Here is a 60,063-nt window from a genome sequence, read left to right on the forward strand (position 1 = left end):
TCGAAGGCTGTAACCGCCATGGGGTTCCTTGCTGAGGTATCTCTGGCTCACCAGGGATGATTCGAATACCATAGCTTGCAAGGTAGGAACTGAGTGTATCTATTTGATAACGAAAACCAGTGTAGCTTCAACTGGTTATGCGGCCAATGAGGCTTCTTGTGATTAAGAGGTTACTATCAGCATCCGGTGCCAATCGAACCAGGTTGTCCGGATGCTCAACCGAAAGAACCCGAGAAGTCCCGGATGCCCATGAGGATATTTGGCGCAGAAACAAGTTGGACATTATGAGTTACGTCCACTTCCATAGCGCCAATGATTCGGGAGCTAGTCAGACTGCGCGCATCACCGAGTACGACCAGGGCCTGGGCGCCGACCAGTGTGGTCTATGCAAAGCAGTGATTTTGATCATGATGAGCCCAATATGGATGTGCGCCATGTTCGCATGTTGCAACCCTGCCCAACTTTGTTGGCTTAGAAAAGAGAGATCTAACACAGGACTCGTTCCTCAAAGAAATGCTGGTAGATCCGGTTTTCGGGTTCTCCAAAGATGGATTGATACAGTACCTCAGCAGGTACGGTGTGAGCACGACCACCCGTATGAATGACTCGAAGCACCCGAAGCGACCCACAAACCCTTTGGTGCAGATGACTTTCTCCGCAACTAGGTAAGCCGAGTAAAAACCGACACCATACTCACCGATCATGCTCGCATCAGCGCCAGCCTGAAGGCCTCCATCAACTCTTTGGTGCAGGAGTTACGAACAAGTAAAGAACGACAAAGGGTTTGAAGCGGCGCGAGGTGAGAATCGTGAGATGAGTTTAGGGTTTAAAGGGTTCGATTTGGGTATTTAGCATTTAGGGTTGTGGGAGAGTTAAGTTTTAGCGATTTTGCTTCAGTCCAGCGGGCCGTTGGATCAAAATCCAAACGATCTCAACCGTTTGTTCACTTTTAAGAGGTTAAATGTAGGGAAAATTACTAGATTAACCATTATTAGCTTTACTTTTACAGTGTTCTACATTTGGTATACCTACTCTGTCCTTCAAATCGATGAAAACATTAACGTTTTTCTTGAAGGTTGCACCGATCGGACCTTCTTTCTCCGAAATAGTAGAACTGCTCGACCAAGATTATAAGGATAAAGAAATGGTAGATCAAAGATTTCAATCAGTTCAGTATTGATGGATGGTAAGCATTTTTCGTTTCCAATCTTTCCTTTGTTGGTTAAGTTTGTTCCAATCCATCCACCCCTCCTTTTTTTCCCCTTCCTCTTCTTCTTCTTCCTCTTCTTTGCTCTCACTACACCCAGAACCGGATTGCTGATGCAAATCAGGTAGGTATCATTTTCTTCTTTTGGTTACTAACGATTACTTTTCTTCCTATTTTCATTAAACATATTGAACCTTTTTCTTTTCTATTAAGTGTATTGTTACTTTTCTATCTGTTGTTCATTCTCGAGCTTCGCATTCAATGGTTTTGCCGCTTAATCAGAAACAAATTAAAAAGATACATTTGTATCTTCTAATGTTGTTTGTTACTTGTTAGCAATAGACGTGTTCGATGTAATGCCTCAATGGGACAACGGAACTCATAAACCCTTGTATCTTGCGAAGCTCACTTTCCTGGACCCATTCTCGGATGAGAACAATGGGAGAGAACCAATTTTTTTTTTTTTTAATTGTAGTGAGAAAAAATATTCATTAAATGCAACGAAAAAACTTACAAATGGTGTAATTCTAGGTGGTTTAATTTTAAGAGATTACATAGGAAATCACTATAAGGAGGGATAGACAGAAATGTTCTACCCTATTTTGCACTCTATGTCATTTCATTTTCATTTCAATGTAAAGTACACGGTTAAAGATCGAGAAACAACACCTAAGAGAGAGATTTTCTCTTTATATGGATTTCTATAACGATATGTCTATGTATAAGAGTAAAATGATAATTTTTTGAAGTCTGGAACCTATTAGAGTATGCCAAGGAGGGCGTAAACTAATCTTCAGACTTCTAAAACTGATTCTAACTATTGATACTTCAAAAAGAAATAAAAAAAAAATTTTGTAAATCTGAAATATAGTATGACTATCATTATTGAGAGAGATTTATTTTTCTAATATGGTTTCTATATATATATATATATATATATATATAGGTGGTTTTCGTAATATAGACTTCTTTTGATTGATCTAGCATGTTGTTTTCTAGGTAAATCTTTAGCTCAAATGGAAGAGCACCTACATATTTTCTAGAGAATCTTGGTTCATTCCCATCAGGATTCATTGCTAGCAGTAATATTGAATTCTATAGAATACGGAGAATTCCTTGGTGCCTCTTCATTTTACTTTTTTTGAAATAATGGGGACATGGATTGAGTTCTTGTTTTTCTTCTTTTCTGAATCTTCACGTATATGTAATCCATATGCTTTTATATGTTCAAAACATGATTTTCTTAACTTATTACTTCACTTTTTAAGTTGTTTCTTGCCTTACAAATCTATCACTATTGTGAATGGAATACCCTTATATGCTACTAGCTCCCCAGGAAGGCATAACAACTGCAAGTACATGTTTGGTCATGCTGCCTAAAATAAATGGTTGGGTCCTCAGCAAGGTGAGCTTAAAGTGTTTGTGGTATATTGGGCCCCATTCACCAAATGAAGCCTACCAATGCTTTTTCTTTACAAAGATGATTATATTGCTCTTCACAACTGCTATTTTATACATTGCAGTCTTCGGCATTATAGTATTCAATCTACAATTTGGATTTGCTTTCTTTCTTGGAGACAAATTTATTGGGTCGTCTAATCTGTCTTTTGTTGACTGTGGGGAAGCAGGGTCGCCTTTTCTGCATTCCAAGTACCCTGCATTTAATAAAGATTATTTCTATATGAAAAAAGATAAGCCAAGGGTGCTATTTTATTTATTCACTTTTTAAGTAATGACCACCTTTGGCTGCTTGTATAATCATTGTACTACTTTTGCTTCAGTACCAAAGAAACCAGTAGAAGTGACTACTGGTTTCATGGATTAAGTCTTTCTTTCTTTCTCTCTCTCTCTTTAGTTTTGCTTATGCACTCACTTACCCATCAAATAGTCAAATAGTGAGATGTGTTATGTCCCTCAGTTTGCTTACGACTAGGATCATGCCAAGTCTGCGACAAGTCCTTGCTGTTTCTGCTTAAATATATGTTTGAGAAAGCAGCTGGATGAAGTGTCCTGCGTTATAGAATATGGACTTGCTTGAATATTAGTTAAATATATTTTGGAGCTAAACTTGTTAAGGGAACCCTATTTCTATAAGCAGGCATAATATGTTAACTGTCTATTTTTTGAGTTCAGTTCAAATTTTAGTTTGGAAGTACAGTTCAAGATTTATCCTTTTGGTGGCAGCTCGTTAGAGTTGGTCGTCTCAATCTCTTCCTTGTGGGCACTCAATCAGGAGTTATCTTGGGTCCAGGATGTTAAAGTATTCAGGAAAGAAGCTTCCTCCTGTGTGAGGATATTGGGAGTTACAGCCGAATATGATGTCCAGCTACCAGCCATACACTAAGCTGTACTATTGATCACGTTGACCCTGATGTAGATCACAATTCCATGTCATAGGAAGAATCCCCAAATCAATCCACCAAGTTTGTGGGATCCAACTACTGTGAAACTCAGCTTGGTCTGATGATGTGGTTGGTTTTCATTGGTTGAATGGCGCATCACAAGAGGCAGCCCTACTACAAATAGAAGCATGAATGAAGAAATGAAAGACCAAAACACTTTTCATGTCACTCTCTCACGATCAGTGTGACGACCCGCATATGCCTTACTTGGGAGTGCTTTCTAGAAAATCTAGTGGGTCCTTCGAGTGGAGAAAGAGTATATCCTAATGCTGCCTTAGTATCTTTTCTATCTTCAATTTTAGAAAGTATATTTTATTTCCTTGTTATACAATATCTGGTACTTGTTAATATTGATCGGTTTGCTAATTTAGTAGTTTCCATTTTGACATTGATCGGAATCTCTGTTTTAGTTGCTTGCCTATTTTTTTGTTTCTATTTTTGTAAAGTCTGTGGACAGAGCTATAAATTGGCCCTTTCCATTGCAGTACAAAATTAGACTTGGAACAAATTTAACTTGTGGCCTAGTAGCCCCAGTTTTCGATTAAAATTCTTGTTCCTCAGTTGGGATTGCTGTGGATGAGAGACCAAGGGCATAGATAACCCATCCTCTTATCCCCATTTTCTTCTTCTTGTCCATTTCTATTTTTTTTCCTTACATTTGTAAATGGAAGAAAGGTAATAAAAGCCTTTTATATTGATCCTGGTTGAGGTCAATCTCCCACTGGTTTCCTTGCTTTGGGGTTGACTCTCCTCTATATGATTGTGGGTTGAAGTCTACTAGGCAATTGTTGTGGGCTGTGGGTTTGACTCATCTGGCAGGCACACATGTTTAATCTGCCCCAGAAGTAAATGAGTACAGGAGCAATGCCTATGTACAGTGATGAATGCATGGCTCTGAAGTCCTGAAACTTATATTGTATTGGTGTCAAAAAATAAAAAAATTTGAAAATCTCGGTGAAGATCTGTTGAATTTTCCCCCCATTTCCTTTTTGAGGAAAGAGAAATGGGAGGGGTTGCATTGTTTGATTAATTTTATTACAATCTTCAAACTGGGAGAAGGGAGAAAAAAAGACAATTTCTGGTTTTGGATTCACTGCCTTTTAATTTTTTTTTAATAGTATATACGTCTATCCTTTGTATAATATTGTGTGTTCTGGACTTTGTTAAGTGTTTTGGGACATAATTGTCAAGTAAAACGAGAAATATTGCAATAATGGGTGAAGGCACGTAATATTGAAGAATTCTATAGAAGAACATAAATATGAGAGTTTTAGTTTGAGTTGGAGTGAGTTAGTTTGTTTGACTTGATCAAGTTAGTTTTTGAGTCCTTGTTTAGCAAGTAATTGAAGTTAGTTGGGTTTCTTTTAGTTCACTACTTGGTGGTCAAGTAATTCAAGCAAGTTGGTTTTCTTAGAAGAGTCATGTAGGAGTCTACTTCCTTTCTATAAATACCATCGACTCTTGTAAGCAATTCAATTTTGATTGATGAATAAAATTTGTGATTGAAAGTAGACTGTGAGAGTCCTGGGATCCCTAGGGGTGACCTGTGGCTGGGTATTTTGCTATTGTTTTTTAGCAATTTGAGTTTCATTTTCCTCTTCAACTTCAGCAGCAAGTTAATTCAGGTTTCCCAAGTAAGTGCAGCCCTTATTCATTCCCCATAGCAACCGTAGCCTTCTGCCTCCCTTTCCCCTTCCTTTGATAGCAGCACCCCTCCCCCTCTGTTAGACCTACTTCCCAGCCCCTTTAGATTCCATTCCCCTTCCCCTAGGATCTCACTTGGTTTTAGAACAGTCCCTTGCAGCTTCCTTCCCCAAACAACCCTACTTCCCTAACCCAGAATTTTTCTGCAATTCATCTTCTTCCTTGGAAGAAATCTGCAAGAATTTTAAACCCTCTGAAACACTAATTTAGTAGAACTAGACCTCCTTAAACCCCTTAAAACCGTTGACCGTACTTCTTAACTTGTAGAAGCACCAAGAAGCCCAGGAGAAGTTGTATTGTGAAATCAAAGGAGTAATTTAAGAAGGAAACAAAGGGGGTGAGAGGGTGTTTACTTGCCAAATCAGGACAGCCAGGCTTCTCTGATTCACGTGCTTTTAAACAAGAGGAAAGAAAGCTGTCCAATTTCATATCAAGTTAAGATTCATTTGGCTCGTTAATGTTCTGTTGGGAAATATTTTGACTGGACTTTGAAGATGTGAATTTAGCTCGTTTCATTTGTCAACTGAGCCACCCTTGAAGTTGATAATATTGTTTCTTATAAATGTGACTTTTTAATAACCAACAGAGGATTTACCTCATATTTGATTTATTTTGGATGATATTAACATATTATAAAGGATACATTCTTATAATTTCCCCATAAGAAAAAACAAATGAATAAAGGACACTTCAATTTTTTTGGCTATACCTATTGGATAGCAAAGGGAGGTCACCAACAAGTTGGGGTAAGATGAGACTTTTTGAAATCTTAATCCTGACTTCAAGTATAATAGTTTCACTCTGATCCTTACATAAAATCAATAAATAGTGCATATACTCTAAACCATTGTTCGTATATTTATCAAAAAGTGTTATGGTGCAGGAGTCCGGGTATGAAGGGTGTCCCCCTCTAAATAGTGACGAGATGGACTAGTGAAGGACCCGTCATAAATGTCATGAACAAATGTGAGGGAAACACACTCCTCCACCTTTGAGCACTAAACTTGTTCTTTGGCTTGTGGGTGCGTATAGTGAATTTGTAGGGACCTCAGATTGGTGTTGGAGCTTTTGTTTGTAGATCAGGGACGGGTGATCGAAAGTCTGGTTTGTTGTATATGAGGACGTTTCACAATGGAAGCTGCTTCTGGGAAGGTAACACTGGCAAAGGAGCAGACGAACTGTTCTTTGTTGAACGAATTACTTCTTGAAATTGTTAAGCCTTGGCCTTCTTACCTAATTGCTCAGTTACTTCATATACCTAATACCTTCATTGTTTTTGGTGTGATTGTAGACTGTAACTCCTCTTCGATGCAGTTTGTAACTCATAAAGCAATCTTGGCTGTACAACAGGGATAACCTATTCTGTAGTACAAGAATGTAATACTCTATTCTGTTTTAGTAATTTATCTTTATTCATAAAAAGAATGACACCCACATTGGATGGCTCCACCTCAGCCTCAACCAGGAGAGAGTTGAATGAGGCAGAATTGACTGATCTTTGATGGCCATCTTGTCTCAGATGCCGATAGAACCAATTTACCCAACCAACTCTCAAATAACAAAACCTAAGCCCTGCAGCCTCAGCAAGGAGAAAAGCACCACAGTAATTTAATGGAGGATTTTGAGGCTTCCATGTCGATGATAAGTTTGCCGAGGGAGGATAATTCAAGTTCATATTGGCATTGGCAAGAGAGTAGACCTCTAGAGATTCACAACGTGATTGCTTAAAAAGTAAACCTTAAATGGAATCTCTTGGTTGCCTTCAGAATGAAGGTCATTTCAAGTTCTCCAGATGGCCAAGCAAAATTCTCTCCATAACATAATATGATTGGAACCCATCAAACTTTGTCAACTTTAAGCAAAAACATTAATATTTCATAACAAAATCAAATCTGTGGTTCTTTAATCCCTAATACACTACAGCATGGACCTGAGAGCTAAGTAAGTGGAGACGTGGAAGATGCGATCATGCGACATCCGTTAATGGACCTTAGCCTGAGAAGAAAATGTAGAATAAAAATGAAACTTAACTTCAATGAAATGCAGAAACAATGACTGCACATATGCAGGGATTCCCCATACTGCCACGCGCTTAGAACAAATTTCATAAAAGAAACAAGTATTCTAACGTTATAGGGAATTGACCATTGACAACAATTTATAAACTCTCACTGGACTTAAACCAAAAAATTGTCTCTTTTGGTTCCTCTTTTCATCCGGCTGTTCTATACAAATTGGCTATGAAGCCAGGGAAATCAGAGCATCAAAAGTTGTCAATCCAAATTCGAACAACTTCAATTGTCCACTCAATTGAAAAGCATGGAAAGACAATTGAACACAGTGAACTAGTTTTACTGAAATACTTGAGAGATCAATTTGAAGAAAATGCAGATAGTATTACTCCAAGTCCCAAGATTTACACAATAAACCACATACGATGGTAGAAAAAAAGGCATAAACCACACATATATTCATAACATCAACTACATAATTGCAAATACAACGTCTTCATCTGAGACTCCGATGCATTTGACAATGTGTAACTCTTGGTCCTATCATTGGGTTGCTGGTTTCCATATTTCAGTAGCCTGCAAAAACAGGTAGAATTATGTCAAGAAAATTCGTATATTTTTAAAATAAATACAAGAAAAAAATTTCCCTAAGCCACCTCATACCCTACACCACCTCATACCCTACGCCACCTCATTCCCTACACCCCTCATACCCTACGCCACCTCATTCCCTACACCACCTCATTCCCTACACCACCTCATTCCCTAAGCCACCTCATACCCTACGCCACATCATAACCTACGCCACCTCATACCCTAAGCCACCTCATACCCTACGCCACATCATACCCTACGCCACATCATACCCTACGCCACCTCATACCCTACGCCACATCATACCCTACGCCACATCATACCCTACGCCACATCATACCCTACGCCACATCATACCCTACGCCACAACACCGCCGGCGGTCCTACATCACCGCCGGCAGCCCAACACCTCCAGCTTCCCTTCAACACCGCCGCCGTGCGCCGGAACACCAAGAACGTCGCCGGCAGCCGGAACCCCAACACCGCCGCCGGTCGCCGGAACACCAAAAAATCAACGCCGGTTGCCGTAACACAAACCGTCGCCGGAACACCAAAAAACCAACGCCCAAAGACCACCTTCAACGCCGCCGGAACCCCAAAAACCCTCAACCCATCTTCAATGTTGTCATCCACCGTTAATAACTTAATTTCATACATCCAATACCAGAAACAAGAAGAACTTAAGAAAATTATTCAAAGGAATTCGTACCTGGAAAGTGAAAGAGTGGAAAAGTTGAATTAGAGTAATCAGTAGGTAACCGTTGCCTCCAACATCTAAAGTTACTGATGAAATCTTGCGTCTCTTTCTCCACTGAAATCTAAAAACGGCATCAAAGAGCAGAAATTCATACCCAACAAGTGAAAGAGATAACAAAGAAGTAACATCGAACACACTAGCTAGAAGGGTTAAATTTAAATTCATACCCAACAACTGAAAGAGCAATAATCAACGTAGCCTCCACCATCATCACCCTAAACCCATGTACTAACAACATTATCGTACAAAAACAGAGAGCTTCAAAACTCAGGCAGAAGAGAAAGAGAAACCTGGATCTTGAGAATCTTTAGTCATTTCTTCACTTCTCTGCTAAGGATCTAACTATCACTCTGCGCAAAAAGAGGGAACCCAATACCGCCGGAACCCCAAAACCTCCTTGGATGTGAAGAAGCTGAGATCCCAGAGAGAAGCAGCTATCTTGTGGATACGGTGGTGACGCCTTCGTCGTTGTAGAAGTTGCTGCCGTTGTTGTTGCTTCTGTCGACGCTGTGGGGAATATAACTTTCCAGCCTTGTTCAAAAGCTTGACGATCAAACCCTAGAACATCGAAACCCAAACAAAACCAAACCACAACATTACATTACATTCAACAGAAAATAAAAAACTCTTCGAACAAAGAATGGAATCGCTTCTTCACCCGTTCACAGACGAACGAGACGAACTTAGCACGCAGAAATCCAAACACCGTTCTTCCCCTCTCTCTCTCCTCCGACCGCCGGCTACTGACGAAGCTGTTGAGACCAAACTTAAACTCTAACCCTATTTAACAGAAGCTTCTCTCTCGACTGTTCAGCGAACCGTCCGATAAAAGCGTAAAAAAATCGTCACCCTTAATTCTTCATTGTGCTTTTATGTGACTTCAGTTACGATTTTTATTTGATCTCGTTTAATTTTCAAATAGTCACCAAACTTAAACTCCTGCTGCTGCCGACCATGGAGATATTGCCACGTTTACAAAAGGGCAATCCAACGGTGTGCCATAAAAAACCAGGGATTTAATTGTAAATAGAAATTTTTATTTTTACATCTAAGGAGTTTTGAAGTTTGTAAATTTACGAAATTGAACCTCCGTCTACCCGACTCCGATGTCTTTCGTTGTTTCGCCGTACCCGGAGATTAGGATGTTTCCGTCCCGCCGTCGTTGAACCTCATTTTACTTTGTCATAGCCCCGAACAACAATTCTTCCTGAAAACCGCCTTGTCTATAATCTATGCCCTTACGATCCTCGCCTTATCCTTTTGCGCTGCCCGAACAACATATACCTTGGATTCTTTGGTCCGTCTGCAAAATTTGCATCGGCTATCAAATCTCTTTCGAACTCTTTTCTTCGTCTCTTTGTGATGTCTGTTTGCTCTTAACTTATCGTTTTGTGATCTCTGTTGCCGTTGGTATTGGCATGTTTTTAGTCCTAATAGGGATACAATTGTTAGGGTTTGATATCACACCGCCTTCGCCTTAAGCCATAGATGTTTATGTGATTGTATTGGTGGTTTTGGGTTTTAGATTGGTTTATTTATTGGTGAATTGGGCTTTGGCTTCCGTGGTGGTGGTGGTGGAGTCGATTTGAGGATTTGAACAGCAGAGACGAATTGCTTCTCTAGTTCACCTTATGCAGAAAAAAGCTTTATCAAATGGTTAAAGTTTAATGCTTGTAGGTTTGATGGCTGATATTACAAAGCAAGTAAAGAATATGGATATACTTCTGGGTGGTAGGGTTTAAATTGATATACAGAATGCTCTGATAAATTTCCATGTAAAGCAAAAAAGTTGATATTAGTTTCTCTTTCTTTCTTTCTTTTTATTTTTTATTTTTTATTTTTTTTTTTTTTTTTTGGTGGGGAGGGGGGAATTCACTAGGATCTAATGAAAAGACAATCTCACTGTGTCTAAAGATTGCAGCCCAAACTAACTTAAGAGACCACTTCACTGTATCTTGCTAGCTATGCAGACCTACTTTAGTTAATGGATTATTCATTGAAACAAGAAGAAAAGGATCAGAGATAGTGGTTTAATCCTGGGGGGGGGGGGGTTTTTTCCCCCCTTTTTGTTGTTTTGTGGGGTTTTTTTTTTTTTTTTTTTTTTGTTACATTCTTAATAGTGATTGTACGAAAAAAATCTGATTTATTTATTGTATATATATTGCTTAGTGCCTTCGTTTCATATATTTATTTATGATGTGATTTGGTCATTCTAGTCCTCATTTGGTCGTTTATTGTGTATAGTGATAGCAAATTCTAACAAATTAAAGAAATTAAGTGAATAATGTCCATAAGATCACCGAAGATAGCCGTTTTAAAATTCTAATACATATGATGAACTGTTAACTTGAGTGAAGTCCATGATTTCATATTGAAACAATATAATTGTATTTATAGTAAGTCAATTACATAATACATATGAAACCATGAGACTATACGCTACCTCATACCCTAAACGCCACCTCATACCCTAACACCACCTCATACCCTAAACGCCACCTCATACCCTAAACGCCACCTCATACCCTAAACACCACCTCATGCCCTAAACGCCACCTCATCCCTAAACGCCACCTCATCCCTAACGCCACCTCATACCCTAATGCCACCTCATACCCTAATGCCACCTCATACCCTAACGGCACCTCATACCCTAACGGCACCCCAACCCCGCCGCCGGCACCCCATACCCTCCGGCGGCACCCCCACCCCGCCGCCGGAACCCCAACACCGCCGGCAGCCGGAAACCCCAAAAACCAAATCCGGCCGCCGGAACCCCAAAAACCAAATCCGGCCGCCGGAAACCCAAAAACCTAATCCGGCCGCCGGAAACCCCAAAAACCAACACCCAACACCACCTTCAACGCAGTAGAGTAGGTGTTCGCATCCACCAGAAACCCATTATCAAGATAGCCTTCATTGCATTCCTGCCAGAACTCCCATTGCAGTTGCTACCAGAACTCCCATCTTCACCGTATCATCAAGAAAGTAACTCTGATTCCTGGGTGGAATTAAGAAGTGAGGGGGGAGTATCCAACAACGAGTTTTGGACATGAGGCGAATCCTGATCGGGTAAATCGGGTTTGCGTTGATTGATCTCGATAAGCTTTGGCGGCGAATGAAGTAGTGAGAGATTAGAATAGTGCAACGTGGTGACGATTCTCTCGAGTTGTTCAAACGTTGGCATCGAAGAGCTGCCATGCAAATCAGTTGGGTCGAAACCAATCGTTTCATTTCCATCTCCAGTTGCCTCGGTCACTTCAGACTCCTTCACACGCTTGGACCTTCAATTTTCTGAAGCAGTTTCTTCACTTTCTGCTTGCATCCATCACAATCTATGTTCACCTTTAGAACACAAGTCTGTACAAATACCCAAACACAAACAAGAAGGAAAATAGGTTAACGATGCCATCATATACAGCAAGTAAAAGATGAGAAAAATTCATCTTTCTCTTCTTTAAACTTTCTGAAATCCGAATAGAAACCTTCAACAGATGCAATCAGAACCCTATAATAAAAAAAACACAACAAGAAACAGAAAAACAAATTTACAAAACACAAACGATGTAACACAGTAGACACAGCAAGAAACAGAAAAAGAAAAGAAAAAACAAAAGCAAAGTTAGAAGAACTTACTGTTGAAGGAAAAGGAGGGACTCAGGTTTGAATTTGTCGTCACCGTGATAGCGAGAGTCAGAAATCTAAGATCCTAAAACCCAGTGACATAAATGAAGAAAAAGCAATATCTAATGGACTTTGTTGACCAAGTTTGCTTCTGAGGTCCCTCCATAGAATAGAGCAATGCAATGTCTCCTCTGACAAATGCAATATCCCCCAACTCCTCGTCCAGGCACCGGAAAGATCCACAATCACCCGAATACAAACTGTTGGTGTGACACGAGCCATTTTCACTTCCACATCCACTACATATTCCTGTCCCTGAAATTCTGATGGTGCACAAACCGCAGAGAAGTCATTGACCATCTGATCAGCATCCTTTCCTTTTGGACCAGCCACTTTCTTCAGATGATTAATGGGGTAGTTCCAGCCTGTAACTTCCTGGTAGAACTTGTGAGGAAAACCCTTATAAATGACTCCATTAACCTTGATATCAAGGTGATTGGAGTGAAAGCGATGTAACCCTTCTTCCTTGAAGGGACGAGCAAACAAATCTCTTGTCCTCTTCTCTTCCCTCCGCACCAGGAACACCAAGAAGTCGGCTAAGAAAGGGTTTCGATTCTAATCCGCTCCAAAGGACGAACAAGTATAGAACGAGGAAGTGCAGAACCTATCTCTGTCCTCTGATTCTTCGAAGCGACGAGGTGAGATGAGTTTCGGCTAAGAAAGGGTTCTGGATGAGTATGAGACGTGCCCTTGCTGGAGCCGAAGCCAAGGAGAGACGGGGCCCTTGCCAGAGGCGAAGCCAAGGAGAGACGGTGCCCTTGCCGAAGCCGAAGCCAAGGAGAGACGGGGCCCTTGCTAGAGGCGGAAGCCAAGGAGAGACGGTGCCTTTACCGGAGCCGAAGCCAAGAACAATGGAAGTTAGGTTTTGAACTTTTGAGAGAAGACGGTGGGTTAAAGGATTTTTATTTGCGGCAGCCGCGGTTGGCTGCCGCCAACGGTCCAGATTTGCCCATCTTTACAAAATAAGATCTAATGGCTGGGATTAAAGGCGCAAGGGTCTGGATGTAAATACAAATTTTTTTCTTTACCATCAAAGGTTTTTAATTTAAAAAATTTACAAAATAAAACCCTCTCCATCCGACGGACTGCTTCACCGTCGAAGACGAGGATTCGATGAGGATTTCGGTGGGAAAAATCTTTCTTACCTTAAGATCTATAATCGCTGATGATAAGTATTTAACTCGGACCGTTTCAGACAAACCCTAGAAAGAACATAGGATTGCAGAAACACTGAAGCTTCTGGAGATGGGTAATTGCAGGAAGAGACGGCAAGGGTTTCTTTAAAGCCTCTCAGATTTAACAATCATGTATTCTAGGTATCTCATGGATCTTAGAACGTTATTCACAAGATTGGTAGATGAGAATATTTCAGGGGATTTAGATTACGGCTGGTTTGCAGTAGGTTTGTTTTATTTATTTTAATTTATTCTCGATTGTTAAAAATCAGAATTAGTTTGATGAAAAATTGACCATGACTAAAGCCAATTTTGACAAATTTTCAACAGATTCCGGCCCATTTCTATTGATTCAGATGATCCTCATCATCTCCACTGTGGTGATCACCTGTTGCACGGTCGTTTCTGTTGCTGAGAATGAGGATGGTGGTTGCTGCAGTTGGTTCATCAATTGCTGCAGATAGTTCATCCACATATACAGGGGCGAATTTCTGCTTATGGGTTTTCGACGCTTGCGAGGGCTAATTGTGGATCGAACTGAGTTTGTGAAGCTTTTTGGAGTATTGAGGTGAACCCTTCCATGCCTTCCGGGTCGAAGCTTCTTCTCTAACTAAAGAAAGTCATGAACTCAAGTTGATTTCTCAATTCTCTCACTCTGGCTCTTGTATTTACATTCAAACCCCTGTGCCTTTAATTCCGGCCATTAGATCTTATTTTGTAAAAGTAGGCAAATCTGGACCGAGCCGCCAACCGCGGCTGCCGCAAATAAAAATCCGTGGGTTAAATGGTTTATGGTTAAATGAGAAATTAAAAAAAAATATATTATAATAGATGATAAATTATTGACCATTAGATTAGTATTGATCTAATGGTGAACTGTAGGAAACAGGAGGACATCAGAACCGGATAAAAATCCATTCTTTCTCTAGTCAGACAGATATTTGGCTACTATAATAGTATTATATTGCATGAATGAAATTGCCAACCAATTGAAAAGAATCCTTAATTTTTTTTTTTTGGTAATCAATAATCTTTAACTCTTAAGGGTTGAAAAAACACAACAGACAAGGTTCAGATGTAATTATGTAACTGCAGCAGGTTCAGCTCCCAAGGTAATTTCTATCACTTAAATATTTGAAATGTGAAATGTTCGTTTACCAAGGTGTTTTATCTATTAAATATTAAATTGTAAAAACTAACACGTAAACTACAAAACAAAACAAGGGATGAGATTTCATTTAATAGGTTAGAGAAAATGGAAATTGAAAAGACACCTTGCATGTGAAGTTCACAGAAACGAGTTTTTCATCTATTAAATATTAAATTTTAAAAAGTAACACGTAAACTACAAAACAAAACAAGGGATAAGATTGCATTTAATAGGTTAGAGAAAATGAAAACTAAAAAGAAACCTTGCGTGTGAAGTTCACAGAAACGGATTAGAAAAACGCATCTTTTAGATTTTGTTGCCTGTTCTTCATCTTGTTGCAGGGAAGAAGTTGGGAGGAAGTTCAGTGTTTGCGACTCCGGCGAACTAGAGATGAAGTTTATGATTTCTATTTTCTATAGTGGTTCCGGGAAAGAAAGCCAAAAATAAAGACCTGGTTCTGAAGATGTCTCTTTCTTTTTTGAATGTTTTACCTCTGATTTCTCAGAAGCAGAGTACCTGTTAGCTTGAGAATCCTAACCTTTTTCACCTTAATGGCAAAAAATTCAACTTCTTTGCCCACACAGAGAAAGGAAGGAGTAGCAGCAAAGAAAAGCGATTCTGGCGAATGGACTTTCAACGAAACTTCGATTATATTTCGCCAAATCGCCAATATATTGGTAGTTCGCACTTCGCTCGTGCATATTGCGTTCCCCGTTTAGGTTACATATTATAAATTTACCGAATCAACCCTAGCAACATCAGTTTTTCCGGTTTAGGATTATTAAATCATAAATTCTTTTCAACCAACATCAGTTTTTCCGGTTTAGGATTATTAAATCATAAATTCCGGTTTATAGCTCAAGTTATGACTTAAATCGCCAAAATGCCTTGAATGACCATATTACCCATAATATCCTTTATATTCAAATATTCTTGTCCCTTACGACTAAATCACATAAAATGTCCAAAATACCCTTTATACCAAATGAGCAACATTGCCTTTTGAATCAAAACACCTAAAATGTCGTAAATGACCAAAATACCCTCTAAGACCAAATGACCCAAAATGTTGTTTATGACTGAAATGACCAAAGTAAAATCCAAAATGTCGAATATGAGCAACTAAACCCTAAACCCTAAGCCTAAGCCTAAGCCACCTCATACCCTAAGCCACATACCGCCGGCAGCCCCAATACCGGCGGCCCCAACACCGCCGGCGGCCCTACATCACCGCCGGCAGCCCCAACACCGCCGGCTTCCCTTCAACACCGCCGGCAGCCCCAACAGCGCCGGCACCCCTTCAACACCGCCGGAACCCCTACAAAACACAACACCACCATGGAAATATATTAATTAATCATGTATAAAAGGAAAGAATCAAAATCTTACAGAATCAATCAATGTGGGTTTTGAAATTTAAGGAAGGAACTACCTTGGGTCGTTGGACAAAACCATGAAAGGAGGAGAAGTAAGAGTGAGAGAACAGAGACGAAAAAAACCCAGAAACAGATAGAACGGAGAAAAACGAAACCCTAAACCGAAATATTAAACAAAACCAACCACTGGTCACAGATCGATAAAAATAAGATAGAAAAATAACACAAATCTCATTAAACTACTACCCGTTATCTTAACGAAGCGTATTATTCGCACCTGCTTCTTAACTTCAACACCGATGGCTCGTTTGGTGACGTTCCAGACCTTGCCACTGCGGCCATGGTAGATCTTGTGAGGCAAACCCTTATGAATGACTCCATCAACCTTCATATCAACGTAATCACAAATCCTAAAGGTCCTCAGGTAAGTAGTCAAAGCGATGTAACCCTTCTTCCTTGAAGGGACGACCAAACAAATCTCTACTTCGAGATCTCATACCATCACCTGCCGGCATGTTGTCCTCTTCTCTTCACTCCGCACCAGGAACAAACGAAGGAACAGACGAAGGAGACGAAGGAGACACGCAGCAATCCAAACACCGTTCTTCCGCTCTCTCTCTCTCCTCCGACCGCCGGCTACTGACGAAGCTGTTGAGACCAAACTTAAACCCTACCCCTATTTAACAGAAGCTTCTCTCTCCACTGTTCAGCGAACCGTCCGATAAAGCGTCAAAAAATCGTGACCCTTAATTCTTAATTTGTGCTTTTATGTGACTTGAGTTAACCCGACCAGTTTCTAGGTTCCAACGGAACCCATGCAGCCGGTCTAGACGAACCAACCATGTTTTAATTTTTCAAATTTCATTCCTTCACGAATTCATTTACGCAGGATTCAAAATTCTAAATTCTAAATTCGAATTTGAGAGAAAACGAAGGATGAAAAACACTCCTACCAAGATTCAGGCTGTACCTTTCACTCTTCTTCTCTCAGCTTATTGTTTGGGTTTCAAATTTCTTCCTATATACACTTTACAGAATGATGGGAACACAGTATTTGCCTTATAAATGTCACAATCTTAAAATGTTAAAGCTTCAACTACTAGGCCATCGCCCAGAATCCACTATCTACTCCGTACATGACGGAATTATGATAAACAAATTTGTGGAAAATCTAGACATCTGAGGAGGACATGGGTTATCTTTCATCCCTCAAATTTCATGCAATACTCCTTCCTATTGTGACCAGGTTTAAAAGTGGTCGATATAAAATTCTTACAGCCACACTTCCTGAAATCACTCAACTATATTTTGAGACCTGCAATGCCAAATATTCCTACCCATGGATGGCCACAGGCTTACAACATTTAATAAAAAATAAAGGTTAGTGTATGGGAATCTCGTGTTGCTTGGCAATTGTGCCTTCAAAGAGCTAGCTGATGATCCTTAACCAGTTTTTGTGGATGTTTAACCTAACATTTTTCATGGCAATGAGGATTTAATCCCTATCATATTTGGCCTTTAGTAGCAAAGAATATCTTAGTCTACATGGGATTCCCATGTCTCAAGTACCTACCTTGCATTGCACATGAAACTTAATCTGCTTTAGACTTAACACCCAATTGAATATTTGAAGGATCGTACTATCTTGACATGTGGGAAGATGGTGCACCTTATTTTGACTCAGAATCACCGACTGATCTGAGTACACTATGACAGTTCTTACCTGCAAATATGCCAGAGTCGGGGCAAGTTGAATTGTTAGGAATAGAACATACATGTAAGGTTGTATATATTTGTTCTTCCCAGATCCTTCAGTAGGTATGAGTCCTATGCACTGGGACACTCTTTTAGTGAATGTAGGATACATCTTGATGTCAAATAAAACCATGCTAAGAAACTTTGAGGAACTCTGCCAACTCATTCCATATTTAACAATAAAAACACAAATATATTTTCAAGGTAATGGGGTTCAGATCAGATAAAAACCAAAGCTGATTCATTGGAAATTTTTTTTTCATTTACAGAGGTTAATGGGGTGAGAAGTGAGAAGCAAGAAGTGATGCAAGTGTGAGAAGCGACAGCATCCCAGATAATAAATCTTGAAGTTGAACGACCCAAGTGATGATAATGAAATGGATCTGAATTGGTCTTAACTGGATATCCTAACCAGGAAGTCATGGTCTTAACCGTCAAATCCATGGCATTGGTTAGAAGAACCTTAAAAATGTTGTATGCACCCTCTCGAAGTTAAATTACTTGTGAAGAATCCCTACTTTATTTTGTTTCTGGTCTCAGACTCAAATTGAAAAATTATCTGGTCTTTATTCTTTTTCTTCACTTTGTTCTTAGTTTATTTATACTTTTCTTTTATTACATGTAGGGCTTTCTTCACATGGCATTGCAATATCGGCTCCCTATTGTTCCAATGGTTTTGACAGGGACACCCCTAGCATGGATAAAAAACAGTTTACCTGTTAGCCCCAAGACCTCACTGTGAAGTTTCTTCCTCCCACAATCAAAGTGCCAATTACTTTCCACTCAACACCCTTGTTAAACAGTTGCAAGTTTGCAGTTGAAATCTGATCTCATAGGTTAATAGGAAAGATGAAAAAGGGCCAATGGATATAGCAATATCTACTGGTAGTTATCTGGGAATCAGTTTTATGTTTTTCTGTGTGGAATCTGTCACCTTGGACTGTTTATTCCTTAATTTTGTAAATAGAAAAATGTTGACTTTATTTTATTTTTTTTATTTTATATATTTATTATGTAGGCTCCAAGAAATGTAACTCTTGGCTGCTGTCCAATTGATCTTTTCAACTTAATTATGTCCACAGCTGCTCGCAATTTTCAGCAGAACAAACAAGTACTTCAATGGTTTCTTTATTGACAACAGTGATCTCCACTCTTATTGTTTTCAATGTTAGATCTCGGCTCATCATATCTTATGAAGGATCAAAGTTGGTTGAATAGCTGTTCTCTTACCTCCATCAAACTTGGTTATTAAGTAGCTGTTCTCTTACCTCTCATGAAGGTCAATGTATAAAGCCAAAAATTTATCTGTTTCGGTTGGAACTCCAAGTTCCTCTCTCCATATCATTTTGCAAGTCGGGTGAACATGGAAACTATCGCTGCCCTACCACTGATGATGAGGTTCGTATTGGAAATAAAGTGCTCATCGTGTCACGCAAAAATTAGAATGGGCTCCAATGCTAAATAACAATAGATTTCCTCTTTGAAGGGTCAAGATCTGTATCTTATTTACAGCATATTTACCTAAACATAGTGTTGCTTATGTACAATATTTTACATTGGAAAAACTTGTACTGCCAGTGCACTAGTGTTGAAACCATATAATTGTATTTATAGTACGTCAATTACATAATACATTTGAAACTATGAGACTATAGACAGTAATAGGGGTCTCTCTAGTCTCTAACATGAACCAGTAAAGGCTGTACCAGAATAATAAAGAAAAGAAGGATGAGCCCATGAAGGGCCAAGAACATAGAACATTGAAACCCACCGGCCTTAACAATGTGCAAACGGGGAAACAGGTAAAACTGTTCTCTCATTTGAATAAAATCTGAGAACACAGCCACCAATTCCTATGACCAAACCTTTACATACGACCTTAGGCAAGAAACCAATATAACAGCCTGCATGCGATGGAGAGCTAGGTGGGGTTAGAAGCAGATCCGAATCAAGAGAGAAGGCATAATTCATCGAACACCTCTACGGAAGCATCATCCTTAACCATGGTCCTGAAGGAGATAGACCCACGCTTTGTTGAAGCATCTGAGTTTCTACCAATAACACTACCTGAAATAGTTGCAAGAAGGCTCTGGCTAGCAATAAGATCAGTTTCATTGTTGTAATCTGACCTTCCTTCCGCTTCAAAATCCCTCATGACCCTCAAGGCTAAAGAATTTGCAACTGGGTAGTAGGCAAGCATGGTGACACCCAAGCCAGCACAAGATAAAACAACAAGAAACGCCAGAAAGACGAGCTTCAAACAAAACATGCTCTAGCTGGGATAGAACAGATAAACCAACCAAAAGAACCCTCAGAAATACCTGAAACAGAGAAGATCAACCAATAACCTCTCTTGTGTAGCCCCTTGTTGATTACCTGATAACCCATTTGCCTTCCAAGACACAACAAATAGATACTAGAATGGAAAAAAGCCCAAGAACAACAATATTCAGTAAAGGGTATGTGCAAAGGGCAACATCATCGTGGTGCACAACAGTTGTTAAAAATGAATGGGGCATCTTTTGAATAAAGTTTCCACTGTTGAACCCAACCCCAATCAATACCACAATGAGTTGAAGGACAAACACTAGAAGACAATATAGAAGAACATAATTGGCTGTCTTTCCATTCCATTGCTAGCTTAAAGTTCTTGAATCCTTCCTCTGCATGGAAGCACAAAGAGAAAACATGAGGGTGAGAAGCAAGCATGGCTCTGAAAACACAAGATTTGAAAGAACGTAGAATTTGCAGGCAATCTCCTGCCATTCTAAGGTAAGGAAATACAACACTCTCCCCTGTCTCAAGAAACTCAACCGATCTCACCCAAACCTCCCCACCAAATTGCAAAACAGATTAATGCGATTTGGATTAATCCACATAATCTGAAGAAAACACTGAAAAAGATGCAGTTTTTACACAAAACAGATTTTATTCAAGGAATCCCTTAACTTTCAGCCATAAGTTAATAATTAAAAAAATTAAGAAAGATAAAATAAGAGGAAAAAAAAATTGTTCAAAATATCATCTTATAACAATCAAATGCTTCACTGATACACATCAAACAAAAGTCCAGAGAAAACAGTAAATACATATAAGAATGCACCTACTATAACTAGCATTTTAGTCAGAAAAAACTGATTTGCTATGGCAAAACGAGAAAGGGAAAAATAACACCTAGTTGAGGGATTTTTTGGATGAAACTACAAAAAAGATACAGCGAGCTTCATATAGGATTCTAATCTCCAAAAAAATTATCAAAACCCTAACATAAAGCAGAAACAAATGAGGACGATGGAAGAACAGAGAGGAGAGAGAGAGAGGGGACAAACGTTCAGAGTGGAGAGATCAAGGTGGAAGACAAATCTATGTATACCTTATTCAGAGCTTCTTCTTCTTCTTCAGATCTTCTTCTATTGAAATCAGGGTAGAAGACGAAATCAGGTAGGAGCATCCTTCAACTTCCGCTGGTTCTGGGATTATACTACTTCCGTGTTCTTCGTTTTATCTCCATGAAATGGAAGAGGACGAAATCAAGTTTCCCTTCAACGATATTCAAAAAAAAGAGTTGGGAGATTAGGAAGAAGAGGAATCGACCGCATATCTTTAGAGCTTGTTCTTCTCCAGCGTCTGAAATCACGTTACCGAGACGAAAGCAGGATATGCCCCGGTTTTGTGTTTTTCATATTGAAAATCGTACAATTTGGTTCGTCTGGTCCAGTGCGCTAGTTCGGTTTATGGACACAACCCAAACGGTTTACACATTAACCCTTCCAACTGTGATCAATGGCTAGGATGGAATAGAGTGCATCCGACGGTTTGCTTTACCGTCCTGCGCCACCTCATACCCTAAGCCACCTCATACCCTACGCCACCTCATACCCTACGCCACCTCATACCCTAAGCCACCTCATACCCTACGCCACCTCTCCCCACCTCATACCCTAAGCCACCTCATACCCTAAGCCACCTCATACCCTACGCCACCTCATACCCTAAGCCACCTCATACCCTACGCCACCTCATACCCTACGCCACCTCATACCCTAAACCCCAACACCGTCGGCTCCCCTACAACACTGCCGGCGGCCCCAACACCGCCGGCACCCCCCTACTACACTGCCGGCTTCCCCAACGCCGCCGGCAGCCGGAACACAAAACCCAACACCCCATCACATGCCGCCGGCTGCCGGAACACAAAACCCAACACCCCATCCCATGCCGCCGGCAGCCGGAACACAAAACCCAACACCCAACACCGCCAAAATCCTTTGCGGTATGCAAAGAGATCCAATGCAAAAAGATCAAAGAAAAGTGACGAAAAAATAACCAGATAAGGGTTCAGATTTGTGAAAGACCCCAGCAAAGAAACGACGCTACTCTCTCACACAGGCGAGGCGATGAAAATGCGAAGTTCCATCTTCACTCCTATCCCAAGACAGCCGGAACCCCAAAAAAGTGCAGTGAATTGATGTCGGTGGGAACATCGCCCTTGGTGCGGCTTCTGATATTCATGGCGAAATTGGTGGCGGTGTTGGTGTCGTTGTAAGCAGGTAAGGAAGGCAAGACTGCTGAATGAGATGGAGCTGCGCTAAAATTCTGAGAGTAACTAGAAGCAGGAGGGAAGTGAGGGTGTGAGGGAGGTATACCAGGCCTCTTATTGCTATCAGGACTAAAATTCGGCAAGAAAAGCCTCAGCTGAGGATGAACTCACGAAGTATTCAAATGGGGAATTTCGAATCGGTTGATGGATGGTTGCTTTGGAAGAGAAGACGACGACTGAAGTCGCTGCATCACATCACCTCGACCTTATTCTGTTTCTTCCATTTCTCCACTCTATATCTACGGTGAAACCCAATATAACTTTCCAGCCTTGTTCAAAAGCTTGACGATCAAACCCTAGAACATCGAAAACCAAACTAAACCAAACCACAGCATTACATTCAACAGAAAATACATATAAGAATACACCTACTATAACCAGCATTTTAGTCAGAAAAAACTGATTTGCTATGGCAAAACGAGAAAGGGAAAAATAACACCTAGTTGAGGGATTTTTTGGATGAAACTAGAAAAAAGATACAGCGAGCTTCAGATAGGATTCTAATCTCCAAAAAAATGATCAAAACCCTAACATAAACCAGAAACAGATGAGGACGATGGAAGAACAGAGAGGAGAGAGAGAGGGGACAAACGTTCAGAGTTGAGAGATCAAGGTGGAAGACAAATCTATGTATACCTTATTCAGAGCTTCTTCTTCTTCAGATCTTCTTCTATTGAAATCAGGGTAGAAGACGAAATCAGGTAGGAGCATCCTTCACCTTCCCCTGATTCTTCACAAGCAGGATTATATACTTCGTGTTCTTCGTTTTATCTCCATGAAATGGAAGAGGACAAAATCAAGTTTCCCTTCAACGATATTCAAAAAAAGAGTTGGGAGATTAGGAAGAAGAGGAATCGACCGCATATCTTTAGAGCTTGTTCTTCTACAGCGTCTGAAATCACGTTACTGAGACGAAAGCAGGATATGCCCCGGTTTTGTGTTTTTCATATTGAAAATCGTATAATTTGGTTCGTCTGGTCCAGTGCGCTAGTTCGGTTTATGGACACAACCCAAACGGTTTACACATTAACCCTTCCAACTGCGATCAATGGCTAGGATGAAATAGAGTGCATCCGACGGTTGCTTTGCGGTAGCACCTGGAAAACGAACTAGACCTTTCGTCTTTTTCATTCGACTTCGACTTCTGTGAACGAACGAACAGAGAGAGAGAAAGAGAGGTGGGTTTTGAAGGGGAAGGCAAGGCGAAGGGCTTCAGACGACGAACAAGAGAAACCGTTTCTTGCCTTTCTGGATGTGCTTCCTCTTCCGACCTTCTCAACTTCACCAAATCTCAGGTAAATTTTTATGTGCAATTTCGTTTTTTCTGCTCTGGTTTATCTGAAATTCATGGCCAATTCTTCCTCCGGTGTTGAAATTTCAAGTAGATTACATACTTGGAGACTCTTAGTGCTCTCTGTTTTACTAATAATCAGTTCAGCTTTCGCTCCTTTCTAGTTTTCTTGCCCCCAACCTATTCAATTTGTTGTTTCAGGGATTAGGCATGGCCTCACTCCACATTTCGTCTTCATCGCCGTCGGCGTTCAGGGAGGAGCGAGATACATTTGGACCTATTCTAGTTCCATCACACAAGTTCGTATTCTTTTTTCTCTAATACTGTACTTATGCGTTGGCCTTTACTGTTCTTAGCAGTAATTCATCAGATGATTTTGGTCTTACGGGCACAACTTATGGTCATCCCCGTCCCTTCAAATGTATTTTCATTCTATTTTCGGAACTAAGGATCTAGGTTTCAAGTAATGAAATGGTTGGGATCATGTGTGATTTGTACAAGGAACTCTTGTTCACGAGTTTGGTTAGCTGATTTGTAGTACTGACGTCTCGTTTGATGCTTTCACTGAACGATTATTTGATTTGAACTTACAGGTCAACATGGGAACTACATGGAAAATCTTCTCGGTTCCTCTATTGCTATCCTTTGCTCCCTTTGGTCTTCTCTGCTCCTTGTTTGCTATTTCTTTTTTCTTTATTTCCTTTCGTTTTTGTTTTTGTTTTGTTTTGTTTTGATTCCCCCCCCCCCCCCCCAAGGAAGCACTAATATAATTCAAACTGTTTTCACTCTTTGCATCACACTCTTTGATTTATGTTGTCTCTTTGTTTCATATTCTTTTATTCTGGTGTTTGATTGCTTTAATTTCAAGGCAATGTGTTCATGGTAAGCCTTTACTTACATCAGTTGCTAATATGGGTATAATGCAGGAGAGCGGGAAATTTTTATTTTAGTTTTTCTGTTTCCCCACCATATAGATGGTTGCTCTTGTGGACTATGTTATTTAGCTTGCTGTAAAATATGTTTGCCTTACAGAATGCTATTTGTTGCTAGACTAGAAAGCAGAGTCTAATGCAAGATCTTACCCTGTATTGGAGCCATAATTGTGGAAGGGGGCTGGGGTGATTTGGCAGGGTACCTTCATGAACTATTTACAATGTAGTAGTGTACCAAGACATGCATCATCTTTTATTGGGAGTTCTAGAGGTTATTAAGTAGACACTTGGAAATCATACAAGTGATGTAAGTAGAATTGATTATGTTCGACTCTTGCACTCAGATGTTCTTTTCTTTATGGCCATGTGTCTTCTTAACCATGTTCATGGTTGAGCATTCCCCGTTGGCCTCATAAATATTATCCTTTTATTCTATTTTCAGTCCACTGTTGGGATCCAATGTCCAGTTTATTTCCAATATAGACCTGCGATATGCTACAAGTCATTGTTATGTTTCATTATTTTCAGGTCTGCCCTGTATGTGCAGCAAGTTTAGGTAAGGACATGATTGGACATTTTACAGTGCAGCATGCGCAATTGTTGAAGGTATTTGATTGTTCAAACTTTAGTGATTGTAAATTACGGTATGTTCACTCTCTTGAGCTGGACTTTAAAGTCGTATACTCTTCTAGGTCATGTGTTCTCTATAGAGGAGGCATAAAATTGGTTCTACTCTTCTCGTGATGTTGAAGCTAATGTTGGTGCATCGCAAATGAACTACCGTGAAAGCATTTCTAAAATCACAGAAGTGAAGTATGTGCACAAGAAGTAGTCTAGTGGGGCAGGTGCATTTGCAGACGTCACTGTAAGGTTTGAACCCATGGAAGCAGGTACTGGTTATGAGGAAAACTGCTCCAAGGATGCTGGAACCCATTATGCGTGTTGAAGTTGTCACACTAGAGGAACACTTGGCTGATGTAATTGATGTCGTCCCCCAAAACACATCCAAAACCAGCTCACAACAAAGGAGTAGTTGGTTGCTGCTTAATATCATTTTTATTCACTGCATACAAATAGGCTTACCATACATAATTTGTTTTGGGTCTTGGTGTTTTAAGATCCAAAGTATGGCTCTGCTTGTAACCATTCCGTATATTGGAAATGTAATTATGATTTGAGGAAATAGAATTATAAATTGTTCATAAAAATTTAAGACATGTATTTTGTAACTTGATTGAAGCAAATTTGGACTAGAGAGGCAACTTGGACCATTGTGAGAACTACCACTATATGAGTAATTCCACTTGATATAGAACATGGATAGCCATCAATATGAGAGTCCAGTGGATTGTAACAGAGGACAATCTTAAACGGCAAAGCTAAGCTTTTTCAGATGAAGTTCAAGGGCTGAGCTTGAGGCATTTCCAATTGTCACAGTGTATGTGGTGAACTTTATACAGGTTTCATGCTCTAATGAATCTTTATAGTTCAAGTTCTTATATGGTTGGTTGTTGATACATATGATTCAGTTTTGCAGCAATCGAGTATAATCATCTTGTGTTGTTGACATGGCATTGCTTGGAATTATTCTCTTCCTGATTTGGATCTTTAACTTGAGGTAAGATCAAGAAGCAAACTCTTCAAGAGTTGTGAAACTTACATTGCCAAGTAAAGCTAAAGACAGTAGATACAGGAACCATTTCAGCCACCTCCCTTACCAATTTACTATGAAAAACAGTTAAAAAGAGTCCATTTTTGGGTAGATTTTCATTAAAAATTTACTTTTTAAGTTTACTTTACCGAAAGATTTCTTAGGTTTAAGAGACAAATTTTAGGTTCATCTCACTGACTTAAATTCAAGGTGAATAATCAGAAATAAGGAAATTGAATTGAACACTGGATCATTAAGCACGCCAATTTAGTTGCCTTGTTGGGGGTTCTGCAATATATCTTCCCTTACTATTTCTGACGCTCTTAGTTCCTTTTATCTGAATAAATCATTAAAACTTAATGTAGAAAGAGAATTTAAAAAATTCATGTATTTGATCATGTAGAAAATGGAAATCCTTTACCATGTCTTTTCATCACAGTGAGAAAAGGCATGGTGCCACTTCCTAGTGGTGTGAAACGGCACCATGCCATTTCGGCCCTTTTATTAAACGGTGAAGGCAAATTAAATTTGTTATGTTCATTTTTTCTTCAAAAATTTTCTCCTTTGCCATGGATGAATCACATATCTTCTTAGCAAATTGTTGGTTCGGGAAATAGTATTGTTTCTTGCATTGCAAGCATCATTGCTATGGATTTAAATCAAAATATAATCTTGATAATCTAGAAATGTCAAGAATGCTCTAGTTAGAACTTGGATTGAAGGGTTAAATTTAATAATTGTTTGATGAGTCTGTTCCAAAATTCTAGCCTAGTAAGAATCTAGGTATAAAAACTAAAATGCAGTACAATTACAACCTTTACAAGGAATAGGCTTGAGCCACTAAGAACATTACATTTTCTAGCAAAATATATTATATCAGCTGACAACTCCAAGGGCTTTGATAGCATGACCTCATGACCAGAACTATTTATTGCCTTCATCTCCTTCACGGGAAAATGTTTGACCTTGTAGACAACTCCGAAGGGCTTCAATAGCATGACCTCCGAAATATTGCTCGAATGCGATGCAAAAACATAGTGCACCCTCTTGTCACAACCACAACCACGACCATCTTGTCTAACAATAAAACATAACCCTCTTCACATTGTCCTTGAGGGCAGGGAGTGGACGGACAGCAGCATTGGCACCTATGAGTCGCGTACAACGGCACCACTACCAACACTTGCACGGGCTGCTGCTGCACCACTTGTCATTGACCCGCTGTCGGATGTCTACGGCTCCATATAGAAGCGTGCTCTGAATGCAGCCAGATGTGCATAATACTCTGGCGGAACTGATACATCAAAATCAGCATGCGCAACTGGAGTCACTATTAGAAACACCATAAAAAAACTGGCAAACAAATCCAACTAGACACACAAATTTACACAGTTCATCATAACAATTTGGTGAGACAGATTAAATAAGAAATGTATATATACACATTTTTTTATTTTTACCTGGATACCAGCTTGGCTGCACATATAGAAGTCAAACTCGGTCGGGTGGCAGATCTTGGAGTCAACAACAGTTCCTTAAAACAATTTAAGGAGATATCAGATCATGAAGAAACTAATGTCCAAGTTGCCTAGACTAGACTTGATTATTGCCTAGACCAACCATTCCCTTCTTGACTAAATTTGTGTATCCAGACCGTACTCCATGTTGACCTGCCATCATTAGCACCATAAAGGATTGTAGTATCACATAATGAATCAGGGCACTATGAGAAGATTGTGAATATGGTAAGAAAGAAAGAAAAACAATGGCTAATCTTTTTCACCATCCATTAGACTTTGAATGAGACCCAAATAAGCAACAAATTACATCAAAACAAGGCTTGAAATAAAAAGATGCTCGTTACAACTGCAACCCTGAGTTCCAGAAATTTTACAAAGGGGGAAAGAATATAAGATTTTTATCAATAAAAATGGTAACAAATTTCTGAAAATTTAAAATTTCAACCCTGAATAATATTTTTTTACCACAAGAGAGCATCCTATTCCTAAACTAATTTCCAGTCAAATAATGATAATAACAAAAACACAATTGAACAATAACTGAAGATTCCAACACAACAATTCAAGAACTCTCAAAATGCTGGAAATTTTTTGTCATAGGCTTCAACATTCTTGACTGAAAGCTATGCTTTAACCTTAATGGATCAAACATGTTCAAGAACATGTCATTTTCTCCAGTGGATAAAGCTAGTCCGAAATCAAGTATCACAATTAGTGTTGTTTTTCCCTTCAAAAATAACTTCAGAAAAAGTATAAAATGGATATCCCAAAGTCCACAGTAAGATTATTTGTAAAATTAATCAAAAAGCCAGATTTTGAGCTGGAACAATTTAATGACACTGCTATATCATATCACACTAACTTTTGTTATCCTATATGGATACAAAGACAAATTTGTGAAGTTGGAAATGCATATGGTCAACCCCGAAAATTCATTGTACTTTTATGTTCCAAGAGTTCACACAATTACATGTGCCCTTGATTGGAGCTTCATGGTCGATCAAGGCTTTAAGATCTCAAGGGTGAAACTATATGCATGGAAAAACTACACGAAACAAGCCAGTCAAGAATTTTGAAGTGAAGGTAGAATCCAACAAATCCGCATGTGAGATCCTATTACCCGATGTACAACACAATCTATCAAACTGCAATTTGCAGCTGCTTCAAATTTTCAAACAAGAAAATATAAATCTGAATAAAGGATTGAAAACACAAAACTATATATGATACATCAGCGAAATTGATTTAATAAAGAATAAGTTGTCTTAGGAAAATGAGGGAGGCAATCAAAACCTTGGATGCACACTTCTTAAGAATTCCAAAAGCATGAATAATTGGTTCGGGCATTTGTTCTCGCTCACCACCAATATCAAAATTCTGCAATGACCTCTGAGCTTGAACACCCCACAACCTGAAATTTGCCGATGTCAAAACAGATTGAATCCAAAAAAGTTCCTTGTACAAATTACACATGATCCCAACCATTTCATTACTTGAAACCTAGATCCTTAGTTCCGAAAATAGAATGAAAATACATTTGAAAGCTGAACTGATTATTAGTAAAACAGAGAGGACTAAGAGTCTCCAAGTATGTAATCTACTTGAAATTTCAACACCGGAGGAAGAATTGGCCATGAATTTCAGATAAACCAGAGCAGAAAAAACGAAATTGCACATAAAAATTTACCTGAGATTTGGTGAAGTTGAGAAGGTCGGAAGAGGAAGCACATCCAGAAAGGCAAGAAACGGTTTCTCTTGTTCGTCGTCTGAAGCCCTTCGCCTTGCCTTCCCCTTCAAAACCCACCTCTCTTTCTCTCTGGCTCACAGAAGTCGAAGTCGAATGAAAAAGACGAAAGCTCTAGTTCGTTTTCCATAAAGCAACAAGTTGTTGTTCGTCGCTGAAGCCCTTCGTCTCCCCTCTATAAAGAGATTTTCGTTCGTTCACAAATCAAAATCGAATGAAGAAGACGAACGAAAAGGGTTTTCCCTCTCATCTGAGAATTTAAAATTGAGAGAGAGGGTTCGGTCCGGTCGAGTTAGGCTGGGTTGGGTTTTCTGTTGAGTCAAAGGTTTGCTTACTTAAATGGGTTACAAGAGCACATGTGATCTTCAACGGTTGAGATTTTATTTGGTGAGATTTTTAAGAAGCCTCATTACTTAAACCCTAATCCCTAAGCCACCTCATACCCTACGCCACCTCACACCCTAAGCCACCTCATACCACCTCACACCCTAAGCCACCTCATACCCTACGCCACCTCACACCCTAAGCCACCTCACCCTAGCCACCTCATACCCCACCTCATACCCTAAGCCACCTCCACCTCACCCTACGCCACCTCATACCCTACACCCTAAACCCCAATACCGCCGGCACCCCTACAACACCGTCGGCATCCCCAAACCTCCGGCACCCCTACAACACCGCCGGCAGCCCCAACGACGACGGAACCCCTTCAACACCGCCGGCACCACTACAACACCGCCGGAACTCCTACAAAACCACCTTCAAAACCGCCGGAACCCCTACAAAACCACCTTGAAAATTAAACCACCAAAATTCGAACCCCTGTAGTCAAGGTAGGTTTCCAGAAAGAAGCTCTCTCACAGATTAAAATGTGTCTTATATGAAAAAAAAACCCCAAAAATTTTGAATCCATAATATATCCGTTTTGATCTCAAACGCATCGAAACCTTTTGGGACTTCTCTTGCAGGTAAAAGCATGTAAAAAGCCTTGACAACAGAAAAGATAGACAAGTAGGAGAAGAAAGAAGAAGAAACAAAGAGCTGCTCCTTAACTGACATTGCCTCAGAGACAAATAGTGATTCTGAGAGCTATCAAAGGGCATGAGCGGTGGTACAGCGAATGAAATCCAGGTACGTTCCAGACCTTGCCAGTGCGGCCATGGTAGATCTTGTGAGGCAAACCCTTATGAATGACTCCATCAACCTTCATATCAACGTAATCACCATTCCTAAAGGTCCTCGGGTAAGTAGTCAAAGAGATGTAACCCTTCTTCCTTGAAGGGACGAGCAAACAGAGATCTCATACCATGACCTGCCAGCATGTTATCCTCTTCTCTTCACTCCGCACCAGTTCACAGACGAACGAGACGAAGTGATTAGCACGCAGCACCAAAGACCGTTCTTCCGCTCTCTCTCTCTCCTCCGACCGCCGGCTACTGACCAAGCTGTCGAGCTATTACCCAACTTTAACCCTAACCCTAACAGAAGCTTCTCGCTTTATGCTTTTCTCTATGCATTTCAATTTCATTCCGACAGCTGCTGCCGACGGCCATTATTTCGCCACCTCTTCGACATTTGAATGAGCGGTGGAGATTTAAACAACGGGGGCTTGCGTGTAAATATTGATATTTTTTTTCACACTTGAATGGATTAACTTTTATTAATTTACAATATCAACTCCTTCATTCACCCGATACCCAAAACCCTTTCCCTTTTATTTTTTTCTCACACCGACGCTGCTGGTAGCACGATTCCGAGAAACCAGGGCATTCCGGTGCCCGCCGTTGAAGCCATATTTGCAAGAAGCCAAGAACTTCATTCGGTTTTTTTGAGTTCGAGGTATCCCGTCTGTCAAATCTCGTTTCGGTTCTTCACAATCTTTATTTAAAATATAATATGGGATTTCACCCTTGCCCCAAGGGATTTCGGAGTTTAATAATCCTAAACCCTAAAACCCATTCAACCCATGAAATATTATGCATGGAATATTTATGCATAATATTCCATGGGTTTTTAGGGTTTTTTAGGGTTTTAGGGTTTTGGGTTTTGGGTTTTGGCCATTTAGGTGCCTTTTAGGAAAAGACCCAACCTTTAGAAAAACAAATTCTCAAATATATTACGAAAATTACAACATGGAATGCATTCTCTCTGTCAAACCTCACAACTAGTGACTTCGCCATGGATTCTGGTCATTAGGAAGCATTCTACGCTTTTATAAATGCAAGTTTCTGCTCCCATTTTCTACGCCATTTTCTTAGATATTGAACTCAAAGCGTCCCTATCTTAGCTATTAAATTTATGTCACCTGGAGGATTTCTCATAGGGATATTGCTTTATGAAGAATTACCCTCTTTGTAGTGGTCTATAATTTGAGAATTGTTAACCTTCAAATTTTGGTTCGTTATATTGCTCTGTTATTGACTCATGAAAGCGGAAATCAGCAAGGCCTTTCTGCCTTGCACTGGAGTTCTTGGCCTACGACGACGGAGAAGATGGAGAGAACGGTGAGTAAATACTAGAGGGTCTCACCTCGTGGTATCTCATTTTTTTCACCGTCAAAATGAGATTTTTACAATTATTCTTTGAATAAAAGAAAAAAATTAAAACAAAAAAATCGAATAAACAAAAGGATATTTTAGTCACAAAGATTATTAAACTAAACAGTTTCTGTTAAACTTGTCTTTATTTAATCATTTCTTGCTCTTGATTACCCTATCGATTAAATGTTTATTTCTTGCTCTTGATTATGAGATTGTGTGCCTTATTTATTATTGCTAACGTAACCTAGTTTTGAAACTATGGATCACACCACTTGTTGGTTGCGGATCCAATACCAACGAGTGGGGTGTGATAGTTTGCCTTCCTAGTTGATTCTTCAGACCACTTTTATCACTGCCTTTAATTCTGTAAATCTTTTATTATATTATAATAGAATACTGATAACACACATTAGAGGAACTTGCAAAAACGGTGAACTCCAGCTCTTTAGAAGCTTTGTTATCAAGTAGTTGGTGCAATCAAAGATGGGTTTGGATTAAGACGCTGGCAAAGGAGTGAATCCACCAAATCCAGAGTCGTTGACTCAAAATTGTAGCAGAATCTAAAAGAAAACAAATGTCAAATCATATTTATCTCCCTCACAAGGATCTTTTGCCCAAAATCACGGACCAGGATGTACGAAGGTTTTGAACCCATTCAATTTACCAAAAAAAAGGCGCACGCTAGAATTGACTATTTTTGAATGTGTCACAATCCTGAGCCTAAAATGCCTGAAATTTATGGATGGGCGAAACTGCCAACAATTATTTTAAACAAAATTCCTGCATAAGATTATGCCAATTCAGTTCAACTCACAGGTAATGTAAAATTATAAAAATAAAATTACAAGCCCTGCCTCCATCTCCTTTTTTAAATTGCCTATCCAATCTAGAATGGATAAATTGAATTACCAACAATTTTTGCTGATGCTTTGATCAGAAACCCACTTCCACTGCCAATAATCTGAGAAATGCAGCCTGTTAGTTGATCCGATTGAGAGGGAAAGCCAAAAAATAAAAAATTTGCTTGTGTCAATATTGAGTACAAGAGTTTCTAATCTCCAGCCATGAATGGATCCAACTCCCCAAGATCAGCCAATAAAGGCTCCAACTCTGAAACATCCTCGTCTTGTGCAGCAAAATAAGTTGGAAATGGAAGCAAAGAAATATCTGGTTTTTTGTAAAAAGCATCTCTAATAAACACAAAGTTCCCTTCTGCACCTGGAACCTGTGACAGTAGAGCAGAACTATCAAAGAAAAAGCAATAGTAAGATACTGATTCTCATGTAAGTACCTGTCCCCCCCCCCCCCCCCCCCCCAACACCTACCCACACCTCCTAAAACTAAAATTTTCCTTCTTTGAGAAGACACAAAAGGTAAAAGTCTATCCAGGATGTAAGCCTTAGAGTAGTGGGTAGGAAGTAGACAGACCCAGACAAAAGCATACCTGGCCTCTGACCCACATCAAGTTCCTTGTTGGATCTATCTTATAGACCCACACATTTTTAACTGTGCACTGCTTCCCACCCATGCGTCCAGGCATTTTCTTGCCTTTGAAAACCTATATGGACAAAACTCAAATTGTCAGTTTTGGTACAGTAACCACAACCTGCAATTGCATAAATATCATACTTTGAGAACCCACCCCATAGTACATCCAAGATGCAAAAAGAAGGCAGTAAGAATGGAATTTACACAAATCCACACACGAAGGACGACCTCTAAACCCCAGAAGAGGAACAGGCATTCAAGGTTCAAGACTTGAGGGCTCAACATGCCTCGTACAAATGAGGTCCCGAAAATCCGTACCATATCCTGGTGATGGGGCAAGTAACCTCCATGGTGATCATTGAAAAGCAATTCGATCAGACGATTCAAACATGCTCCCAATTCACAGGCAGACAGGAGATTGAAAAATATGATCAGCTAAGCCACACTAACATCAGAACCTAAAAGCAGTCAACCAGAGGAGCTAATATATTGGTCACAGAGACACTGAACTTTTGGTTATGTAGATATTGCTGCTATGGGAAGTGAGCGCCCACAAATATGCGGTTGTAGAAAACCAGCCTGATTTGAAATTTCCGACAGAAAACTAGGACTTAATCAAATTGAATAAAACAACATGACTTAGTCCCATATGCCAGCTTTTAGACAATGCTATAGAAAAACCAGCCTCTGAGGAAGTTTTCAAGAAAACAAAGACCCATACAAGAATTACCCCTCTACTAATCTCACAAGGAATTGTACAAAAGTGGGTGCAACCGTGCAACACATAACTCTAGGGGTAAAGGAGGAACTGTATCTGCTAGACCCTGGAATATTTAAGATTAATAAACAAATTCTAGATAGAGTTAACTACTATGTTCTATAATTGACTAAACTGATATGAAAAACCCATAGCATAGATTCCATGCCTGGACTGGTATTTAACTTAATCAACAATCTCCAAAGATTTCAAACCCATTTCTCTGAGTCACGACATCCATTTTATGATTGTCTCGTTTTCATCTGCACATGGTGGAAATAAATGAGATGCAGATACAATACATAATATATGTTAGAAATCATAACCTTGCAACCAGTTTGAGCACAAGAGTTGAAGAAGAAGAGAAAGGAAAGGTGATGTATCGCAAGATCTGTGCAGACTGTATCCTTTGATTAGGCTTCCATCCTCCCTAATCTCATCTCCTTTATTTATAATAAAGTAAATACAATAAAATCCTTCTTAAGACAGGAGTTACTAATTATGATTTATAACAAGGACACTGGTGCCCTGGATACTTGAGGTAGATTAACAAGAATAAAAGCTTAATTAAGATCTCCCTAAAACAGAAAATATAACCTACAACATTGCTGCACTTCAATACTCCCCCTCAAGCTAGAGTGCAACAAAACAAGGGCTCCAACTTGGAATAACAAGAACCTATATCAAAAAACTTCATGAATCTTGAGCAAAAGTAGCAACAGCAGACACAGATAATCACTGAAACATCACCAAGAAGATAATGAACAGCAACTTAAATAAATAATCTTCATGTTGCACAGACCATCCAATAATGAGATCAGTAGGCGGTAGTGAGATTAACCATATCCATAATTATCACAGCAACAGTAACATCAAAGACACTATCCAAATAATGCCAAATAGTAGGGAGGAATCTCCACAAAAGAAGATAAAATATGCAGCCCCAATGTCCACACAAGTATGTAAAAAGTGTAGCTCCAACGTCCGCCAAACTAGGTAAAAAGTGTAGCTACAATGTCCGCACAAGTAGGTAAAAAGTGCAGCTCCAACGGCCGCACAAGTGCTCTTCGCAAGAAGACGAGTAGTGGTAATAGGTAATAATTCATCAAATAAAATTCTTGAGTACATAGAGAATAAATACTAAATCTCCCCCTCACGTGTAGCAGTACACGTGGACTAGATAAGAACAAAATTTCAACAGGAAAGACCCATATATCTTCAATCAACCCCTCACACTAAAAAATAAGATCCCACACTGAAGCAGTCCATGGTTTACCAAAATAAAATAACGACAAATTAGTAATTAATCCATCACTCCCAACTCAATCCATCGTTGAGTCCAAGTATATTATATCTTGGGTTCCAAACACATTTTGATAACTCCTCTGCTTACAAAATCAGCAAATTGGCCCCACTCAGAGAAGTAATGGCAAATTGGCAATACTTCTAATACACCAGATTTTTTCAAGGGGCTGTTAAAGAAAAGAATGTCAAATATGTAAATATTCCAAAACTGAAATAAGAATGGCATGAATGTAATTAGAAGAAATCTCAAAAGAATACACAAACCAACTCTAAAGGGTAAAGTTGGGAGGAAAATCCTTTTAATGACCAATATGTAAATAGCACACAAAGGTATGTGTACCAATTAAGGTAGCAAACAATCATTAAATATGTTATCCTAAATAGGATGAAATAAAGCCTAAATTTACGGAAACACCTGATAGAGCAAATCTATATTACCCAAAAATCAATAGAGCAATTCTAAGAAGTGAAAAAAATAGGAAGTTAGGAATCAAAAAGAAAAAGGAAGCTAGGAATCTCCAACAACCCCCCCCCCCAAAAAAAAAAAAAAGATAAAAAAGAAGAAGAAGAGAGAGAGAGAGAGGAAAAGAGTAACCATGAAAATAGGGACATCAAAGGACATTAGAGTCCTAGTAGGAAAAAAGTAGTTTTGGTAACCAAATAAAAAGGAATCACAAACACATAGAAAGATATCTTTATTAGTTGGTTGATGCAAGGCCCAGATCTAGGTCCACCCTAAAGATCCTCTTCAAGTGCATCAGCAGCAAACAAGGGTTTGTAATTCCCAATGGTTGAGAGAATTGGGTTGATTTTTTTTTTTTTTTTTTTGGGGGGGGGGGGGTCTAGGGTTGGGTTAGGGGGTAGGGTTAGATTAGGCTAAGGTTTAGAAGTTAAGTTATGAAATCCAAGTCTGAATCCTTGCTTTCTTATTGAATTCATAATTGAATATTTTAGTTTAGGGTTTAATAGAAATTAGGGTTTCTAGGGTTATGGTTGAAGGTCAAGGAGGGTTCAGGAAGGATGATCACAATAGGGTTCATGATTTGGATGAGTGGTTTGAGAATTATGGTCCAAAGTAGGGCTGGGTTTCTAGGGTTTTGGAAATCTAGGGCAGCAAAGGAATTAGAGCTAGACTAGGGCTTGGGTTGGTCTGAGTGGGCTGAAATTCAGAGGGAAGGTCACTAGGGTTAGGGGAATTATGTTCCTAAAGTTTGGGACAGATCTAACAGTTAGATTACTGTAGATTTGACCTTGAATTTTAGGTCTAACAAAAGGTACGAAAACTCCAGAAAAAATTTTAAAAATGAAGAAAAGGATATGGGAAGGTGAGGGGATGGTGTCACAGGATTAGGGGAAGGGGGAGGGATGACTTGCAATGGGGAAGGGGCTGTAACTTACTAGTTTTAGGGTCTGGGGATGGGAAAGACCAACGGATGGGAGAAGAAGAGGGAAGCTTAGGGCTGGGGTGGAGTTTATTATACTCATGAAAGAAGATGGACGCTTGACTACCGTAAGTTCTATAGAAATTCTCTCAAAGAATAGCCGTAAGTGAAGTAAACTGTTTCTGGCGGTTGCGTAGGGGTTACTTCCCCAAACCCTACAGCCCCTAATTGATCGAAGGATATTTTGGTTATATTTGCAAATTCCCTGGAGTCATAGGCAAGGTCCCATTGAGTCCAACTAGTTGTCAGAACCCTAGATCTATTTTTATTTTCTCATTTGAGTCATTATTTTGTGATTTATTGAAGAGTCCTTGTCTGGGAGTATTTCATGGTCTGTGTTGGAACCCCCTATTCTCAGTCTACTACTTGTTAGGACTCCATATTTTTTCCAAGTTCAGCTATTGTTCTTCTATTCCAGTAGCCTACCTTCATCTCCAAGTAAGTAAACTACAACCCAGCCCCTTCCTAACCCTCTCCCCCTTCTCCTAACCAACCTGCAAGCTCCCCCACCCCTTCTTCTTCGTGCACCAGCACCGTACCCCTCTCCTACTACCCTAGATCCCCTAATCACCTCAATCATCCCTTCCCCCATAGGATTGCACCCTACCTTTCCCCTTATCTCTACTTTTAGTTTCATCACAGGCCTTTGTCCATTAGGTTTTCAAATTTTCAGCAATTCATCTTCAACTTCTGAAAACCAGAACCCTAGTTTTATCAGAAATCCTATAACTCCAAAATTGCCCGGCCAAACTTCAAACCCCTTTAGGATTGCCATCTCCCACTCCAATTCTACCTCTACCTAACCCTAATTGACTTTCCTAAGAGTCCTAACCTAAGTAGGATACTTCAAAGTAACCCTTAACCTATTAGGATTACCCTACAAAACACCAATAACAGTCCCTTCTCTAGCCTAAGCAAAACCCTAAGACTCAATTTCCTAAACTGTAACTTTAAATTTTCAACTCCGGAATTACATTACAGCAGCAGCCAAAACCCTAAGACTACTCAACTTAAACCCAAAAACCTTTAAACCTAACCGTGCCCCTAATCCCCAGACCCGAAAACTAAGTTACAGCAAGGTTTTAAGTTTCAAAACCTAAAGTTCAGTAAGCCTAAGCCTGGCCAAACTCTTCTAGGCCTATATTTAACCTCTGAAAACCCTAGTTCCTTCAAGAATCTGTCAACTGAAGGCACCTACGGCTCTAGAAGGCTGCTGGTTCCCTAAGAGAGGTCCTGGAGTGAGCGCAATTCTAGGGTAATATTCCTACAAGCTAAGCCCTAAGATTTGGTTCACATCAGCAAGGCCCTCCAAGGGAACCCATGACTCCTAAGCTCTTGCTCCTTCAATCTCAAACTTTATTCATAAACATAATCTGATTTCTTAGAAAGTAATGGGCTATACTTATAGCATTTACAGAGGAGCATACACCAAGACTCCTACTTGGGCCAAATAGCATTTACGAAGGAACTTACACCAAGACTCCTACTTGGGCCAAATAGCATTTACGAAGGAACTTACACCAAGACTCCTACTTGGGCTAAAGACTCACATTCATACAAGGACTCTATCATAACTCATTTAGAATGATCCAAATTACAAAATAAAGGTACACCTAGGTTCCTTGTAAGAAGTGGGCTCTATTAAGGGAACCCCTCTTTACTTGCGACTTCTACCCTAACTAGAACTCATCAATAACTTGACCAAAACAAAACCAAATTCAAAAACAAAAGTAGTTTCGGGATCCTACCAACATACTAGATCCAACTAAAGGAATCCTTCTCTAATTAGGACTCCTAGCTGGACTAAGACTCTTTCAAATCTTAAGAACCAAGGACTCAAATACAAAAATAAAGTTAGATCTGAACTCCTAATAGGACTCTGAACCAAACTAGGTCAGATTTAGTTTGACTAGGAGACCCAAAATGACCAAAATACCCCTATGCTAGCGGAAATTCCATGGTTTGCTATTGGTAACGTCCCTGGGACCTCTTTGGGTGGTCCTGGATCTGGTTCATGTCACTCTTCTTGACAATCACACAATAGAAAAAGACTACCGTTGTCTTCAACCTGAAGATGGGAAAGATGGCCTTCAACCAAGGAAAAACAGCAGCAATATCCACCTCAAAGGCCACCATAGCAAGACCATGAAGCAAATCGCAACAACAAATCAAATAAGTTTTGAATCCCAAAAATCAAGATCATTAAGATGTAAATCTGAAAACTCTCAAACTGGCAACTATTTAAAGCTCTGATACCATGTTAGAAATCAATACCTTATAACCAATTTGAGGAGAAGAGTTGACAAAGAAGAAGAAGAAGAAGAGAGAGGAAAGGTGATGTATTGCAAGACTTGTGGATAATGTATCCTGCGATTAGGCTTCTATCCTCCCTAAATTGCAGCTCCTCCTTTATTTATAATAAAGTACTTACAATCCTTCTTCAAACAGGACTTACTAATTATGATTTAATTCAGATAAGGACACTACCGTCTTTAGCTACTTCTGACAGATTTACAAGACTAGAAGCTTAATTAGAAACTTCCTAGAACAGAAAAAATGACCTACGACATCGCTGGACTTCAATGGTACATCCCTTCCTGCTATTCAAACTATAGTAGAAAAATTTTAATGACAAATTGAGAAACCACATTTATAATTAATGATGACCGAATGCTCTCATAACTAGGACTAAAGGTAATGTAATTGAAGTAACTGCAATATAATTAAACAAAATAAAAGATACAGCAATACCACTCCAGTTATACATTAATTCAAACTAAGCAATTAATACCTTGAAGTATGACCCCAAAAAGGACCGGTCAAAAAGCTTTGGTGCAACAAGAGTTGGACTTAAATTAAAAAACTAGATCAGTTTATTCTTTTATTTGTTTAAGTACTCCTAAATAAGAATGAGTGAGATGTTGGTTTGAACTCTGGTTTTAATTTCAACTAGGTTTTACGTTTCATTTCCTCTAAATAGCTTATATTAGGATGTGATAAGAGGCTGAATAGAACGAATTCAGTGATGAGCTGACTGAGTGTGAGATTTCCTTCCCCTGTCTCCACTTCACCTTCTTCCTCTTCCTATTCTTCTATCTCCCCATGAAAGCTCACAATAGCCATTCACAGGCATGCATCAACATGAATACATTAGGTGACATCAAAAATAGTTTTTTCCCTAGGCAAAGGCAAGATACGATTTATGCAACCCAGGTTGGCATTTTGATATCAAATCCTAAAATTGGGTTTATTCTAGGATCCTCTCTCTGAGAACCAGCAATCTTAAGGTATTCCCTTGGAAAGATTGCCTCAATTATTGTACACATAGCAGTAATCATACGGTTTTGGGGTTGAGACTTGAGAGAAGGGAAAATCCCAAGCAATACCCAAGATGGGATGGAATAGTGGGAAGGTTTGGGTCAGAATTAGGGTTTCTAGGGTTTAGGGTTTCAGGGGATATGAGGTTCCTTCATGATAAGGGTTGTAAGAAAAAAATTTCCTAGAGGAAAGGTTATTAATGTTTTATGGTCATAACCCCCACCCCATGGGAGATCTGGGATAAATTCCTTGAGATGGGAAACTAGGGTCTAAAGATGTCAAATTGGGTTGAAACTTGGAGAAATATAGGTAACAATACAAGGATATGATTTCCCAAGTTTCGTGGGGATTTGGATGGCTAAATTGAAAGATATTAAGGTTCTGGTTTTAGGGTCTGAGGAAGTATGGATATTCAAGAAAATAATTATATCTTGAAGTTAGAGGTTCAGAATGAGGTCAAATTGGGATCTAAGGTAACTAGGGTTGGGTGATGAGGCTCATAGAGTTTGGGACAGATCTAACAGTTGGATTGGTGTAGATCTAACCGTAGAATTTGAGTCTCAAGAAAAGTCCAAAAATTCAAGAAAATAAAAAAGGGTGCAATGGATGGGGGAAGAAGGGAGAAGGCTAAAGATGAGGCTGGGAATGCAATACTTGTAGATGGTCAAAGATTGCTGGTATCGTTGAATGTTTTCTGAATTGAAGACTTGCTGAAATTGAAGAAGACAACACTCTAATCCCGTTGCGGCCCTTCGACGAAGACCACGACTAAGATTTCTTCCAAACTCAAATTTGTATTAATCAATTCAACTTGAAAATTATATAGCTGGAGGACTTTATTTATAGCCTCAAATAAGATCTAGAAAAGGACTCTAAGTTCGAAAGCCAACTAGAACACTAATTGGCTTATCCAATAAACTCAATTACTACTCAACTACTTTGACATCAAAGAACTCTAAAACTAACTCTAGAGAAGTCCAATCCAAATTCTAAGAGTAGATATGTGGTCCTAAAAATAAGGAGATTAAAGTGGACTCAAATTGTATGAGTCCACCCTAGCTAGGAATCTCACCCAAACTAGGACTCTCAAATATCTTGCAAAATAATAATCCAAATACTAAAATTAAATTAGATACAGGATCCAGACAACACACTGGGCTTAATGGGACCCAGACCTATGACACCCAAATTTTGTTAAAATGACCAAAGTTCCCTTGGGAAGGTTTAGCCAGCCCTTTGGAGCTTGGCTCCTGGCCAACTTTTGCTGGTTCTTTGAGGGGGCTAGCCTGGTCATATCATTTTTACAAGACTAATAAGGTCAGCCGAGCAACTCACTGTTAATAAAAGGGGAGAGAAAAAGAAGAGAAACCAATAATGAATATCTCGCTAAACACTCACTCTACGTATGTGAACATTGGCAAGTCACTTTGTACATGTTTTCTTGAACAAGGAGCACACTATATGATTTATTCGTTTACTGGAATCAGAAAGGAAGATTTTGGTGGATAGGAATTAATAAAGGCTTCTTACAGGGAATAAGCCCAATAGTTGTTATTACCATCATACATGTTGATACCCATGAAAAAGATCTCAAGAACATGTCTGTTAAGTCAAGCACATGGAGTTCATCATGCCACCATAGTTCTTTGAAGATTACATCCCTAACATCCATGAGCTGCATGAGTACTTTTATGGTTTGAAAATGGATGTTCACCACACAAGTCCTTCGTTCAAGCAAAATCGAGGTCGAATATTTTTCAAGCGGTGAAGAGTTGGTTCAGATTAGTCACTTAATGGATTATTTTATTAAAAATTAGCTATTGTGGTGAGTTATGTAGGTGTTGGGCTTTTGATTCCATGGTTTGCCTTGTAATTGGCCACTTTAAAGCCTAAAACATGAGTAGAAAGAGAGAAACAGGAATACTTAGTTTAGTTATAGTTAAAGACTTAGTTTGACTTTTTGAGTTCTCTTATTATTTATTTATTATTTATAACCATTTCACTTTTTCTAGTTAAATGTAGATTACCTTAGAAGTCAAGGACCGTGTTAGGCCTTTCTATTTTGCATTTTGAGCTTGTTTTGAAGTCTTCAATATAAAGTTTATAAGAGGGCTATAGCCATTGTAAAGAAATTTGAGTAATCAAGTTGAGAAAAGAAAGAAGAAAAAAAGGGGGGGGGTTTTTGGGGGGGGGGGGGGGGGGGGGGGGGGGGGGGGAAAAAAAGGGGGGGGGGGGGGGGGGGGGGGGGAAAAAAAAAATTTTTTTTTTTTTTTTTTTTTTTTTTTTTTTTTTTTTTTTTTTTTTTTTTAAATTTAATTTTTTTTTTTTTTTTATAAATATTTTTTTTTTTTTTTTTATATTTATTTTTATTTTTTATTTTTTTTTTTTTTTTTTTTTTAAAAAAAAAAAAAAAAAAAATATTTTTTTTTGTTTGGGGTTTTTTGGGTTTTTTTTTTTTTTTTTTTTTTTTTTTTTTTTTTTTTTTTTTTTTTTTTTTTTTTTTTTTTTTTTTTTTTTTTTTTTTTTTTTTTTTTTTTTTTTTTTTTTTTTTTTTTTTTTTTTTTTTTTTTTTTTTTTTTTTTTAGTTAAATTTCTCATGAGGATGCGCTCATTACAAGCATATTTATATCAAATTACAATTAAATGACTTCTATGCTGCATTACGCTATCAACAACATAATATTATCACCACTATACTACAACTATGACACATCTAGGACACGTGCTCCAAGACTTTGATGCCTAGACAATTGCAGTTTATGTTACCAGAGCCTGTGATATTAAAATTATAGAAAATATTACTTTAACAATCTCAGTGGAGATCTTTTTCTCTTTTCCTGCAAAACAAGAGGCAATGCCAGGGCTGCAAAAAGATGCTATGTTGTGACCCAATAAGGCTTAGCTGAATTTTGGTTGGATTGGTTTATCCTATTTGACCATGCCAAATATTGGCTGGACCATTCTTAAACCAGAATGATAAACCAGTTGTCCTTTATGTACTGCCAAGTTCAAGCATTGCTTGGACTTGATTGGAGTTGGTTCCGTTAAAGCTTAGCCCATGAAGGGGCTGCTGGAGAAGATGAAGATTATTTAGCTTCATCGGAGAATTCAAGTTAAGGTGGAGATTTGTTATGTTGTGACCTGAATTCTTGTACTCGATTTCGACTATGGACCTGCACCGACATATTTTGTTGGGCGACTTGAGTCACTCACCCATTTTTGGAGATTTGTAGTGGAATCAGAGGAATAGGCCCAAGCATGGAGCCCACCATTGATCTCGATCTATAGAGGGGTGCGAGGGCCTAGCACTCGCGGTATGGTACGACCCTACCAGTTGGGTTAACCCTTTCGCCCGATTGGAGTCTATATATATGTATGTTATATTCACCTACCATATATTGAGAGATTTTCGATTTTCGGTCAGAGTTTTGGGTGAGAGTTCTTGTAATGCCATTCTTGGCGATTGGTTTGAGATTTCCTTGTGTTCTTTTTCTACATGGTGAAAAAACTCTTCATTTTCACCCGTGGACGTAGCATACCGCATTGGCGCGTGAACCACGTTAAATCTTTGTGTTTTTATATTGTTTCTATTTTGATTCGCTATTTCGAGGTGTTTGTTTTAACAAGATGCAAGTGCCAAAATTGTACAAGAATACTATTGCACTGCCTTCAACATGAAACAATGCAATAAATCACTTTGAAATGGTAAAAACAATCATAATAGAAAAACATACAAACTTTAACGCTAGTCATACTTAGATCCCAAATTACCAAATCCTTACAAAAATTGGAGAAAACCAATTACCATTTTCTTCATAGAATTAGGAAACAATCAACCCAACATATCAAATGAAGTATTAACCATCCAACCTTCTATATGCAACAAATGAAAATCCTAAGGCACATAGGGCCTCATGAACCTCTATCCTTTTCCACATTTCTGTCTCCAGTTTGCACTAAATTTAATAGCATCACCCAACTATTTATGGAAAAGAAAGTCCACATACATAATGCTTAGTTATTTCATAAAACGAGCCTTATTAACTGAAATTCACTTATAGATTGGACAAGCGGAATGATCCATATCATAATACACAATAAAAATTTAAAAAATTGCAAATGAAAAAGCAAATGTCTCAATTACCTAGTGACACTTAAATCCAGTTCAGACTCCCGATGAATCATCAAACTAACCATAGCCATGCCTTATCGAGATGCAAAAAGAGCGAGAAAAATATATACTCATATACACAGATGTAGCAAAGGATTATTAAAAAAACTCAGTACCCATAGAAGAAATACAAACCTTTCCAGGAGCATCTCGTTGACCAGTAGAACCAATACTTCGATGAGATAATGAAGCACCATGAGACGCAGGCATTCCTGAAAATCCCCATCTTTTCATACCACCCTGTCAGTGGAAGAATTAGATTATTATGTAAAAGAGATTTAATTTTTGTCTGGAAAATACATCATTCAATGTTAAATTGCTTTGAGTTATTGTTAAATGATCTCCTTACAACTCATCCCATAACCTTCTCTTCTAGGACAGGCGATGGAGCAAAGTACTACCTCGCCTCAAAACTAATATTATAAAGTCAGACAGCACCTTAGCTCGTAAACAATTTTATTTGCCCCAAGATTGATGCAAGTCTTCCCGAAAAATTCCACAAATTTTTTTTAAAGGAAAAAACAGAATAAGCAATTTACCAATAAGAAAGAAATATGCCTCGTGTGGTAAGGTATAAACAGCATTACAAAAAAGAAATAAGCAGAACAACTAATAATCTGCCAAAGATGGGTTTGAATTTTTTTCTCTACAGCAATAAAGTGGAATAGGATCCATGAAGATAACCCCAAACTAGAGTTGAGCAGCCTCCAAGGTGCTGCAAGAGTTTTGTCTAGTCTTCAATTGCACTTATGCTTTTGATGCGCCCGATGAGAACTTCGGGTTTAAACTGGTTTAACCAACATATTCCCTAGCCTAGAGTATCTGATACTTAACTGCTTCTACCCAGGTACTCTTACTTAAGGCTCATGGAGATAACATATTTAATCATACTTATGAAAATATCTGAACCACATATCAAAGGGTCAATCTTAGTTTACACGGGTAATTACACTTCTTTTTGCTTTACAGAAGGAATGTATGAACGATGTTGTAAACCCATTTGCCACGGAATGAATCGCCTCCCTTCCTTTTATCAAGTCGTTAATCTTCCAGTAAGAAATAACTAAGTAAGGATATCTGTCTCTTTTCACATAGAGCTGGGTTTTACCTGAAATCCCTTCCCACGAGTGATCCCTGTTACATCAACATATTGGCCTGGAACAAAATGACGAACAGTTATCGGAGTACCAACAGGAAGAAGTGCATCCTCCGTCACAGGAAACTCCCTCAGCTTCCTCTTCAATGGCACGTCTTGAGCTCTAAAGTGACCCAATTCAGGTTTCGTCAAATGTTTCGCCTTTTTCTGTCCGCACCCAACCTAACCAATCCAATAACACCCCAAGAACTCTTTCAACTCAAAACAATCACAAGAAACAAAACTAACTGAACAATCGAAATAAAAATAGTGTCTCCACCATACCTGGAGGGCTGTGATTCCTTCTTTTTCGATCGTCTTCACCTGCGACACAATGTTGTCATCCAACCAGAGGACCGAGATTGGAATCCTAGCTCCCCACTTGTCCCAAACCGCCGTCATCCCACACTTAACGGCGATTGCGCCAGTCCTCTTCGAACCAGGAGTCATAACTCCTGATTTTGGTTCGATGATCCTCGACCCTCCATCAAAATGGTTATCATCTTCGATATTCACGGGTTCAGCAGAGAATCTTCTGAATTGATAAATACTGCAAATTGTTGTTGCTGGGGAAAATGAGAGTCGACTGAAATGAGAAATGAGGCCTCTTGGAGTTGCAGACATAGCAACGAAGCTAAAAGTAATGAACAGTGTTGAGATAAGAACTTCAAGTTGATCATTTCAGAGAATACATGGTAGGAAATTCAAATCACAAAACCTAAATTTCATCTCTGTAGGCTTAACGTTACTGCCCAAATGGGTTTGACGAAACTCAGAACCTACAGGAAACCGGAAGCAATAGGGAGAGAGATTTTCCATGGATTTTAGGGTTTAGGACTTTAGGTTGGCTTACAGACTTTTCGGTTCATCCAGGACCCTTCGAACCGGATACGGGTTGATCTTTAAGAAATGAATGAGGGGAAAATTTTCATTTCTCTTGTACTAGTAAGATGTGCAAATGCACGTGGGTTTTACTGTTTTTTAATTTTCCACCATTTTTTCCGCCTTTTTGTTTCTTGACCTGATAATGTGTGTTTCTTTTTTCAAATTTTTTTTCCTGGGTTTTAATTTCTCTATAGGGTTTTTGTATAACTATATATTCCCTTTTCTTTTTTGGGGTAATTTCCGCATTACTATGAACTTATTTTTTTACAGGTGGGAATAAGACTTTTTTTTTTCTTCCCAATTTTCTTCAATAAAATGTGCAACCAATAAAGGGGGAAATTAGTAGAATAAAATTAGTTGTAGAAAAGAAAAAGAAAAAAAATTCAGATGGCCATTTCTAGAATTTCTGAATTTTCAGACGGCTATTTCTTAGTGGTTATACCTATTGGAAGTCCCTAGAGGCGACTTGCCAAACCTAAATAAATTAGAAAATGATCCCTGAAGGCATTTTTCAAAAGATTTGAAATGAAAGTGTCGTTTGGAAAGGGACGTTTAAATGGTCTATAGATTATGGGTATTTTGTTTCGACAATGTGTGTCTTGTGCCGAGAGCTTATGTTCAGTGGGTATGATATTTTTGTCAAGTTTCCGAGGGGCGCTTTGTTTTGAAAGGGTGCGTTTCATAGTAAGGGGTATATTGCTTTGTAAGAATTGTATTTTTGGTCTAATGAAAAGGCATCCAAGACTAAGTTGAGGTTTTACTTTATATAGTAGTATGATATGATGATATGATAGTACTAGGACTCTTTGGGTGGCGCTTATGTGTGAACAAATACGTGTCTATTCAGGGGGTATTTTGGTCAACCAAAATACAGCCACAACTTGTATAGTATAGTATGATGATATTATAGTATTGGGGCTCTTTGGGTGGCGCCTGTGTGTGAACAGTACATGTCTATTCAGGATGAATATGCACGTGTAGTCAGTAACTCAAGAGTGTCATTGTAAATTTCTTAAAATTTAACTATTAATTAAAGGAAAACTGGATGTTGAGAGTAAGGCAGTAACATATTATCGGATGAGTTTTTGGTAAGAAGACAAACGTCATTCATTAAATTGGAAATGAATACAGATACACACCAAAACAAAACAAAAAAAAGAACAGAAAGATAGAAGCATGGAATCACAAGGCTCGATCAGAAGCATCCGAAACCAAGTAGTGAAATTTGACCAAACTGTCATACATGCTATAGACAGGGTCAAATATCATTAGAAAATGAGGCCTCTACAAGAAATAGGGAAACTGAAAAGGAAAACGGTGGAGAAAGTAGAAAGAGGAAGAAGGAGAAAAAGTTCAGATAAGTGAAGAAGAGATAGGAGGAATGAGGAAGATGAAGAAAAATAAAAAAAGGCGAAGAGAGGAGGAGAGGAAGAAGAATAAGAAGAAGAGGCGGAGAGGCAGAGAGGCAGAGGCTCTCCCCCTCAAAACACAACTTGGTCCTTGGGGTTTCGCAGAGCGGAGAAAGAAAGAGATAGAGAGCTTCTTCTAGGTAGACAATCCTCCACATAATTGGAAACTCTTGATTAAGAGTACGAAAATAAAAGGTTATAGGAGGAAGTTGAAGAAGCAAAAGGGAAAATAATATTATCGGATGAGAAAAGTGAATAAAAGTTTATGATTTTATCTCTGACAAAAAATGGTATACTGCAAAAATTGTTTCAAAAAAATGTATTGTGTTCTTCCAGAAACTATTGAGTGCAATTTTTAGTGCCACCCCCATTATCCAATTCATCAATCAATTAGACATAAATATATCAATGATACCCTTTTCATTAAGAAATTATAATTAAATGTTGATGTAAGCAAGTGGAATTTCATCAAAAGATAAGAATACCCTTCAACAAGAAATGCTAAGAAATTGAAGAGGTGGCCCGTGTGGCTAATGATAAGAATACCCTTCTTCTTCTACCAATTGCAACCACTCTTCTTGTTGTTCCATTGTTGCCTCTTCTACACTTTTTTTGTTCTTCCACGACTATTTCCAAAAAACTAAGACAAATGGTGTTAGATATAAGGGGTGTGACTGATAGATGGGGTAACTCAAGGAATGCAATTAATTTTAGCGGATAATTCAAGCGTGCCGTTTTCCTTTCTTTCCAACTATTTAGTGAACCCTAAGGTTAACCCCCAAAAAAATTTAGAGAATTTTGAATATTAACATTAATAATACCAAATAATTCATCAAAGTGTTTCCAAGTCTCTCGCCTTGCCAATTCCAAGTCCCTATGTTTTAGCTAGGGCGTTGTCATATACAAAAGGATTTTGCTTGGGAGCAGTGCCTACGTGGCACTGCTCCGAGCAGTTCACCATTGGATTTAAATCTTACTCAGATCCTTGAATCTTCACGGTTATATTTTTCCACATGCAAAATTCAATCACTTAAGTGAGTCTAGGGCGGTTTTACAAGATAAACCAAATGATTAACGAACCAATGGCGCCGAACCAATCGAACGATGATTCAAAACCCCCTTTACCTTCGCCTTCCTCCTTCATCTTGAACGGGACCTTCGATCTTGAACAGGGAAGAACGACCGCAAGACTCGACAACGTTACTCTTCAAATCTTTGTACCAAGCAAAATCCATGAAATCATGAATTTAATTAGATAGAGCAAAGGATCAAGAAGATTATCCAAAACCGGAGATTCCTCTATTCATCGTCATCCAACACTATCGGCTCCAACCTTTGCTCTTTTCCCGGAGGAGGAGTTTCAGTACAAGAACGAGAAAAGAGGAAGACCACAAGAAGCAAAGAGGGGCGCAGCGGAACAAAGGGAGTGGCCAACAAGGAAGCAAGGACCAAGGGCGGAAAAGGGGAGCCAGGGCAAGGGGAAGAGGAGAGCAGCAAAGAGAACACAAGAAATCGGAGGAAAGAGAAAAAAAGGCATATTAAACGAGGAGGAGAGGGAAAAGAAACAAAACACTAAAAAAAGATTTTAGGAGCGACAAAGATTTGAAGAGAAAAAGACAAGAAAAAGAGAAGAAAGGAAAGGGGGAGAGAGGAAGGGGAATCGAAATGGTATGTAAAACCAGAACAAGGATGAATTGAGGGAAAATAGAACGGGAAGATTAAGGATCGGAAGATTAACAGCGGAGTGCTGGAACGGACGAGGCACTGCTCCCAAGCAAAATCCTATACAAAAACATTACCTCCTCGTAGATATGTTTCGTTAATCGGTGCGAATGGGAGGTTACTTACGTTGCAATGCTTGTCCACTTCATCCGCGGACAATATCCACCTCAATCAATTTTCCTTTTATTTGGTCAATCAACAACTTCAATTGACGAATACCATGGCCATGGTAGGTCGCTAATAAACCCATACTCACATCCAATTCGAGAGGAAATGTGTATTTTATATAATATGGACAACCTGAAAAATTGGACATGTGTATTTCATGAAGAAAGGATTTCAAATAAATAGCATAAACTGGAATTGTATTGGCCTCCGGACTTTTTGTACAGAATCTTACAAATTTCTCTACGAAGCTTTAGAATAGATGATAGCATAGCGTGCGAGCATACTTGATAGGTGTTTTTGGTACCGTATCCTAAGCATACAATACAAGAGAGAGAGAGAGAGAGAGCTCCAGCTCGTGATAAAATAAAAAAATATGGTTACATCTCCGGCACCTTCCAGTTCCACCAGAAATTGCTCATTTCGTATGAAAAAGTATTCACAGAAGACTTCCCACTCCATTTCTACTCAATCAGACTGGTCGTGAATTACCAACCTTACGTGCTTTTGGTCATGATGATGAGGCCAATGCAGACCACATCTTTCTTCTATGTCCCCATGATCTGGAGCAGGTTTGATCCCTTTTTAACACAATTTTATGGGTTTCTAATTAGAGAATTGAAGCAAAGGTGGGGCATTTGATCACAAACCATAACCAGAGTCTTCAACATATGAAGAACTGTTTACATAGGGAAAAAGGGGGGCGGGGGAGAGAAGAAGACAAATGAAGGACTTAGTTCTGCACCTATTTCCTTTCTGATCATTTGGGCAAATTTCTATAATATAGTACGCCACCGGCAGTCAAAAGTAAACCCATCTCAAATTAAGAGATTCAGAAAGTACATCATGGATTTGCAACCCAAACCGCAGGGATGATGAATTTTTGACTATCCAAACTTGACCACGGATCCAAAACAATCAAATTCCCAGCGACAGTCCACGGCTCACCGTATAAGACATTCTACAAATTAATTGATGATTAAAATGAAAGGTAACACAATTATGAGAAATCTGCTCCACATTCTCTCCATGGATCAAATGCCATGGCTTCACTAATCCATTGGAGATCGTCTGCCTTCTGAAAGGTCTCCCATCTGAAACCTTGCCAACCAATACCAGATCCTCCTGACGGCTCCTCGAAATTTTCATCCAGAAAAAAGATTCCTCAACAGGAGGAGGATAAAAAATTGGAGATCGAGGAAGGGGATGAGAACAAGAAGATTCACCTCTCATTATCTGAGGAGAAGCAGAGAGCAATCTCCGCCGACCACAACAGAACACTGCATCGAGGGATGACACCAGCACTCCAAACGAGGATTCAAGGAAAATGAAATCTCTGTGTTTTTTCAGATCTGTTTCACGAAACTTGCCTCGGATTCGAGTATGAGAGTGAAGAATTCAACTACGTATCTCTGCAAGTGCACAAGCTCTACAAATTTCAAGATAAAATTCAAAAATTTCTTGAACCGCTCAGAAGGTCATCAATTTTATCCACTCGAAGGACTTGTAAAGGAAACCCACATTCTTCAAATTTAGCAGAAACAAAACGAAGTATTTCTCCATGCTAACTTCTACTTAATTGGGAAATAAATCAGAACTACATAAAGGAATGAAAGGAAAACTACAAATATTGATAAGAAACCACGCTCGTCCATCAATATCAACAGGGAAACGAAAAGATCCAACCTTCCTGAGAGAGTCTTGTTGATCAGGGTTCGACCAATTTCGAAGTGATGCATCAAAGTTATAGTTCAGGTTCCGACTAAGCCCCTTCTCGTGGTAGAGACGATGAGTCCTGCAAGAAAGGTTAGACGCGGGCCGGCTCGTATGCCGGGCAGCGGCCTCCGATGTCTAAGTCAAATAGTGAACATATTAAGATCTCGTGCAAGAGCTGTACAAGATAATACTCAAAACGTATTGGATGCTTATCGGAGGGGCGAATCCTTGCTTTTATACTGTATGTATTACCTTTTCTAGATTTGGTAAGTTTACCCAATGAGGACTGTTGTTTCTTTTGAGATTGTGTTTCCTTGTCGTTGGTTCCGCTCAATTATCCTTTGAGTTGACCTTCCATCTTAAGTGTTGTTGCCATATAAGTCCAGCGTAAGTAACGCCCTGTCTTAGTCGGTTGGTAACTGTCCCGATAGAGTGTCATGTTCGGCCCCAGCGCGGGCTTAAACCAGTCGGGTAGAAACCTCCCGTATCACGAAGGCATGCGTCATTGGAGATTGTTTTTTCGGAGGCGATGTTTGCTTTCTAATGAGCACATTACGTGTGAAATCTTAGGGCATAAAGCATGCATTTTATACACTTAGAGTGGAGTTACCTTGGGTTTTATGTTGTTTTTGCAGATTTTAGGATTTTTCAAGATTTAAGCAAATATTTGGAGTTTTGGGCTTGAATCATGCTATTTTAAACGTCAAGAAGTCCATTCAAATTCTCAAATGCGAAAATGGGCCTGATCTGGAGCATGATGGACTAGAGATGTGTGATTGTGGGCTAACTCCGAAATATTGAAGAGATAAAGAAGGCAAATTTGATCTACGGCTGAGATTTTAAATCAAATCTACAGAGATATTATTGAGAGAGTCCAAATGGAAAATAGTCCTTGCATACCTCAATATCTTATTTCCTATCCTGGATTTAATTAAAGAAAGAAAAAGAGGAAAAAGAATTATATTTAGAGAAGGAAGAGGCAAAAATCTTGTTTTTGAATGTCTCTGTCCAGTTTTGATCAAGCCCTTCATCGAACTGTCATCCGATGTCCGATCGTGCTGATTTTTGGAGGGGAGCTTCACAACTACTTAAAAATCAAATCCAACGGTGGAATTATGCATCTGATCTCTCTAAGTTGGCGCGATTAGTACATCAAAACCCTAATTGGCTGAGTCAGATAGGAACCCTGAGTTTTATCCAAATTCAGTCGTGCCTCATATCTCATGTAAACTCTATAAAAGAAGAGCATACTCCATCAAAGGAAAACGTGTTCTAGAGCTTAGTAGAAGCATTCTTTCTTCTCTCTTCAATTTATTTAGGCTTTCTCTAGTTTTCTTTGCTTGCATTTGTGATATTTTAATTTCTATATTGAATGTTTAGGTTTAATTTTTTTTTATGTAATGCAATTCAAGTTCAAGTTTCAAGTTTTTAGATTCGTTTTTCTTTGGGTCTAGCAATTGCAGATTTAGATCATTCTAGATCTGGTTGTTAGGGTTGGTTGAGATTCGAATCGTTTGTTCAATTCGCAAGTAAGTAACCTTCTTTATTAATCTTCTCTCCTCCCTCCATTCCCGCTTCTATCTACCCCTCCATATTCTTAATTTAGGATTTACTTTCAGAATTTATTTATTGTTCTCCCTTCCCCTGGATCCTTGATCAGAGATGCCTACAGTCGTGCCTCTCTTTGGTTAAGGTTTCCAATTTACTTTCTGCAATTTACTTTCTGTTATTTACTTTCTGCAATTTACTTTCAGCATTTATTTATGTTCTCCATTCCCTTGGATCTTTGATCAAAGATGCTTACAGTCGTGCTTTTCTTTGGTTAAGGGTTCATTTTCCTTTTATTGCTTTGTTTATTGCTTTGTTATTTACTTTATGTTATTTACTTTCTGCACTATTTTTTTTCTTTCTTTAATATCCGTTCCCCCGATCGGTGGACTGTAAGCTACGGCAAAGGGTCCTCGGTCAAAGTCATTATTATTATACTCCCCTTCCCTCGATCCAAAGCTGACACTCGGATCACTTCCCTTTTCCTTTTATTTTTATTGTTCGCATTTTTTTCCTGTCTTTTATTTATGCATTGATTGTGTTTAATTTATTTTTCGTTTCAATTCGATTGCATTAGATGAATCATTCCACTCTCGCATTACTATTAAGAAGGTGAATTCTAAGTGGCATATCTCCTTGAGATCGACCAGTTAGCTACACGATACTGTGCGCTTGCGGTTACTTTTAAATTTCACAAACACTTTTCTTCGTGGGATTGTTTTGAGAGTTCTGGAGCCGACATTTGGGTTTCAAACAGGTCCATTTTGGGGGGTACGAGTTCCAGGGGCTTCAAAGGATACATCTAATGTGGAAAAGGTATGTCACCGTTAGTCGAGGGTATTTTGATATTATAAAAATGAAAAATTATATCATAACTACATTGAAGTCTCATTTTTTTGGTAGTTGTTGAGTTTTGTGAACCAGTAAATGCCTATTCAGGGAGGGTATTTTGGTCAACCAAAATACATATCACAATTATCTCAAGTTTTCCTTTTATATAGTAGTATGATATATATATATATATATATTTGTACTGGTGTTTTTTTTAATATAGGGAATGAAAAGCATTTTGCAAAGTTCGAACCGACGACCTAAGTCTATGGTTGAGAATGCGCTTAAGGCAATGCCTTCATCAGTGAATCTATGACTTCCTGCTGCCCGCTTGGAAGGCAACATCTCGGAATAGAAGAGAAGACTGACGATTAACCAAAATTCCATAATTCTGTGGAAGGAACTAATTAGCCTGCATAAACAAAGATTCTCTAATTATTGTCAAAGCACTGTAAATCAAATTTCTAATTCTTAAACAAAATTTGTGGCAGTTTATTATTTTTTTCCTGGTTAAAAGGACAGATTGGTTGTACTATGAGAAAAATTGCAATTGCATCTCGATATAAAACGGTTACATTGCTGTATGGAACACTAAAGTTCTCGAATTTGCCTCTGTGGAGATGTAAGATATGAAAATATATGTTAGTCATCAACAGTAAGTCAACATAAGAAAGGCCTCTGTAATTCAAGACAATCTGTATCATTCTCTCACTCTCAATTCCGAAGTCTAAAGAGTCTAAACTAGTTGCAGCACTTCGCTTCTATAATATTTAAAATTTTAAAAACACAAACAAGAGGGCATTTTATACAAAAATTTTGCCTTCATTATGGAATCACCTATCCCCACAGAAAAGTAGCAATGTAAAATACTCTAAACATGAGTTGCGACAAGAAGTAATCTAATTTCACATTTGGTCATCTTCCACTCTCCTTGTTCTCTTCAAGTTTTTATCGTTTTGATCGTTTTAGACAAATGGTGATGTGAGATTCAAGTCGGCCTCGTTTCATTATTCGATCATCTCCACATGATGATATCTATTCCCAGAAACCAAGAATCCGATTAGCTCCAACCACATGATTGTTATGAATACCAATGAGACCCACCCTTATTACCATATGAATACCAATGAGACCCACCCTTATTACCAAACGAATTATATTCCTCCCAAAACAACGGATTATGAGGGTAAGCACACTGAAGTCAAAAGGGGGAAAGCTTTCCTGGGCCTGACGGCGCGGAGAAAAAACTAACTAAATAAATAATTTAAAAAAAAATCGTTGAAGAAAACAGACAATTTTAAAACTCTTTCGAAAAAAAGAAAAAAAAACTCTTTCGAAGATGTTTAACCGTTTAAGTCAAGTCGGCCTCTGGCCCTCTAGTCGGATGAGAAAAAAATAATAAATAATTAAATTTCCTTTTGAGAGGAAAACAAACAATTTTTTATAAAGATTAAAAAAATGCTCTTTTTATTTTTATTTTTTATCATACTATGTGAATTATTTAGTCGATAACCACTTTCTTTCTCCTATGTAAACAATTTTTATAATTCCTAGATGCTTCTTTTCTGTTTATTTAATAAAAAAAAGTTAATTAATTAGTTAGTCTTTTCCCCTCAATTATAGGAGATATGCTAATTTATTTGCGTATTCCAAATAACAATGAAAGACAAAAAAAATACCTGATGATTTTTTTATTACAAAAAAAAAAAAAAAAAACGCATGATTACAACCTTACCCTACAAACAATTGCAAAATTAAAATTTTTATTTATAATGAATCCTAATAAAAAATTATGTGAAAAACCACCTAATATGTATATATTTTAATGAATTTTTTACATGAGCCCCTCCATTTTTCTTGGAAAACAAACCGTAACCTTCAAAATCAAAATCTTGCAATATCCCCTCCACCTTTACCCCTTAACCCTTAACCCCATTACTTATAATTGTTAATATGTTTAATATGACCATATTATGCGATCCTTATCGAAATTTTATCAATAAAAAAAAGTCATTCGATCTCAATTGGGACACGCCTTGATTTTAGCAGCATTTCTCATTTTCTAGAGTTACACTTCTCAAAAAGGAAAAATTTATCACTTTTAACGGATTTGTCTGAAATCTCATTCACCATTCACATGGATCATTGAAGTGGAATCAAAATCCGATAAACCAATAATAGAACAAATCTTCACTACTGCTTCACCAGTAGCAGTCTACAGAAGCAGCTGGCAGGCAGGAAAAGGGAAAAGTGGGGTGGTCGATGGATCGGATTCTGAAAAGCCATTCCAAAATTCCAAAGCTTCTCTTTTCTGATCAAAAGATAAACTCAACACCAACTTTCCACCACACTACCTCCACCCATTAAAGGAAAAAGTTGCAGGAGCACTCGAGGAAAAAAAAGAGAGAAATGGGACAAAGTGAACCATTTCTACTATCTCCCACAAATCAACATTTAACGAACTAAAAAAAGTGAGAGATTTCTTGGATTAATTCCTTATTTCTGCAAGAAGAATTGTTAATTTAACTTATTTCTAATCACATTAATGGGAAACAGAAGGAAAATAAAAACAACAATTTTACCAGGAAATTACAGATCATTCTACAGTTCCAGCTAGAATGAGAGCAGAATAGTGTTCCAGAGAATGATAGCAGAGTACAGGAGTTCAGTGGGATACAGAGTCGCAGGTCCTTCATTCCAGAAACCCTTATTGTCATCTTCTTTCTTGTTGTTCTTGAAGCACCATCGGGTGGAGAAAAGCACTTTAAGCTCTCTCTTTTTCTCTTCTAATTGACTGATTTGCAGATCTTCAACATCTATGAGTAATTATTTGTAGTGGGTACTTCTAAAAGGAAAAACAGAGAAAGGAAAAAATGAGAGTCGTCAAGTTGGAGGAATATGACAGTAGAAGGGTGTTGAATTTATCATAAACAATCACACAAGAACTCAAGAATTAACGTGGTTCAGCATTCATTGTGAAGCCTACATCCACGGCAGGAAAACCCCAATCAACTTACTTCCGGGGTGAGGTTTCATTATCTTTAAATAGAAAGGAGTAAGAGTTTTACAATAAGTCAAATTCTAACTCCCCCTCTCTGCTAGTCTCCTTATAGAGTTGGGAGACTAGCAAGTTACATTCATAACACTCCCCCTCAAGTTGGATCGAAAACATCATTTGAGGTCAACTTGCTCAATGCAATTTGAAACAATCCCTTTGACAAGGCTTTGGTGAATACATCCGCAAGCTGATTTTCACTCTTACATAAGGGGTTTCTATAGTTCCATCCCGAACCTCTCACGAACAAAATGACAATCAACTTCAATGTGTTTAGTTCTTTCATGAAACACCGGATTAGAGGCAATGTGTGTAGCCGCTTGATTGTCGCGAACAACTTCATGGGTTTTTAGAACCTCTCACCCCCAATTCTTGAAGTAGGGCACCAATCCGGACTAATTCACTAGTGGCGACGCCTTGCTCCTCGCACAGAACGAGCGAAACAGACCCAAGAAACAAACCCACGAAACACAAAAGGAGGAGACGAGGAGACCAAGAGGAACCAAGGGGAACAGCAAAGCCCCCCGGAGAAGACTGGATAACGAAAAGAAACAACAGGCCCGGTAGGAAGAAAAGAAAAGCGAATGCAAGCGGCAGAATAGTCAAGAAACAACCAACAACCAAAACAAAACCGAAGAGAACACAAGAACCACAAGGAACCAAGGGGGGACGAGCAAGGGATAGATGGGAGGGGGAGATCTAGAACATGAGAAAAAGGGAAGGAGAACAAGAAGGAGATGGCAAAGGAGATAAAAAGAAGGAAGCCGTGCGAGACGGATAAAAAAAAGACCGGTAGAGATCCAGACGAAAAAAAAAACGATGAAACGAAAAAAAAAAAAAAAAAAAAAAAAAAAAAAAAGAAGAAGAAGAAGAAGAAGAAGAAGAAGAAGAAGAAGAAGAAGAAGAAGGAGGCGGAAGAAGAGAGAAGGACCGGAAAAAAGAAGGGGGAGGGAAGGAACGGGAAGAAGGAAGAAAAAAAAAGAAGAAGAAAAAGAAAGAAAGAAGAGAAGACAAGACACAGGAGGGAAAGGGACGGGGAAGGGAAGGGGGCGCAGGACCGGAAGAGGACAAGGAGAGAGGAAGAAAGGGGAAGAGACAGGAAGAGCAAACAACACCTGGAAAAAAAAACAGAGGAAGACAACAAAGAGAGGGCAAGACAAAGGCGACACCACGCGAGAGACGAAAGACAAACACCAAGGCAAGGACAGCCAACCAAGGCAAGGGACAGAAAAACAAGAGAAAGGAGACGGAAGAGGAGAAAAACGAGAAAGAAGGACAAAGGACAAAGAGGCCAAGACAAAACGGGGACAAGAGGAAGGAGACCAAAAGGACAAGAGACAAAACGAGACAGAGAAAGAGAAAAAGAGGAGGAGAAGGATAGAAAAGAAAAGGGGAGCCGCCAAGCAAAGAAAAAGAAAAGGAGAGGGACAAGACAGAGAGGAAGAAGAGGAGAAAAGACAGGGAAGCAAGAAGACAGGAGAAGAAGGAGGGAAAGAAGAAAAGGAAGAAAGGAAGAAACACCAAAGGAAAAAAAAGAGAAAAAAAAGAGAAACAAAAGGAGAGGAAAAAAGAAGAGGGAGAGAAGAAAAGACAGCAAAGAGGAAAAACGAAAGAAAAAAAAGAGAAAGAGAAGAAGAGGGGAGAGAGGGGGGGGAAAAACGGGAAAGGGGGGAAAACAAAAAGGGAAAGGACACGAAATATACGGGAGGGAAAAAAAGAGGAACAAACAAGGGGAGCAGATACGGAGAAAAACGAAAAGCGAGGGGGAGAAGAAGAAAGGAAGAAGAAAAATTATAGAGTGGGAGACTAGAGTTATTAAAGGGGAAGTAACTTACCATTGGGTTTGGTGGTGGTAGCCTCGGATAATTACTCGTCAGAGGATAGTAGTAACCGGAGTTTGCTTGCGAAGCGTTTTAACAATTAAGGCTAATATGCTCATATTAAAATTATATAACAGTTATAAGTAACGGACTTAAGGGTGGAGGGGATATTTGCAAGGTTTTGATTTTAGAGGAGTGTGTTTTGTTTTCCATGAAAATGGAAGAGGCTCATGTAAAAAACCCTATTTTAATACATAAAATATTAATATTGAATTATTTGAATTATCATTAATTCGTGAAAAATAAATAGTCGAATTAGAAAGAAAAAACATTACCTAAACTTTGTTTTTAAATATATGTTGGTAGTTTTCAATTTACTCCACCATCTTATGCTTATTCTTTTTAGGAAAGATAATCGAAAGAAAAATAACCATAAAAAATCATAATAGCCACAAACACTCTTAGTTATCGATGCAGATTTTGTATAATTATTTATTGTTCTCACTCATGCATAATATGCTAATGAACAAAATAGTTCTAATTCACTAAAAGAAAAAAATGAAATGAAGTATTCTAAAACTCTCATGTGATTCACATTTTTAATAAACATCACAATTTTAAAAAAAAAATCTTTCTATTCACTTTACTTTATTTTCATTTTCATAGTTTGAAATATATATATATATATATATATATATATATATATATATATATATATATATATATAACTTGGAATGAATTTATTTAGTTGAAAACTAGTCCAATCTAATGTTGACAAGTATTACCAAATGTTCGAGCTTTGCATGAATTATAAACAAAATATATGAGATCTATTAATAATTGTGTACACAAATTTGAGTACTAATTATTACCAAAAAAAAAATAAAAAAATTGAGTACTAATTAATCATCAAGTTATATACATGGGATTTTTATCCTAGGTTTCTCTATTTGAATTTTTTTTCTATACAATCATATATGGCTATGTGGACCTTTACTAGTATATTAGAAATAGGGGTACTTGGTACCAAAAGGGTTTGAACTCAAACTTTGAGGTCTTCATTTTTTACCAGTTGAGTTCATCTAGCCCAACAAACTCAAGGCTAGCTTATGTGCATCTGGACTATATTATCAAGAGAGTTCATATAGTTAATATAAGCAGAGCTTTGCCCCTGGCCCTGAGGGAATTTGAAATATGAT

The 60,063-nt window shown here is 38.6% G+C and overlaps 2 protein-coding genes and 2 long non-coding RNA genes across 6 annotated transcripts; 2 read left to right on the forward strand and 2 right to left on the reverse strand.

The window, feature by feature from the left end:
• Positions 1–952: 952 nt before the first annotated feature.
• LOC149013954 (uncharacterized) lies at positions 953–7,308 on the forward strand. The gene is made up of 3 exons (XR_016174066.1): positions 953–1,186; positions 2,536–2,612; positions 2,731–7,308. It is a non-coding gene; the product is annotated as an uncharacterized LOC149013954 (long non-coding RNA).
• A 16,213-nt stretch (positions 7,309–23,521) lies between these two features.
• On the forward strand, positions 23,522–26,534 carry LOC149013955 (uncharacterized). Of its 3 annotated transcripts, XR_016174117.1 has the most exons (5): positions 23,522–23,711; positions 23,909–24,006; positions 24,301–24,946; positions 25,168–25,245; positions 25,332–26,408. It is a non-coding gene; the product is annotated as an uncharacterized LOC149013955 (long non-coding RNA). The 3 variants fall into 3 exon arrangements; XR_016174116.1 differs by having other exon boundaries at positions 23,523–23,711; positions 24,301–25,245; positions 25,332–26,403; XR_016174115.1 differs by lacking the exon at positions 24,301–24,946 and having other exon boundaries at positions 23,525–23,711; positions 25,332–26,534.
• Positions 26,535–26,793: 259 nt separating this feature from the next.
• LOC149013956 (uncharacterized) lies at positions 26,794–31,737 on the reverse strand. Its single transcript, XM_089157762.1, has 5 exons — positions 31,715–31,737; positions 29,498–29,626; positions 29,104–29,221; positions 27,751–27,824; positions 26,794–27,584 (listed from the first exon to the last, which is right to left on the reverse strand). Exons 1-5 carry the CDS (start codon positions 31,735–31,737, stop codon positions 27,464–27,466), a joined length of 465 nt encoding a protein of 154 aa, XP_089013888.1. The 3' UTR covers positions 26,794–27,463.
• Positions 31,738–32,246: 509 nt separating this feature from the next.
• Positions 32,247–46,602, reverse strand: LOC149013957 (large ribosomal subunit protein uL3m-like). The gene is made up of 5 exons (XM_089157906.1): positions 45,999–46,602; positions 45,687–45,896; positions 44,714–44,818; positions 33,542–33,655; positions 32,247–33,322 (listed from the first exon to the last, which is right to left on the reverse strand). Exons 1-5 carry the CDS (start codon positions 46,335–46,337, stop codon positions 33,149–33,151), a joined length of 942 nt encoding a protein of 313 aa, XP_089014032.1. The 5' UTR covers positions 46,338–46,602; the 3' UTR covers positions 32,247–33,148.
• Between the last annotated feature and the right edge of the window lie 13,461 nt (positions 46,603–60,063).

This window comes from Hakea prostrata, chromosome 6 (genome assembly GCF_041222555.1).
Source record: "Hakea prostrata isolate BN-2017 chromosome 6, UWA_Hpros_2, whole genome shotgun sequence".
Taxonomy (NCBI): Eukaryota; Viridiplantae; Streptophyta; class Magnoliopsida; order Proteales; family Proteaceae; genus Hakea; species Hakea prostrata.

Coding starts and splice junctions, on each gene's coding strand:
- LOC149013956 (XM_089157762.1), bottom strand. CDS start 31,737: ATGGCGAAGTCACTAGTTGTGAG. Junction 29,222..29,497: donor TCAACTTCACCAAATCTCAG/GTAAATTTTTAT, acceptor GGCAAATTTCAG/GTTGTGGGGTGTTCAAGCTC. Junction 27,585..27,750: donor GCAGCCAAGCTGGTATCCAG/GTAAAAATAAAA, acceptor TTGATGTATCAG/TTCCGCCAGAGTATTATGCA.
- LOC149013957 (XM_089157906.1), bottom strand. CDS start 46,337: ATGTCTGCAACTCCAAGAGGCCTCATTTCTCATTTCAGTCGACTCTCA. Junction 44,819..45,686: donor CTCGTGGGAAGGGATTTCAG/GTAAAACCCAGC, acceptor TTCCACTGACAG/GGTGGTATGAAAAGATGGGG. Junction 33,323..33,541: donor TGATGTGGGTCAGAGGCCAG/GTATGCTTTTGT, acceptor CTACTGTCACAG/GTTCCAGGTGCAGAAGGGAA.